Source organism: Oryx dammah, unplaced genomic scaffold (genome assembly GCF_014754425.2).
Source record: "Oryx dammah isolate SB20612 unplaced genomic scaffold, SCBI_Odam_1.1 HiC_scaffold_22, whole genome shotgun sequence".
Lineage (NCBI taxonomy): Eukaryota > Metazoa > Chordata > Mammalia > Artiodactyla > Bovidae > Oryx > Oryx dammah.
In genome coordinates, this window is record NW_024070206.1 from 27,540,748 (window position 1) to 27,612,028 (window position 71,281).

Here is a 71,281-nt window from a genome sequence, read left to right on the forward strand (position 1 = left end):
TAGTTCATAATATTTTGGGTTCAGGGTCTTCCTGGTGGTCCAGTGGATAAGACTCTGTGCTCCCACTACAGGGGCCTGGGTTCAAGCCCTGGTGGGGGAACTAGATCCCACATGCCTAAACTAAGCCCACACGTTGCTACTACTACTGATTTTGCGTGCTCTAGGGCTCAAGCACCACAAATAGAGAAGCCTGAACCACAGGAAGACCTACCACAGCCAAAATAAATAATAAGTAAATAAATGAAATTTGTAAAAAGCCATGTTTAAACTATTTTTGTTGTTTAGTCACTAAGTGTTTAAGCCACTAAGTCAACTCCATTGCAGGCTCTTGGACTGTAGCCCGCCAGGCTCTGCTGTCCACGGGATTTCCCAGGCAAGAATACTGGAGTGCATTGCCATTTCTTTTTCCAGTTTAAATTATAAGTTCTCTTTTTAAAAAAATCTAAAAAGCAAACAAACAAAAAAACCCAAAACTTTGAGCTCAATAGTTAAGTTATAGATTGAAAAACAAGTGATCAAGTGAGCTCATAGAATGACTTGAAATGAAAGATCCATGCTTGGAGTCATGGGTGATGACCTACCTGAATTAAATATTACTAGGAGAGCTTCCTCCAAAATCTTTCCCTCAAGGATGCCAATGAGCATGAAATTCCACCAGTCTCACGTTATAGAAATCATACTATACAAAGTCTCCATGGAAACAAGAGTATGTCTCCTCTGATGGGCTGGTTATTATTAGCCCATGAACTCCCAGTAGCTTAACTTAGATCAGCCTGGTGTCTACTTGTTTTGGGTGGGCTGTTGGGAAAGGGAAGAAAGGAAGGATTGAGTGTGGGGTAACTGATGAGAGTTCTTGTTGATTTCACAGCACTGGGTTTGGGAACGAGAGTGGAGATAATACGACCTATTTCATAGCATTGCTTTGGGCTTTCCCTACATATCTTGATTTAAAGACATCATCTCATTTTCCTTCTTGAAGTTCAGAGGATATGGACTGGAATAACTCTTCCCTGTCCATCAGTCTTGTTCTCTGCCTTGTTGTCGCTTACTACATAGGGCCAGGACCTCCCCAAGGGGTGTTAGTTGCTCAGTCTTGTCTGACTTTGTCACCCCACACACTACAGCCCGCCAGGCTCCACTGTTCATGAGATTCTCCAGATGAGATTATCTAAGTAGGTAGTCATTCCTTCTCCAGGGCATCTTCCCAAACCAGGGACTGAAGTGCAGGTTCTCCCGTATTGCCGGCAGGTTCTTTACTGTCTGAGCCACCTTGCCTACAAAGGGGTACACCAGGACCCCTGTATGTGGCCTTAGCTGTTGCTCTGTAGGTAGAAGAATAATTGTATGGTGCAGCTTCTCTCTCTTGAATGAGTTCCTTAGGATCATGCCCAGAGTTAACATCACTTCAGTGAGCCCCTGGTTTGGTATATGGAAGGAGGGAGTGAGAGAGAATTCTTCCTTTGCCTTTTCGTCATGACCAGCCCATAGTTCCTGCATCAGTGTGAGAGATGAAGCAAATAAGAGAAAATGTGGTGGCTTCTTTTTTTGGGGAGCACAGGCTCTAGAGTGCTCGGGCTTCAGCGGTTGTGGCACGCAGGCACTGATGTTTGCTCTCGATGGTGTGTTACAGGAGAAGTGTAGTTGATCTGATATGGGTCTGCAACCGTGCTGTGAATCTATCTGGGGTGTTTCTAACTGGGTGGGACATTTTATGCTGACAATTCTTTCAGGAAAGGATTCTGTAGGGAGGAACTTTATCGACGGTGTTCTAGTAAGGAGCTCCATCTTTTGTGGTGTTGTGTGAGGATGTTGGGACTTCATTTTCTTAGTTTGTCTTTCCCTGTTTCCCATGTATCTGGGGGCTTCCAGGGAGGGAGGACATGGTGTGGATGGTGGCTGGTTTTCTCCAGGTAGGTCACCAGCTCTCACACTAGGCATATCTGGACCATTAAAGAGACATCTACACTGCCCTGAACCCCAGGACAGAAAACGTAGGTGAAAAAGTTTGACATTGAATTCCAATGAACCCTCAGAAGGGACCCTTGTTTCTCTAGTACTGTTTAACCTTTTTTTTTTTTTTTTGATGTGAACTTATCCTATTTTATTTTTGGCAGATGACAGTTATAAATCTGTTCCTTCATTATAACTACTGGTGAAAGTGAAAGTGAAGTCGCTCAGTCGTGTCCGACTCTTTGCAACCCGGTGGACTGTAGCCTATCAGGCTCCTCCGTCCATGGGATTTTCCAGGCAAGAGTGCTGGAGTGGATTGCCAGCTACTGGTAAAAGGCAGTTATTCTCAAGACTGACGTTTGTTTGTTAACATTAGAATGATGAAAACAAAGGAGGAGCATGTGACTGGTACTCAGAATGGATTTTACACCTCACTTCGTGTTCATGGTGTTGGGGATGCTGGTGTTGCTTAATACATTCTTGCTGACTGTTCACCATTGATTCTCCTTTTAAAGTTCTCTTTCTAATTGGCTTAATAAATTATTGGCCAAAAAAGAATTCTGAACACAGACAATATAATATTCTTAAGTGGTTGAATTAAGAGGAAAAAATGTGGACAGTATTTAGAAGTTGGAAGTAGTAGAATGTAGTGAAATATAAAGTCCATAAAATCTGAGATGGAGTCTGGAAAATAAAGGACTATGTCTGCTGCAGTATCAGCCTCATGATGGCTCCTATAAGGACCAATGATACGATGCTTGGGATTAGAGAATTTGCACAGGCCATAGTTGGGATTTGTCTGTATTAAGATTATTGGATCAGAAAGTGGCTTATAAAGACATCATTTGATAATCAGCATTATTCAATATAGAATCCTCCCCAAAAGTTGATGTTCATACTTCTGGTTGAGAATTTTATTTAGGAGGATATAAGAGAGAGAGAGAAAGAAAAGAATTTTCAAGGAAGTTTATCTCTTCAAATAAAGAGATCATTAGCGTAGAAAGATCTGACATCAATAATGTTGGAATTCACTATTGGGGCTTACAGCGTGGTAGCTTAAAACTTTAAGGACTTCCCTGGGGGTCCAGTGGTTAAGAATGTGCCTGCCAAAACCAGGGGCACAAGTTTGATCCCTGGTCCAGGAAGATTCTAAATGCCGTGGGGCACCTACACCGGTGTGCCATGAGTACTGAGCCTGTGCTCTGCAACGAGATAAGCCACCGCAATGAGATGCCCCAACACCACAATTAGAGAGTAGCCCCTGCTCGCCACAATTAGAGAAAGCCCGTGCGCAGCAATGAAGACTCAGTGCAGCCAAAAACAAAACAAACACCAATGACAACAAAAAACTTTCAAAGTCATCACACTTAACAGTCTAGCTAGACGCTGTGTGTGTCCATGAGGATATAAAGATGAAAGAGACATGATCTGAGCCCCCGAGGTCTCATGGGCCAGAGCAGCACAGGGATGCAGTAAACATTAGCCACATATGGCCCACCTTGTGTCCCATTGACCATAGCACTGCCTGAGTGTCAGGAAGGCAGCCATAACAAATGTGGTGGGGTGGGTGGAGAAAGAAGAGGGCCACTGTGTGATGGATGACAGCCTTCACTGGTTTTAGGATGGATCTCACGACCATCAGAGTCACACCAGTCATGACTGTGGACACGGCAGAAGCTCACCAGGACAAAGTGGAGGATGTAACCCCAACGCCAAGTTCTAGCCATCATGCAGAGTGAGAAAAGTTACTGACTCGCCAGGAAGAACTTTTTACACTTGCTCATTGTTAAAATATTTGCACCTTGAGAATTTTACTGCCTCTGCAACCTTCACTTTTGTCTCTGATATAAACACAATATGCTGGGTGAGAACCTATGACTCCGTTCACTGCTCAAGACATTGGCACATTCATCATTGTAAAGACAGCACGTTGGAAGGTTTTATACACAGAAAGAGTGAGTTTATGACCTTAAACGATCCCCAGTAGGAAATGTCTGACATACTTATAGGCTTTTCCCCATACCTTTTCTTTCTGCCTTTGATCACCTTCCTACCTAACTTCTTTGAGACCTTGAGATGTCCTCCCTTCTCCCGTCATCTCTCTTCTCCTAGAGAGGTGGCCTGAAATGGAAATGTGTGTTTTTCCTTATTTATCAAATGGCTCAAATAGTCTGCCTGTTGAGCCAGACATTCTTCTAAGCATTTGATAAATATTAACTCATTAAGTCTTCATAAGAATTATTTGAGGAGGAGGCTACTGTTCTTTTTAAAAATTTAATTGATTAATTTATTTTTTGGCTGGGCTGGGTCTTCGTCACTGCATGTGGGCTTTTTCTCTAGTTGTGGCGAGTGGGGTCTACTCTCTAGTTGTGGTTCACGGACTTCTCAATCTGGTGCCTTCTCGTGTTGTGGAACACAAGCTGTAGGGTGTTCAGGCTTCTGTAGTTGTGGCTCCCAAACTCTAGGGCACCCGTACAGTAATTGTGGTGCAAGGGTTAGTTGCTCCTAGGCATGTGGGAATCTTCCCAGACCAGGGATTGAACCCGTGTCTCCTGCTTTGACTGGTGGATTCTTTACCACTGAACCACCAGGGAAGCCCAAGTCTACTGTTGTTACCACTCTGTTACAGATGAGGAGAGTCACAAAAAGAGATATTGGGGAGCTTGTATAAGGACACACAAAGACAGTGAGCTGCTGAGCTGGGATTTAAACTCAGACCTCCAGCTCTCAACCTCCATGTGAAAGTTTCATCTAGCCATAGTGCTCAGGTGTGGATGAATTCTGCTGCCGGCCCACCAGCTCCACCACTGGGTAGGCTCATTTCTATTCATGAAGACTTTTTCACTTCTGCCCAGAGCAAGCTGAGCTCTCTACAGAAAGGTGCCTTTGAAATGCACAGGTTGACAGCTTTATTTGTGGAGCCACACTGTGGTCTTTGGCTAGAGCTGGCTGGGCATGGGCTATGTGGTTGTCAGTCTTTTAAAAAATGGTGTAATATTCCCAGTGTTTTTGTTGGATAATTGCATGTCTTTAATTTGTGGGATTATAAACAGAGCAGTAACCTAGTTTAGGAGTAGCCAGAAAAAGTTATTTGATATCCACTAAGTCAAGCTTCTATTTTTAGATACCTCTGTAGAAGCGAATATTCTTACCATCAGGAAAGAAAAGCAACATCATAATATACTCTAATTGGCGTCTCTCGACTGGATAGGTTAAAAAAAAAAAAAGCCTTCGAAAGAACATAGGCAATAATTCAGCTTCTTTCTCTAATAGGTAAATATAATTTTCCTCTTAGATATTATGAGAGTTTAGGTTTTTTCAGAATAGGAGCTTTAAAGGGGGAAAAAATATCATATCTTTTAAAATTCATGGGGTTTGGAACAGTGATTAAAAAAAAAAAAAAACGACCTACCTAAATTTCTGCTTACCTTACTCATAAACTTCTGACTGTTGTTGTTTAGTCGGTAAGCTGTGTCTGACCCTTTGCAACCCCATGGGCTGCAGCACGCCAGGCTTCCCTGTCTTCCATTATCTCCCGGAGTCTGCCCAAATTCATGTCCATTCAGTTGGTGATGTCATCCAACCATCTCATCCTCTGTGTCCCCTTCTCCTCCCACCTTCAATCTTTCCCAGCATCAGGGTCTTTTCCAGTGCTTCGGCTCTTCACATCAGGCAGCCAAAGTATTGGAGCTTCAGCTTTACCATCAGTTTTTCCAGTGAATATTCAAGGTTGATTTCCTTTAGGATTGAGTGGTTTGATCTCCTTGCTTGTCCAAGGGACTCTCAGGAGTCTTCTCTAGCATCACAATTCGAAAGTATCAATTCTTTGGTGCTCAGCCTTCTTTATGGTCCAACTAGGTCGAGATAAATGAAAACATTAAACTACGTAAAATGTTTACTTATGTAGTAAATATGAAGTCCCCATAGAGTCACCATATTGGAAATAAGGACATTCATAGTCAGGGACTGCTTTTTGTCACTGTTTTATAATTTAGTTGACATGACATATTCGTAGGCAAAGAGTAGATTATTTAGATGACATTTTCCATTGGAAAACCTTTAATTGGTTTGAAAACTTGAGCCTGATTTAACTGTTCTGTCTCTGAAGACGAATCATTCCTTTCATTTAGCACATTGGTATAGTATTTAGATTAACTAGTAGGTTTGTATTTAGCCTGGCAGAATCCAAACAGCCAGATCAGATACATGCTAGCGGGCTTCCTGGGGCTCTAACAGAACTAAACACAGGGAAGAGGACTCTAGTCACTGATTTGTGATTAATGTGTGTAGACAGTAATATTTCTACCATTTTATGGATGGAGCAACTGAGGCACTGTGAGGTTAAGTGGCTTGCCCTCGATCATAAGGCTCTTTCATAAATCCAGGAAAACCATGGAGAGACTTCCCTGGTGGTCCAGTGGATAAGACTTTGTGCTCCCAATGCAGGGGGTCTAAGTTTGATCCCTGGTCTGGGAACTAGATCCAGAGAGCCACAACTAAAACCGGCACAGCAAAAATAAATAAACAATAATAAATAATAATTAAATATATATCAACAATATTATTTATTATTTAAGTCAATAAATTATAATTTATTCATAATCAACAAATCTAATATTAATTTGTTAATATTTAATAAATAAATGGTTTTAAGAAAATTATGTAAGCTGACCAGGATTTTACATCTAATTCTCACCAACTGTAAAATTTGCAAGTTACTATTTCTGTTCCTGCACAGGCAGCTTACAAACTGAAAGTTAGAAATAAAATGAGAGAAGGTTGACATCACTTTTCAGGGGAAGGAAGCTACCAAGGTTCGCCTTGACTAACAGAGCTGACATGGGTGCTGCTGTTCCCCTCTGTTGATCCCACATGGCTTCTGTCCATGAGGATTCAATCAGCCAGGGGACCGCTGGCCGGGCTGGGGGGCAGCCGACTGTAAATCTGGGAAGGCTGCAACTCTTCAGGGTCTTGAACTTTATCAGGTTTGAATGTGTGATTGTGAAAGTAAAGAGCAGAGAAATGACAGCATTCAGTAAATCAAAAGGAGAGAAGATCAAGACTGTCAGAGACAAGAGAAAAACAGACTCTGGGCACAAACCTGGCTGGAGACCCGCGTAGAGTCCCTCCAGACCTTGCCTCCTGAAAAACAAACCCATTTTTATCTAGGAAACAGTATTCTTTGTTGTGTCCCACGGATTTTTTTTTTTTTTAAGTTTTCATTATTGAGGTTTAGGTCTTGTTTTAGAAGATGGGATGCTATAAGAAAAAGAAAAACATAAAGAAAGGAAATCAGTTGGAAGAAAGTCTGGAATGATCTAGATTTTCCGCTATCAATATTGAGGCCCTTAGCTTCTGTCTCATAGATCTTTATTTACTTATTTTTTATTCCTTAACAAAATGTGATTAATGTAGCGTAAGTCTGCATAAACAGGAATACAAAACTGAAAGGTAAAAAACATGAGCGTAGTGAATGACCAGGTCAATTTAATTAGTTCTCCCCCCACGCCTTATATGTAATGCCCATCCTCAAGTCTGCCTTCCTTCACGGCCCCAGCTGTTGATTTGCTCCTATCTCCTGCCAGAAAGAAGCTTTTAGGGAGGCAGTGTTGCTGAGGATTGAGGTTCTTGGAGCAGATTACCATCTTTGTCCAATAGTCTGCTGCTGGCATTTGCAAGGGCGACAAAGAATTGCTCCTCTTCAAAGGAAACAAAAACAAGATCTACGCTTGTGTCACCCACCCTTCGTTTCCTATCATAATGTGATAAATAAGTCCCCACTGCTGTACAGAGAAAAACCCTTGCGAATGGCAGGTCTCAAAGTTGAATGAGTGCTCGAAGTTCTTTTCTGGGAACTAATTTAGCTTCAGGGGGATAGGTGGGTCACCCCCTAAATTGAAATCTGATGTAGTAGGTGTGAGTTTGTTACAATACAGATACTGGTAATAGTTCATGATTACACAGCACTTCCGATGTGCTGGGTCCCCTCAGCCCCTCACACTTAAGACCATTTTTAACCCTCTCAACCATCCTGTAAGGGAGGTGCTTCTCTCAACCCCATTTTAAAGATGAGGAAACTGAGGCAGAAAGGTCAGGCAAGTTGTCTTGGTCACTTAGCTAGGAAGGGGTGGAGTCACGACTCAAACAGGAAGGCTGGCCCAGACTCTGAGCTCCCTGGGCTCACACAGGATTCCCTCAGTGTGTGAGCTAGAGCAAACACCACCCTCCCTCCTTTTCATATGTTCATCATGAAGACTAGAGGAAAATCTGAGCATGGGCACTTTTCTAGAGAAAGAAAAAAGGCTCAGACATCTCCCTCTGTCTTGAAAGCTGTCTGTGGTACTTTGCCTAACCGGCTCTACAGGAGTGCCAACCTTCTAGACTGTAAACACTTCAGAGCCAGTAGGTGCCTCTCCGAGTTCTTCTTTGTGAGGTGCACACTCAGTACTGTTGGGCAAGGGCAGGAAACTGGAGGACTGCATATGGGCAGACAGCCTTTTGGTCCTAATTCTCTGCATATTTGCAACTTAGCTGGAGAGGTCGTATTTCTGGGTAGCAAATGCAATACTTAAAAAAAGAATTTATTGGGCACTCCCCCCCCCCTTGATTGAATCATGGAGGAGCATAAATTACTTAGCAAATTTCCAAGTGTCTATCATCTCCTTTTTCTGCTTCTCCAATGGCCCCTGCCCCAGCAGAAAACCAGTCACAAAGGTCTCTAGGCTGAGACAGCTCTGGGTCAGTGGTATGGGATGCTGACCCTAGAAAGGGCATCGCCTAAACACCTGTGGTATCACCTAGTGATACCTGCAAAGCCCAGAGAAAGCCCAGAGAAAGCCCAGGTTTCACCTGTCTAGTGGGATGGAAATTTCTGCATCTCTCTCACCTTTTTGAGACATAAATGATCCCTTTCTGTCTGATGGTCTGATTTTTCCCACTGTTGGAGGCTGAGTGAAGGGGTCAGGATTAGATGAGGTGAATGATCCTCACCTCAGAATTAAATGAGGTGGAGTTCACCTTATTTGAGTGAAGAGATGAGAAAAAAGAAAGAAAGTGAAGTTGCTCAGTCGTGTCCGACTCTTTGAGACCCCATGGACTGTAGCCTATCAGGCTCCTCCGTCCATGGGATTTTCCAGACAAGAGTGCTGGAGCGGATTGCCATTTCCTTTTCCAGAGGATCTTCCCGACCCAGGAATCGAACCTGGGTCTCCCACATTGCAGGCAGATGCTTTACCATGTAAGCCACCAGGGAAGCCCCTAGAGAAAAAAAGGCATCTTTAATTCCTGGAGCCCAGGATGAGATGATAAACAGAAGCTGGAGATGCTCAATGGCCGTTCGAAATTGAGTCTTGTCTCTAACGCTGCCAGAGAAGAGAAGATTGAAAAGGCGGAAGATGCGGGAAGAGGCCCCATAGCAGGGAAGCCAAGAGGATTCTCAGCCTCTATCCCCAGTTTCTTGCCTTGCCGTATTTCAAAGTGGTGCACGTGTGGTCGGTGGCTGTCAGGTCTGACTCTTTTGCGAACCGATGGACTGCAGTCCACCAGGCTCCTCTGTCCATGGGATTTCCCAGGCAAGAATACTGGAGTGGATTACCATTTTATCCTCCAGGGAATCTCCCTCACCCAGGGATCAAACCTCCTGCATTGGCAGACAGGTTCTTTACAGCCGAGACAGCTGGGAAGCCCATTTCAAAGAGGTTAGAAAAGGCTTAGGTGGACCTGAAGTGTGGATTCTTCATTCACCTAGGGGATGGAGGAGCGACTCAGTGCAGGAAACTGAAAACACAGCATCTGACTCCGCACAGCCCTGTTTTCAGCCCTTGATCAGGAAACTGGATATTCTTTGCTTCACCTTTGGTGAAGGGGAAGGCATCACTCAGGGCCTGGCCTCAGCATGGCTGGCAGTCCAAGGCTTTAGGCAGTGATTACAGCAGTAACTAATAATAATATATACCACACTTCATAACCCAACTCAACTTGGGGATGCCTGAATACTTGGATTGTTGCCTCCCACGTGCACACTGTCCTTCTGACGTCCACACCCTCCCCCATTAGCCTCCCTGTGATGCAGAGGCCGGGTCCCTTCCACCCACTACGTTCTGACTGAGGTTCAACAGGTCTGCTTCGGAGGATCATTGGTGCGGTGTAACACTGCCCCTCAGCAAAACCGCAGAAGTGGGCGAGAGGATAGCAGTGGTTTGGCTTTGTAGTGTAAATTCAGCATCAGCAAATAATTCAAATGGGAGCTAATCTGGGGCTTCCCTGGGGGCACAGACGGTAAATAATCTGCCTGCAATGCGGCATCTCCGTGTTCGATCCCTGGGTCCGGAAGATCCCCTGGGAGAGGAATTGACAACCCACTCCAGTATTCTTGCCGGGAGAATCTCATGGACAGAGGAGCCTGGCGGGCCACAGTCCAAAGGGTCACAAAAGAGTCACGATTGAAGCGACTTAGCTTGCATGAGCTCGGTTTAGGTCTTCAGTCTAGTGCGGGGGGTTGGGGAGTCCAGCTCAGGCCTGGAGTCCCCGGCTCTCCCGGGTCCCCAGGGCCTGGCACTCTTTGGCCGGGCAGCGGCCGCAGGTCCCGCCCGGCCCATCCGAGGTCTGAGCCGCCAAGTGGGGACTGTCAGGGTGTCGGGACGCAAGCAGGCCGCGGGGAGGGAGGCCGGCGCCGGTGTGGAATGTCTTTATCGAGATGGAGCCGCAAGCTTCTCCTTCGCTTCTTTAAGCGATCACGGAGAGACACCTTTCGATCTTTTGTCAGACATCTTGGCCCTTAATAGCTAAATTTATTTGGTTTAAAGCAGCCTGGGGAGAAGCAGCGAGGGAGAAAATCTTTCGTCGGTCATTGGGTGGCCTAGATAACAAGCTTTAAAAGAGAGAGGGAAGAAGAAAGTAAAAAGGTTAATGGATGAGGGGAGGGCTGGAAGGCGCCCAGCGTGGGGCTTTTACAACGACCCTCCCCCGGCCGCCCCCTTATCGCGGCCCTAACTTACCCGCGGCGGACGGAGTACATTAAGTCACGTAAACAGCGCGCGGAGAGGAATGCCACCGCGGTGACCTTTCGCGCGCCCACCTCCGCGCCGTGCTGGCGGCCGCCGGCGGCGCGCGGGGTCGGCGCGGGGCTGCGGGGCCGCGATCGCCAGCGCCTGGGGCCCGGAGCCCGGGACGCGGCGGTGGGCAGGGGGCTGGGGGGCGCAGGGCACACGGTGGGGCCACCTCCAGGCTGCGCGCGGCCCACGCTTCCGCAGCCGCCGCCACCTGACGTTTCTAAGCAGTATTTCGGGCTTTTAGAGAATTAAAACAAAACAACAAACCCCGTCACCATCACTGTCAGGACTCTCTGGGCGATGACCTGCGTCGGAGTGACAGCGGTGGAGTCGAGTCGGGGGGACGCGCCATCCCGACCCGGCGAGTGGGCCTGGGCGCTGGCGGGGGTGGAGGGGGGCGCCGAGGTGACCCCGTGTCCTTCGCCCAGAGCGTCCCCGGGGCGGGAAGAAATATGGCACAAGCGAGAAGGTCCCATAAATCTGGTTTGAAAAATAAAAACCAAAACCAAAAAGAGAAAAAGAAAAGAAAAGAAAAACTCTCGAATTAAAACCATGCTATTAAGTCAGAAATCGCATGTATTCGTTTTCTTCCTGAAACGTCCGCTGGAGCACCCGAGATCGGTGGAGTGACGGAGGATGCGCTGCCGTTTGCGGGGGTGATTGCGCGTCCTCTCCGGGTCTCGCGGCTCCTCCGGAAGCGGCGCACAACGGCCGCCCCCCCTGCCCCCGTCACCTTTCCCCGTTTGGCCGCCAGGCCCCCGCCCCCCCCGCCCGATTGGCGGCTGGGTTCGGCTGGATTCGAGTGGCGAAGAGCGGTGTGGCGCGCGCGGCCCAAATAAATCAGCCCTGGGGACAGGCCGCACCCGGGAGCCAGCCCCCCTCCAGGGATGAGGAGGGCAGGTCGGGGAGGCAGGCTTGCTCCGGAGGGGCCGCTCCCCGGGTCTAAATGATCCTGAGAGGAACGATTTCGTTCCAGATTAGCCAATCCCCAAGGAAGAGAGAGGCGTTAGGAAAAGAAAAGCGGGGTGGGGGTGAGGGGGGGTGGTGGATAAAGAAAGGAAAAGAAACAACTTCTAAGGACATAACCGTCTACCTGGAGCACTGTGGAGGCCTTGGCCAGCTCTTGCGGTGCCCTTCTTTCTTTGCGCCCTCTAATATCCCCCACTTTCCGGGACCAGCTGGGGCTCTCAGAGGAAGCTCAGAGCGCCGGGCCTGGGGCCCCTGGGAGGGTGGCTTTGAAAATGTGCCGCTCCTCAGGGGTGTTGTCCCCAGGGCCAAAGTCGATGCGTTGGGAAAACTGCAAACTGGAAGGGTCAGGCAATCTGGCTTTCTGTCTGAATCAATTCCATGGGTCAAACAGTTTTATTTTTTAGTTAATTGGCAAGAAAAAGAAAACTAGTCTTTAAAAAAAAATTGTGACCTTGCAAGAGAGCAAACAATTACCGCCCTGCCCCCACCTTTGTTCTGAGGAATACTCAAACGCGATCGGAGTTCTGGGGCGGGGTGGCGGGGGACGGGAGTAAAACGTCAGGTCCTTTCTCGAGCCTTAGAAATCGCACATAGTGAAGTTGGTGGGCGTCCCGCCTCTCACCTCTGTCCCGGCCGTCCGGGGGCCAGGGCACCCTCTCCCGGCTGCTGCGGAGTGGCCGGAAAAGCAGGTCTCTGGGGATCATCTGTTGTCCAAAGAAATTTACACGGTCATCCCCGTAATTGCAAATATAAAGTAATACACACAGCAGGAATCAGTTTCTTGCGGGGGGGTGGAAGGGGGCTCAGTCTTTTTTGGGTTCAAACTTGGAGGCCATTCACAGCCTGTATTCCCAACTTAGCCAAAGGATTTATTTGTTAACTTGGTTTCATTAGAAATCACTTCACTGAGTATGTATTTTAAAAAAGAAAACTTTGCTTTTGAGAACAGACCTCAGAAACATTTAAGAACCCTTGGACTCAAAGAAAATCAAATGCCCACAACCGTTCTGTAACGGCTTATAGACGAGCTTTTGCAAAACTCAGTCTGCGTAAAAATTAGGTCAGAATTCAGGTTAAAAAAAAAAAAGGCATTGGAAGCCCTGGTCGGAGCTAAGTGAACGGCGGACGCCGGGTTATCTGTTCGGGTAGAAGCATTCGATCGAACCCAGGTTAAATTTTAAAGCCCCTGGATCCTGCTCCAGTCGCTAGTCTTTCCAGAGTTTTCTGCCTTCAGTCTTTCGGAATTGCGGCCGCGCTGAAACTGGGAGCCGCCGCAGTGGTCGGGGGAGGTAAAGAGGAATGTAATAAAAGTGACTAAATTGGATGAGAACGGTTTATGGACCTTCTCGGTAGCAATTTGAAATTCAGAAGTGTTTAGCAGCAATTTACAACGAAGAATGTGGGGGAAAAAAAAGAATCGCCGACTTTCTCCATGCCGTTCCCTCCTCCCTCGGGCTGCCAGGCCCTGTCCCCTTGTCCCCTAGGACTCACAGGTTCACAGTTACATCTAGAGGAAACATAAATTTACCCAGGAGGTGTCATGATCTCTAGAAACCCTATTTTACCAAGTCTCTACCTAACCTGGTTCAACTCTGCTAAGGCGCCTCTCCCTTCTCCAGCTGGAAACACACATATACACAAACACACACACACACTTCAGGGAGACTGACCTTTAGAAAATCATTTACTTCGATTTACCTAAAAAAAAAAAAAAAAACTGTAAAAATCCATTCCCACAAAACAACTCCTCTTGCCCTAGTTAAAACTCTCTCTCTCTCGACAGCCTCCCGAGGTCACATCTGTTGGAAAAAATCCTTTTTGCGCGTGAAAGGGAGCGAGACATACATCACGGCTCCTGCAGAGGACGAACCTGCGGCCCCGCGACGCCCTGCTGACAGATCGGCGCTGATAACCCCGCGACGTTCATTTCCAGCCCCTCTGCCAGCCAAGGACCGTATCAGTTTGTACACAGTTGTGATAACCATTTGGAGGGAGAGAAGAAGGGGTGTGTATGTGAAGGCGGGGGCGTGGGGAAGAGGTATTTCTCGCTGGGACCGGGGAAGGTGACCCCCTCCTCTTGCCAACGACTTATCTGAGACTTACCTGAAGTTCTCCAGGGAAAGTTCAGAGCAAACGGGACACCCAAACTGGGAGAGCACCTCCGGGCGCGACTGGCGTGGAAACCCCTTTCCACTCTGCGCACTTCAGGGACTAACCTTTCCGTGCACCGTGACCCCGAATTAAAAGTTTCAGGTTAGCTGGGGAGTGCAGATGGGAAGCTCCCGAAACTTCCCAGGAATTTAGCACATTTAGTAGGACAGAGATAGGGAGTTGGACATTCGAGTTCTTTCTTTCTTAGATCCCAGGAGACGAGACCCCCGACGGCCACCAAGACCTCGAGAAGAGATCGGGAGAGTTTAAGGTCGGTCACACACAACTGTGGAGCAAAAAAAGCTCATTTACTGGGTCGAGAGGAGAGGGGAAGGCCGGCGGAGGAAAGCATGGTCTCCCCCTTATTAGGGGGGAGCGCTGACCCGAGAGCTGGCGGGTCGCTCCGGCTGCGGTGGCTGCGTGGGGTTGTGCATAGTCAACTCCTCCCGCGCCATCGCCCTCCCCTCCCCCCAACCCGCCCCCTTGAGCGCGCGTGTAACGGAGGGCGGAGGAATGGGTGTGGGTCGCCAGCCAGATCAGGCATTCTGCCACCTCCGCCCCTCCCCCGGCGTCCCCGGGATCGGCGCCCCCTGGATGGACTGGCCTCCTGCTCCCAGGACGGCGCTCGCTGCTCAGCCCACACCCGCAGGCTGCGCGGGGCTCATTGTCTGCCGGGGCGGCGCGCTCCCCTCCCCCCGCCGCTCGGCGTCCCCTCCCCACCCTCTTTTCTCTCCTCCCCTCGCTCCCTCCTCCTCCTCTTCACCTCCAGCGCCCAGCTGCTCGCAGAACGCAGTTCCGACCCACAGCCTGGCACCCTTCGGCGAGCGCTGTTTGTTTAGGGCTCGGTGAGTCCAATCAGGAGCGCAGGCTGCAGTTTTCCGGCAGAGCAGTAAGAGGCGCCTCCTCTCTCCTTTTTATTCACCAGCAGCACCGCGCAGACCCCGGACTCGCGCTCGCCTGCCGGCGCCCTCGGCCTCTCCGCGCTCGGGAGCACCCTCCGCCACGGCTGTTCTCCATGCGCAGCGCCCACCCGAGGTTCGGCTGCTTCCTTTCTTGCCCCAACTCCCCTCTTTCCCCCTCTGCACCTCCCCTCCCTAGTCGCAGGCCCCTTGGCCTCGGCTCTCCGGCCCTCTGCGGGCCGAGATCGGCTCCGGGGGTGTCTACCTTCTCCATTCCCGGCAGGCTCCCAGGTTCCCGGGACACCGCGGACCAACTTATGGTGTCTTTTCCTCTCCCCGAAGCGCTTATCTGCCCTCAGCCTTATCTCAGAGTTATCTTGGCGCAAAGGGGCGGGAGCCGGCAGTCAGGCAGGCAGAGAATTCTTTCTTGCTATCTACCCCGGGTCTGTGTGTGGGTATTAATTTTGGTATGGTTATCTCCGATGAGCCGAAGCGATTTGAGGAAGCGGCCCCGAGAAGGCCAGTCCGGCTGCGTTCACCTCCCTCCTCCACCCCCTCCCAGTCTCCCTGTCATTCTTCCTGCTCTCCCTTTTGGGGTGGCCTCGGCTCCGGGGCGGTCTCACGTCCCCCCACCCCACCCCCTTGCATTTCCCCCTCCTTTTTTCTGCACTCCGCTCCACCCCGCGACGTCCGATTCTAGAACGGTCTGGCTTTTCCGTGGCTGGGGATGACCGCGGGGTGGGCCGGGGTGGCCTGGCCGGCGTGGGCCAGCCGGCGTGAGCGCACGCGCTGGCGGCTGTATAGGCGAGCGGTACCTAAGGTGCGTGGCGCCGGGGACGTGGGGTGGGCAGGAGATTCCGGCCTCGCGGACATCCCGCACAGCTGTGTGTCCCGAAGGTCTGAGACTCCGGTCTCCGCCCTGGCGCCCCACCTTCCCAAGGCTGGGTTGTATTTCACTGCAGGGCTCGCGTTCTGTCTCAGCGCAGTCCAGGAAGCTCTGGGAAAGCCCGAGTGGGAGAATGCGGCGGTTTCGTTTTCGGGGGACAGGTTGCCTTCCCTACGCTAATGATTTTCACGCGGGCAGCCCTCACCCCGACCCATTTTGGGCGAGCGACCGCGGTACGGAGGCAGGATAAGGCAGCACAGACACTCATGGCTCCTTAAAAAGTTCCTTTGTGTGCCATTGGCCGGCAGGGAGCCACTTTGGGGCGGAAGGAAAACCTCGGCCAGTCTCCCAGTCACCCCTGGGATCTGGCGCGCGCGGATGAAGGATGCTGCGTCGGGGGTGGGAAGGGAGCTAGAGGGGATCCACGCCTTGCGGGTGAGGAGGAGCGGGTATCCTGGCCCCGGGAGGACCCTGGGGCGGCTGCGCAGGCTCCAAGCTCCTTCCCCACCCCTGGAACCCGGAGCAGAAAATGGGATTTTTGAGGAATCTCATTAGCTGGAGAGAAGAGTGGAGGTGAGACGCGGTGCAGCCCGCGCCTTTGATAAGTCCTTTTAAAAATTTCTCTTCTCGACCCTGTCTCCCTCCCCGTCTAGTCTCAGGAGCTAAAAGTCAGCTTGCAGCGGCGCCGGACCGTGGATGGCCTTGACTGACGGCGGCTGGTGCCTGCCGAAGCGCCTTGGGGCCGCGCCTCCTGCGGACGCCAGCGACTCCGGAGCCTTTCCAGCGCGGGAGCCCTCCACGCCGCCTTCCCCCATCTCCTCCTCTTCCTCCTGCTGCTCTCGGGGTGGGGAGCGCGGCCCCGGCGGCGCCAGCAACTGCAGGACGCCGCAGCTCGACACGGAGGCGGCGGCGGGACCCACGGCCCGCTCGCTGCTGCTCAGTCCCTACGCCTCGCATCCCTTCGGGGCTCCCCACGGACCTTCGGCGCCGGGGATCTCGGGCCCCGCGGGCACCCTGTCGAGCTGGGAGGACCTACTGCTCTTCGCTGACCTCGACCAAGCCGCGACCGCCAGCAAGCTGCTGTGGTCCAGCCGCGGCGCCAAGCTGAGCCCTTTCGCGCCCGAGCAGCCGGAGGAGATGTACCAGACCCTAGCCGCCCTCTCCAGCCAGGGGCCTGCAGCTTACGACGGCTCGCCCGGCGGCTTCGTGCACTCGGCGGCCGCCGCCGCTGCAGCCGCGGCCGCCGCGAGCTCCCCGGTCTACGTCCCCACCACGCGCGTAAGCTCCATGCTGCCCGGCCTGCCGTACCTACAAGGGGCGGGCGGCGGGCCCGCCAATCACGCGGGGGGCGCTGGCGCGCACCCCGGCTGGCCCCAGGCCTCGGCCGATAGCCCCCCGTATGGCAGCGGAGGCGGCGCGGCGGCCGGCGGGGCGGCGGGGCCCGGCAGCGCCGGCTCAGCCGCGGCGCACGTCTCGGCGCGCTTCCCTTACTCGCCCAGTCCGCCCATAGCCAACGGCGCGGCCCGGGACCCCGGGGGCTACGCGGCGGCCGGCGGTGGGGCCGCGGGCGGCGTGAGCGGGGGCGGCAGCGGCCTAGCGGCCATGGGCGGCCGCGAGCACCAGTATGGCTCGCTGTCGGCCGCGCGGCCGCTGAACGGGACGTACCACCACCATCACCACCACCACCCGAGCGCCTACTCGCCCTACGTAGGGGCCCCGCTGACGCCCGCCTGGCCCGCCGGACCCTTCGAGACCCCGGTGCTGCACAGCCTGCAGAGCCGCGCCGGAGCCCCGCTCCCGGTGCCGCGCGGCCCCGGAACAGGTAAGGGCCAGGGTCGCGCCGTGGCGTGCGGGTTGGAGGGCGCGAGGCGGGTTTGGAGCAGCTTTTTGACCCTGGCCCTGTTTCCGGGGCTCTCCTAGTGTGGGTGCCCGGAGTCTGGCCGCGTTGCGATGGTGCTTCTGTTTTGCACGAGAGAGACTAGATGCGCCGGTACGCCTCAGTCCAGGGACTGCAGTGGGCCTTTGGGGAAAGTGAGCCCAGGAGGGACCCGGCAGGGCCTGAGCCTGGTCGCAGACCCCAGTTTTCCCGGGTGGAGGGGTGGGACTCCCATTTGGGAAGGTGACTTTAGGCGAGTGCTGAGCATGGCAATCACCCTCTCCTCAGATACAGTCTTACCCAATTCAGCTCTCCAAAGATCGGGAGTTGAGTGTGTTTTTCTCAAGGAGAGTGTTTTTATTAAAAGAGCCCCACGGTGGAAAAGGACCTGGTTGGCATCTCCCTGCGTCTCGTTGGGAGGGAAGGCAGAGAGGTTAGCCTCGTGACTGTCCCGAGGGAAAGCTGGTGGAAGGGCCCTTTCGCTTGGCATCAACAGGCGGGGTGTCTGCGGCTGCTGCTCCCGTCTGCACCCCACCTCCAGTCTGGGACCAGGGGTACCCCAGCACCCACACCTATTCCTCCGCCAGAGTGCACGCCAATAATTTTTCAGTTTCCAATCCCACTCATGCTTTCCATTCCAGTGTCTGGGGGCAGTTTGGAGTGAGCTGGGAAGAGTTGTCAAAGACCCCCTGCGCGTTCTTGAAGAGCGTTTGTCCTGCTCAAGCTGGGAGGGTGTGAACTGTTGTCTGGGCCGACGAAGGGGTTTTGGCTTCTTTCCTCAGCCGCAGGGTTCTGGATCCTTCTTCGTGCTTTTAGGGGTCTGTCTTTGTATTTCACGCGTTTGCTATAACTTGACAGTTTCCTAAGACCAAAAAAAAAAAAAAAACCCACAAAAAACCCCTTTTGGTCCACTGCTTCTTTAAGGGGTGTTGTGGGTGTCAGAAGGGGGCAAAGACAAGGAGGCCTTTCAGCCTAAATTATCCCACCTGGGATTGGCACTCCCCAGGGCTGGGCTCCTCATTTAGGACTTTTAGGGGTCCTGGTAAATGAGGGTCAAGTGGGGCACAGCCAGTCTTGTGCTCAGGGACAATCTGGGAATGCCAGTGGCCTGAAGGTGAAGGATCTGACTTGAACCTCCCTCTCTCAGTAACATTGGGCCGAAAATCTTTACAGTCTGTGGGTCTGAGTGTAGAGTGGGGGTGGGGAGGGGCCCCGTTGAGGTTTGGAGACTGCAGAGAACAGAGCTAGGTCACTCTTGCTGCTCCACGGGGACCCATGTCTGGCTCCTGGGAGCAGAGAGACTGGGAGACCCATCTTCAAATGATGGGGAGGAGGTGGAGGTTGGGGTGTGAGGCGCTTGTCAAGTTGGGGATCCAGCAGGGAATCTGAAAGCTTGTGTGAATTGTGTTGGGGGCAGTTCTGCTGGCCTGACGGACACACCTTAGCCTGACCTCCATTTCCCTTTGCCCGGTTTCAGCATTTCACGGGACAGAGGAAGAGCAGCAGTCGAAAAGGCAGAATGGAAGTCTTGGGTTGTTTAAACTGATTGGTTCTGTGAAGAAAACCCTTTTAGAGGGGTTGGGTGCAGTTACAGACAAGTTATAAGTTATTTCATTTTAAACGTAGTCTATCCTTTCACTATTTTTTTTGCTTTCTGGGTAGGATGCTGCAAAGTTAGAAAAGTCTTGTATAGATTCAGATTTTTTTTTTTTTTTTTTTTTTTAGGGAGAGGGGTTTGGGAACACCCAACTTTTGTGTAAAGAGTCTTTTAAGAAGGCAGGAAGCAGCTGAGAATAAGCCAGTCTGAGAGCTGGGGAGATGAATGACCCTAATTTTGCTTGTCCCCACAGGTATTCCCCTGCTAGAGAGACCTTGACCCCCAGCCCCTCTCCTCCCAGGTTCCTTATTCTCTGCTTCTCCACTCTGATTTTAAAAAAAAAAAATGGAGGCATTCTTTTAACTGATTTGAGTGGATGGCAGGGCTCAGTGTGAAGGCAGGGGTGTGGTTGCGTGCTCTGGAAACCTGGTGTGTCCACCTCTCCCTGGTGCTGGTTGGTGTGTGGTGGGGAGGCTGGGGGTGAGCTTTCCTGCTGAATTGGGTTCCATTCTCAGTCTGAGGATGACTTCACCCTTCTCCCCAGAGTCTGTCACTCCCTGGGGCACCCAAAGCAGACAAGTTAGGATGAATAGGGGGCTTACTGGGGGCCTGTTGGTGAGAGAGCTTCCAGCATAGTCAAATTTTGTGCTTTATAAAAAGTCGCATTTTTGCTTACAAAATCAAAGCTACCAAACAAGGAGTGGGAAAAGTATGGAGGGAATGGGAGCTGTAGATTTTACTTAATTAAAAATAGGCAAATTTCCTAAATTTTATTTATCCAAGCAGGGCTTTACATTTTGTCTCTAGGTTTTCAGCCGACCAAAGAGATTTACCTGGGGCGCTCACAGTCTTCTATTGGGAGTTTCTTTATTGTTCCCATCCTTCGAGAAGGAGGCCAGGCATGGGGCTGGGTTCTCCAGGGAATGCCCCACTTCTCCATGGAGAGGGGCTCTGATAGGTAACATTTTAAAGTCAACAACAAAGACAAATACCTTGTTTAACTTCAGTGTCCTTGAAGTCCTGAGCATTTTACTGATTACCGTAGTCAATAGTGGCTTTTAGGGCGGAGAAGAATAAATCTCTGTGATGTGTTCTAAGTTGCAGTATCCCCATGACAACTTTAAACTGGGGTTATGGGGGGTGCTAGTTTCTTTAAATTTATTTCTTGAGGAGGAAGGAAACTTGTTTTGCAGGGAAAATAATATTAATTGAATTAAAGATTTTTGTGTATCCAAATCAGACTGAAATATCTCTACAAAAGCTGATGGTAGACACAAGCTATAAACCAACCACTGACAAATAGAAAGAGAAAGAATAGAAAGTTTTGCTAACACAGTCTTCAAATAAACTCTAAAGTGTAATGTTTATTTACTTTAAAATTTGATTCAAAATGCCCCTTGAAAAAAGCCAAACTGTAACATTTAAATTTTGTGTAATATAAATAACTCTAAACAGTTATTTTAAAGCAAATATTTTCAAAAGTACTTGATAAGTACCCATCTCACTTTAGTTAATTGTTGATATTTAGCTGATTTAAGGGAAAGTAGTAAATGTTAAAATCATTTACTCTAAAGGCTTTTTTTTTTTTAAGTTAGCAGGTTTAGGTTAATTAATGAACTTTGGAAAACTAACCAAACAGTAAAATGACAAATACTAATTTAAATAGATGACATAAGTTGAAATTTTAGTGTAGGAAAGTAGGAAAAACTTTGATTTAGCACTGAAACAGTGCTGGTAATTTTCTGAATCCATTCAGTATCGACCGTTTGTAGAAATTTTGTAGATTGTAGCAATTAGACCCATTTTAAAATCATAATATTTTAGTGTTTGGTTTTTGTGACATGAAAATTAAACTAACATTCATCTCTGTTCTTACTAATTTCTTACTGCGTTTCCCCCCCAGGAGTCAGTATTAATTAATTGGTAAAAGTGCTCAAGAACAGTATCTCTAATTTCAGTTGTCTGTTCTTTATGGAGGAAAAGGAAGAGTGGTAGCCATAGCAAATACTTTCAGAAAATTACTTGAGATAAAACAGCCTCGTTATGTCCCGGGGTATTTACGGGGATATTTGCGGGTGGAGGCTGGGGTGAGCCATCACTGTTAATATTGCAAAGCTTACTCGGGTTTTGGCAAGTGGTATATCATAATTATGATGGATTTCAGTTTTGAAAAGCTTGGGAACAGCGGGAAAGGAGAGGTCAGGGGGCCCACACCGACCACCCCACGGCTCATCTCAACTCCGAGGTCCTTGGGGAGACGGAAGGCGGATGATCCGGGCCGGGTTTCTAGCTCTGTCACCGGACTTTGCAGGGCTTTGCACGGGGCGCGCCCAGGGGTGCAGAAGTATCGGACAAAATAATCGGTCAACAGATCGGTCGCGGTGACATCAACAGCCGGCTCCGGGCTGGGCCGCCGAGCAGAAAGGCCGGGTGGGGAAGGGCGCGGGAGCGGGCCCGGGGGACTCTGGGTGCGGGTTGTGGGGTTCGCGGGGTCGGTCGGGCGGGCGGGCGAGCGCGCGGCGGGACCTCACCGGCCTCTCGTCCCGCAGACCTGCTGGAGGACCTGCCCGAGAGCCGCGAGTGCGTGAACTGCGGCTCCATCCAGACGCCGCTCTGGCGGCGCGACGGCACCGGCCACTACCTGTGCAACGCCTGCGGTCTCTACAGCAAGATGAACGGCCTCAGCCGGCCCCTCATCAAGCCGCAGAAGCGCGTGGTGAGTGCGGGCGCCGCCCTCCCCAGCGGCCCGGCCCGGATCCGCGCGCTGCCCGCGGGGCCCGGGTCTCCCCGCCCGACCCGGCCGGCACCTGTGCCCGCGGCCTAGAGCGGACCCGAATTGGGGGTCCCGGGTAGTTTCAGCGCCCACCGGGGCAGATCGTCCCCGAAACTAGCCGCAGGGGAATGAAGGCAGCCCTCTGCCCAAATTCACACAGAGTGACATCCATCCTTAAATGAAAAAAAAAAAAAAAAAAAAGGAAGGTGTGGTGTGCTACTGTCTTTTTAAAAAAGTACCAACCCCCTATCTTTACACATCTCTAGATGTACTTGCAAATGCACTGAAATAATTTTGGAAGGAGATCCAAGGAATGAGTAATGTTAGTAACCTCCAGGGAGAGAAACAGACTACAGCCCCAGATCAAGTGAAGGTTTCTTTTCATTGTGGACTCTGGTCTGGTTTGGAGTCGATTTCTTGAAGAGATCTAGCTCCTCTGTAACATCCGGTAAAATGGATGTTAAAATGGAACCCACAGCACTCTTGTCCCCCAGGCTCGTCTCGAATCCCTTTGACTCTGTCCTTTCCACCTCCAGACCCCTTGCACCTCTTCAGATTAGTTTTAGCTCCAAATTCCATCCGTCCTTTGGATTGTCCTTGAGTCTAGTGAAAAATTTATTTACTCTAACTTTTGTTATTTTGAAATCTGGCTGTTCAGAGAACTACTGTTCATAGAGCTTGAGGGGGAAAATGCAGTCTGCACATTTTTCTCAAGTAGAAGATTTTCACCATCCCAACACATTCCACTATGATTTAAAGTGTGGGAATTTTGATTTTTCTTCAGGGATTAATCTCTTATTGTCCCCTGTGTTTTAAAGAAGGAAAGGGTATTTACTGCTGTCCTGATTAGAGAAAATAAATGAAAGCTTTCACACGCCCCACTGTAAGGCTAACATTTGTTTAGCCAAGTACTCATACTCTAATACCTTTTAAAGTAAAATATTTTACAGTTAGATGCCAGACATCTTAAGTATCCAAGCAATTTATTTAATTGTTATACTCTAATTAGCAGGAACAAATGCTACACATGTTGTTTGTGTTAAATAGATTAGAGTGAAATTGCATCACAATGTGAGTCTGCCACCTTAAAGAGAAGCAATTAGTTTTATGGTTGTTTTGTTTTTAATGCATTTAAAATAAAGTGGCCGAGGTTAATTTAATGAGTGTATGTGCCTTAAACTTGTTAGTCACCCGCAGCTTAGACTTTGCTTCAAAGGGCATCCTTAACTTCTGTGCCTGACTCCCTGTGTTTTTTCATTTTTCTTACATGCATCGTATTTAAAAAGTACTGCTGGTCAGTATTCCAAGGAAGTTCCTCGTCTTCATGCATTAGCCAATGTATGAACAATGAAGGTGATGATTATTTTGGGGAGAAGGCACATTGAACAGAGTCCTGGCTGAGCCCGGAAGGGCAACATTTTCTCAAGATTTAGCAAAACACTGGCAGAATAGTAGTCATTTCGTTTCTAGTGGCATTTTAAATTTGATCTGTTAACATCCATATTTAGAGAGTGGCCTTAGTTTTGTGCACTTACCAGTAAAAATAACTGTTAACAGGAAACACAAAACCCAGTTTTTAACATCTCTGAATCTATTAGTTTTCCTTCTGTATGGCAGGTGTCTTGGCAGTGACCAAGGTCCGACAATGTGCTTTGTAAATGGGTTATAAATGATACCAATTGAAGGGTGTGTCTATCAATTAGTTCTCCTGTGGGCTTCTTATTTATGGTTTTGCTGGATCTAGTTAGTTCTCAGACATAGAATGTTGAACCCAAGTTTGTTTAGCCAGCAGTACAGCTACCAATCACAGTGAATTTGAACTTGTAATACATTGCAAAATAAGAGATTTATGGTGTAACTTGAATTCCTTGTTAGCGATGAATATAACTGAGATCGCTTGTTACAAGAAACTTTTATAACCCACTCACCTTCATTTCACATGTTTATGGGGACTGGCTTCACTTATGATCTGCAGTTGACAGTCATAAAGTTCTTTGTTATAATGGCAAATTCTGATAACAAGTTTGCCTCACATTGGCTCCAAATTCCACTGCAAACTATCATAAATGACCTGTTTATAAAATGAACTTTCCTGTCCCTAATTTACTTATTTCATATTTATGAAGAGAAAGGAGTGCTCTTCTGGGAAGTTATTCTCTTTTAAGGATAAAGGAAAAAAAAAAAGACCCGAGGTGTAAGAGTTCATGTTCCCAAATAGTTCTGTCAGCCAAACATACTCGGTTCCACCAAAAGTCAAAGTGATTCTTTCTTAGCACTGACTTCTTAAAAATGTGCCAGTGCTAAGAGGCTTCCCAGTGTCTCTTTGGTTTTACAACTTGTCTGTAAAGAGTATGCTGTAGCAATAACAACAGGACGTGAGTTGTAAAAACAAAATTCAATTTTTAGCTTTTGACTTTGCCAACAAAGATTTTGAAAATCTCTCTTTTAATCTGAATAGTCAGTGCATGCTCAATCTATGTTTTGTCGTCTATTCTTTATAACTTCTTTTCTTAAATTAATCATCCGGCCAACTTCCCTAATTCTATATCTTTCAACTTGTTTTGGTCTTTTTCCCCATAGGTTTTTTTTTTTTTTTTTTAAACTGAAGTCATAGCACATTTTTAAAGTTGCCTATCTAGGTAATCGAAAAGCAAATTTAGATTTTTGTCATTCTAGGTAGGAACTTAGACTAGCTTAAAAAGCCCTTCTTTATAATTCACACATAATAGTTTAGAGAAGATAAACTCCACATAAGGATGTTATGGCTATAAAGGAAACATAGAAATCAGAGTGACAGTTGACCTTTTCTGATAAATTTAACCCTTTGTACTGAGAAGGAAAAGGCAACCCACTCCAGTATTTTTGCCTAGAGAATCCCAAGGACAGAGGAGTCTGGCAGGCTACCGTCCTTGGGGTTGCAAGAGGTTGACACGATTTTATCGACTAAAGTACCACCACCACGTGAGGAAAAGTACTATACTGACAGGGTAAATCAAATATAGCAGCATCACCAAGACAAGGCCAGCAGTAACACAGTGTTGTAGAATTTGCTTGTCCTTTGGAGAATGGATAATACAGAAAATTCAGGCAATAGGTGATCATGATGATAGTTAATGAGATGTATTAAAATATGTTTCTTTACAAAAATTTTTTGTGCATCTTCCAAAATTCATTTCTATTAATATATATAGGCTTTTCTACAGTTTCTAGTTTATTCCTCTGCACATATCTGAGAAATAGACCTGGTTATCTCAGTTTTCAGATGAGGCAGAGTCCCCAAAGCCACTTAACACATTGGCAGGCAGTTTGTTGATTGCATTTCTTTACTCAGACCTCTGACAACAACAGTGAGAGCAGGCATTGGCCAGTATTGTGACTGCTTAATCTATGCTAATGAGCTGGGGCAGGTCAGTTGATCTATATTACATGGGCACACTTTGGTCCAGGAAGGTCAACCTAATTACACTTCAAGGGTTTTTTTTTTTTTTCTTCCCTCAAGGGGGGACTGCTTATTTATAATAACCAGGACTGCTTGTTGCTGGCAGGGACACGACACATTGACGTGTGTAGCTTATATGTGAAAAGCACTTATGTCTGTCCACTCTCTTGTGCTGCTTTCTAGCCTTCCTCCCGGCGGCTTGGATTGTCCTGTGCCAACTGTCACACTACGACCACCACTTTGTGGCGCAGAAACGCCGAGGGCGAGCCTGTGTGCAATGCTTGTGGACTCTACATGAAACTCCATGGGGTGCGCCACCTCCTCTGCTTCTGTGTATCACTGTCCTGTTTGTACTTAGTTTCAGCTTCAAAAAAATCAGCAAAGGGGAGGGCATGGAGGTGAAGGGTCTGATTTTTGTATACGCACGTTTGTGAAGCTAGGGGCCTGTTAATTATTCTGGAAACTATTATCATACCAGTAAGAAACAAAAAGTGCTGCCGGTTAAACTCACACACATCTATAGTCAGACATCCAGATTGTAGAAATACAAAAATGTGGGAAATGTGCATTTTAGAACTGGTAAGATGGTAATAATCTTTTTTTTTTAAGCTGTAAAATTGAAGTCTAGTTGATTTATAATGTTGTGTTTCAGATGTACAGCACAGTGATTCAGCGATCCATATGTGTGTGTATATTCTTTTTCAGATTCTTTTCCATCCTAAGTTATTACAGAAGGTTAAGTATAGTTCCTTGTGCTGTACAGCAGGTCTTTGTTGGTTATCTATTTTGTATATAGTAGTGTGTGTATTTTAAAAAGCTGTACACTTAAAAAGAAAAAGACCATGGAAACTACTAGAAATGGACACTAACTAGTTTATAGCTTAAAAATGTGAGTGCAATCAAATACATCTGTACAGAAGAGTCATCACATTGGATAGCTCTAGTTAAAAAGATTCTACATTTTAAGTATAGCACAAGATATTATAAAATATGCCAATTTTAAAAAGAAAAATAACTGGTATATGTAGAAAGAAGAATTCACAATTTCTTTTGAAATAAAAATAAGTAATTCGGTGGTTTCACTCCGTAATTAAAAGTTGTTTAAGTTGAGGGAAGAGATTCTACCTGGCAAATCACCCCATTTCCCACCCCCCCGCCTCCCCCCCCCCAAGAATCTTTGCATTTGATGGGGAAAGTGTAGTCTTTGTGCAGTTGGAATCTATGAAGTGTGTATAAAAATTGGATTGAAATTTATGCCAAGTTCTTTTAAATGAGGGCCTTTAGTACTGACGTTCGGTCTTTAGTTAGTTTGGTTTTTCTGCAGTATAATATTTATTAAACTTATGGCCTATGTGAAAAATTTTTTAGGTGCCTCGACCGCTTGCTATGAAAAAAGAGGGAATTCAAACCAGGAAACGAAAACCTAAGAACATAAATAAGTCAAAAGCTTGCTCTGGTAAATATAAGAAAATGCTGTTCGACTGTAAAATATTTGCCAACTTTAGTAGAGTATATGTATATTTATGAGGTTAATTTTGACCGTTGCAGGTAATAGCAATAATTCTGTTCCCATGACTCCAACTTCCACCTCTTCTAACGCAGATGACTGCAGCAAAAATGCTTCCCCCACCACACAACCGGCAGCCTCAGGGGTAAGTGTTAAAACAGCATAGACTCTTTCTGAGCTAGTGAGTTGCTCTCCTGTATATTATCTCCAATTTTATCTTATCTGGTAGTACAATAATCTAAACCAACAGTTCAGTTTAGTTAGCTGATACCTAAGAATAGTTTTTAGAGGAAATTACATTTAAATGTCAACAAAATGACAAACTTAAGTACTTTACAAACCTCTTAATTAAGATCTATATCATTTTTTTATGGTTGAATTAACCTAAGTAAAAGCAAGAAGTTTGGGTTTGAAGTGCTTTAAATTGTTTTATTTCCAGGTTTTTATCTGAGTTTATATATGTGTGTATGTGTATACGTACCTATGTATGTATATCTATATATTTCTAGTGTAGATCAGGAAAAGTACCACAACTCAATGGTTTTATATATCCCAATGCCCATGATATTTAAATTGCTTTTGCTTATCTTATCAACGTCTTCCCTGGTGGCTCAGTGGTAAAGAATCTGCCTGCCAATAGATGAAGCAGCTGCAGGTTTGATCCCTGGGTTGGGAAGATCCCCTGGAGAAGGCAATGGCAACCAACTTCAATATTCCTGACTGGAAAATCCCAGGGGTGGAGAAATCTGGTGGGCTATAATCCGTGGGGTTGCAAAAGAGTCAACTGAGCAACTAAACAACAACAAATCTTATTGACTCCAGCCTTTTCTGTTCTCCTCTTCTCTTCCTTCTTTCCCCACTTTTTTTTTTTTTAAATCATCTACCCAAAGCAATACGTCATCACCATGAGCCACGTGCTGCTGTATTCACTGATCTTCACCTAACTGCTGGTCCTCTGCCGGGCTGGGCAGCCTTGCCTTCTTCTAATGTTCCTTGATTGTACCCAGGCTTATTTCAGCCTGAGGATGCCTGAGTTTTGGTGCAGATCACAGACTTAGTTTCAGTAAAGCCATGATTCAAACTCAGTTTTTCTCAAGTGAAGAGCACTTTCCCACCCTAGGGTTTCCCAGATTTACCTGGAATGCCCTTTAAAAATGACCTGGCCGCACCCTGGCCCTCAGAGATGCAGGCTGGCCCTGGGGCGGCAGGTTTTTGCAAAGTGCCCTGGGTGAGGATTACACTGAGACTAGTTTAGGATGAAACATTAGCATTAAAATCCCTACTTAGTAATTCTTTTTTCCATTGAATTTTGCTTTATTTGGGATACTTTGAAATACTACAGATTCCTGGGCTCCACCCTGGGTTTTCTGAGTCAGCGTCTCTAGGGGTGGGGCTTGGAAATTTGTGTTTTTGAACAATCACCGCAGGTGAAATTGAAACTACTGCCCTCGAGGTGTCTTTGAACTGGGAACCTTGGAGCTGGTATTTTTGCTGCCTTAAACTAACAAAAATTAGACATTAAAATAATCTGTTTTTAAACTGCTTTAAACGATATTTGATATTTTCTTTATCCTCCAATTCAAGCTCTTTTGGGGGGGGGTTCTTTAATAAACAGGTTCAGAGTTTCAAAACAGAAAAAGCTTTTTTGCTGTTATTTGTTGCAGACACATGTTCTTAAAGAACATTCTTGCCTTTATTACCTTCATAAAGGTGAATGCTGGTGAAGGACTTTTTTTTTTTTTTTTAACAAGAGGCTAACATGTAACTTAAAGAGTCTAAAGTGGTGAATAGAAGTTACTTGTAAGGAAATGAAAAGATCAATATTGTTTTAAAATTTCCTTTATTAAGCCCTAAGTCCTCAGAAGCAATTATGTAGAATGAAAGTGTGTTAGTCACTCAGTCATGTCCTACTCTGTGACCCCATAGACTGTAGTCTGCCACACTCCTCTGCCCATGATATTTCCCAGGCAAGAATACTGGAGTGGGTATCTATTCCCTTCTCCAGGGGATCTTAGGGCCGTTGGGGGAAGCAGGCTTACTTGGCGGAAGCCAACCTGCTCGCCGCCTTATGGAAACTGTCCCCTCCAAGGATAATTGAAGCCGACTCAGTGGTGTCCCCATGAGCGCCAGGGTGTATCTTTGTCGGTCCCTTGACCCTCCTGGGCTGACCGGTTCTGCGTGCGCGTGACCACTGTGGCAGCGGAGGTGCCATGAAGAGTCTGCTGGAGGCGTTAGCTGTGAGCAGCTGGCAGAAGCGTTTGTGAAAGGCGGCTGTGTTGACAAAGATGTGACATGTTCCCACTTAGGTCTCAGTTTATGATGTTGGAGGACAGCTGTTATTGTGACCGACTGCTTATAGGATTTTGTGAGCCCTAAAGGGGATGTTGCTATATCTCCGTAGCAAAGGTGTATTTGGTCTGTAGCCCAGGGTTCCTTCTTTGGCTTGACCCTTAAACCTCCTGTGGTGATAAGTCCGCACTGTGGATCTCCAGCGGCCCCTGTGACAGGCGGGGTGGAAATTAGTCCTGCAGGGAAGTCTTGGTTTAATAGGGACGACTGAACTCCAGAACAAAGGGTGATCATAGGCACGCTCCCAGTGGGACAAGGAAACGGGCCACGTGCTCGACTTAGAGACGTCAGTGGCTACATATCTGCTTCTCCCACCTTCCTTAAGGATCGTGAGTTAAAGCAGAGAAGTCGGGTCTTTGAGAAGAGACCTATCAGACTGGTTGTGTTAATTCCCGTCTGAAGAATCAGCTGCTGGAGATCACCAGCAGGCAGTCCTAGAGGACTTCTTTCTTTTACGTTCCGAGGCCCCCGCCGGTGGGCACGTTCAGCGATGGTCTTCTGAGGACCTGGTACCTGAGCAGATCTGGCTGGACTGGAGTATTCTAGCGGGAGAGATAGGAAAATCATTTTTGCACTGCTCTGAAGCTTCATGCTGTTGACTTTTTGGCATGTCTTAGCTTTCTGTTGCTCCTTTGTGTTTTACACTTGATTTTAGCCAAAAGGCTAAGAAGCGATGCCCCTTTGTGTTTTAACTGGACTTCTGTCTAATTCCTTCTCACGGTCATCAGCTCGCTGACCTGGCTCCCTTAGAACTCAGCTTCTCTGTTGCAGGCTGTGCCCGTGTGGTGTGGTTTGGGAGGTGGAGGGAGGGCAGTTTGTCTCCTTTATGAAAACAGGAAAACCTGTTGCTGCTGCCGCGCAGCCTGATAGTAAAATAACCCCTGTCTTGTTCCTTTTAGAATTTTTAAAAAATGATTGCAATAAATGATTTATTTGCTTTCATTTATATGACACTTATTATTCACTAGACCGTATTATCTTTCATTTTTCTTTTCCTTATTTTTTTCTGTGTTGATCAGAATTTTAGAATCAATTTCTTGTATGGAATTCTTTGGGTTGAGAAATGTGTTGAACTTAATTTTTGATACGTTGATTAATTTTGTGACTTTGGAACTTAAATTTCCCCAGAGTAGTTTTTTTATTCAGTGTAAAATTTTCTTATAGCTGTAAATTTACTGAAAAATGAGTCTTTAGTGGACCTGAATAGACATCAGATTTTCTTTGCCATTTGTGTTCTCTGTGGATTATAGGAATATTTAAATCTTTCACTCAATTCCATTCCTTGAGTTGTATTTTTATGGTATTTGTTGTTATTGTTATTAGACAAATATAATAACATTTTGTTTCAGCAATTCCCAAATAAGGTTTAACAAGTAGCCTCTGTAGACTCCTATCCCTCTTAGGACTTGTAGCTAAAAATTTATAAAATTGGAGGATACTTTGGATATGTACTCACATACATAGAGTGTGTGTGTATATATATTCTACATATACTTGTGCCATATGTTTATAACTCATCCCCCAATTTTTAGATAAAGGGTATTTCTCTTAATTTTCTTTGGGACAGGGAGGATTAATTTGGTGAGAAAATGAACAATAAGACAATGTCTGAGAATAAGAAATCACTGAACATATTTTGCCCGCCTGAAAGAAGTTCTGTTGAGGATTATTTTAAAAAGTTAAAGCCTACTTAAATTTATATTAACAGTGCAAATATAATGTTGAAGTCATCACTGAACACATAATGTTGAAATAAACACAAATTTCTGAGTAGCCTTTGCCTTGCAGTCATTGTTCTATTTAAGGAGCATTGTGCTGGGGTGACACTGTTTTTCATGTAGTAAAACAAGGTTCCAGACATTGGATTGCTCATAATGTGGTGATAGTGGTGGGAGCATGTATGTACAGACAGATGAGATTTGAAAAAGCTATAAATGAACAACAAAGTAGAAGTCAAAAAGTAGGGAGCCGTGAATTCCGAGTACAGGGTTGGAAACGGCTTCACAGAGGAAAGGAAATCTGAATTAGTTGTGGAGGATTTTTGTAGGGGAAGAATTGGGACCCAAGGCCTCCAGGAAGAAGACCATGGGTAGCTATGATTCTTCAAGGGCACAGTTTTAGGAATTCAGTATGGCTGAGCTTATGGTGTAAAAAGACAACAGCAGGAGATGAGATGGATCCATTAGGTGGAAGGCAGATATTTCAAACTGCTTTCAAGTCCATATTAAGCCTTAGGTAGGGTCCACACTAAGTTCATTTCTAAATGGTGTACTTTCTCTAATACCTACTGTGGTTTCTCGTCAACCATGTAGTTATAGTCTGACAATTAAGCCATCCTGAACTGGACGTGTTTTGATAATTGATGTAAACTAATGCTCACATGATCCTTTTTTGTGCATTTTACAAGCAAGGAAAACTCCCTCTTGAAACTTGTGGTGTGTCCTGACCTTAGAACTTAGAATGTTTGGTTTCTTGGTCCCTAGGGGCTCCTTGGGGGCAAGATGGTTTCGGGGTGGCTGCCAGGTGACCCTTCAGAATGGAGACTATTAGGGAGGGCGTGTTAGTGATAGGGATTCATTTCCTCACTTTGTGGTTGGTGCTTGGTGATAGACGGCTTCCTGGGAGAGAGGCAGGCGTCCTTAGACTGAGACACAGGGATCGCACCTCTGATTCCTCTCTGGGTGGGTGGGTCTCTGCTTTTGGGTGGGCCTTGCTCATTGGTCCGTTTCTCTGTGCTGAATAGGTATCTCAGTTCCTGCCTCCTTTAACCTCAGGGAGGCTGTCTGCCTAGGGAGACTCTTTTCCCTGCAGCCTCCCCTTGGTAACAGCTTTATGCAATGACCTTGTCAGAAGCAATACCTCTGGGCTGCATGGTGCTAAATCTCATGCTAGAAGTGGTTTGAAAGAGTTAAGTGCTTAAGTGCTCGTAGATGAGGGGTAGTGATTTAGGGACTGACATTTCTTGGGCTGTCTGGATGTCTTTATAAGGCCTCTGAAGAAAGGTTAGGTACTTGGCAAGTTAATCTTTTATATTCTTTTTATGGATTTTATTTTATATGTTAATATTTGCATCCTATGATTAAAACGGGAAAACATCCCTTGAGTCACGTAGCTTCTTTCTTTATTAGTAAGTTTTATATTCCACTGTCTTTTCCCCTGAGTAGTTGAACTACTTTGGATTTACTCGACATAATGATTGGCCACACAATTAAAGCTTCTATTATTATTAATTATCCTTAGAGTGGTTAGATAGCTGAAAGGAACATTCATGAAGGACCTACATACAGTTGGAGTTGCTTTCACTCAGAGGGCCTCACGTGTCAGAAAGAGAAGATTTAAGAGGCTGCTGAAGTGGGGACCAAAGTTCCTGCTTAGCTCTTACATTGAATGTTCCACACACACCTTTAGGGCACTCAAGAATCGGGTGTTAGTGGATTAATCATCATGGTGGTTGCAGAGTTTTCTCTGTTTCTTGTACTTTCTCATTTGTAAGATTGTGGGATGTAGGAAGGCAGGAGACTAACTTACCAAGTACCTTTTATGTTCCAGTTGTTTTATGTTATGTATCTTTTTTATTCCCAATTATCACTGTACAAATGAGGTATCTTTTTCTATTTTCTATTTTGGGGAGTGACACTCAGTGATAGGCCCAAGGTTATGTATCGGATTAAGAGACAGGCTTGAAATTGGATCCAGGCCTGGCAGATTCAGAGTCAGTGTTTTTAACCGTTACAGTGCACTGAATTCATATGTGATAGTACACGCGCTGTTGAAGTCTTTAGAGGGAAGAAACGGCATTTTCTTAAAGAAATCTGATTAATTTTGGTTAGTTTTGGCTGATGGTACAGCTAGGAGAATAGCACCGTAGAAGTGATTTGCTCATGACCAAATATATAAGCTATAGTGTATACATTTTCTTGTTACATATACTTATTAATAAAACCCATTGCATTTCTAGGGCTTTGTTAGCTGGGTAATAGGGAAAAAAAAATAGATAGGCAAGTTTACTGTGTTGACATGCCTATATGATGGTAAAAAGTCTCCCTTAAAATATGAAACACAAGATCGAGGTACCAAAATCCTTTTGAAGTGGGATTTAAACCTGTGCTTAGTGAGTGCCAAGTGAGTTGGAACTTGCAGAATATGCAAATTGCCTTCAATTTAATTTTTATAAAATCATTAAAAAGCATTTCTTACAGAGGCTAGCGTCCATTTCCCCCACGTAAGAGTTTATAGTCCAAGATATTTTTTTTTCTCTAAATGAATAAAAAGAGTTAAAAAGGCATTAATCTTGCACGAGGGTATGGGAGAGAGTTGCACTTAGGTATTATGAGGGGCTCATTTGTAAACCAGGATCCGGAGTGACTCCATAAGGTCACAAGACAAGCCCGCCTTGCAGCCGGGGCTGGAGCCGACGTCTCCCACCGCTCCCAGGGAGTCGGCCCATCATCGCAGTTATTAATATACCACTCGCCACTTGCTGCAAGCCATGAACATAAATATTTTGTTGGCATTTTATCTTCACGCTCCTTACGTGCCAGGCTCCCTTTCTTTTCTTCTTTCACAGCCCCTTCTAATAACTCACTCACGTTCCTGTCTGACCACATTGGCCTTCACTGAGAAAGTCACACGTCACCCTGGCAAGGAGTGTGGAAGCATGTGGAGTTTGCATAGTTTCATTTTGATTTGAGGGCCTTTTTGAGACTTCCCGGTTTTTTCTTTTTGTTTTTAATCCTTGTGTGCTTGTGTCCTGAGGAGGATGGTGGTTAGAAATACACTTAATACACTGATACCCAATGAGTCTGTATGTCTGTTAGGAAACAGTAAAGCTGTTTCCCTCTTTAGTTTGTAACCTATGTGTCCACCCAATTTATCACAGGACTGTGGTTTGTTTAATAAGTGACTCATTGTCACAATCTGAAAGCTAGAATGCTAGGTAAAGAATAGTGTGGGTTGGGTGTCGCCTTAGTTATGGCCTCAAGTTAGACGGATTCATCTCAGAACACAACTTTTCTTTGCAGATTACAGATACTCTGATTTTTTTTTTCTTCTGCCTCTATAAGAATATACAAAATTGTCACAAAACATGAAATAATGTTACGAGAAAACACAGCCAAATTTAAGAAATCTGGCTTAGGGTGCCCTGAAATGTTATTGCTAAATGAATCTTCGAAGAAAATGAATTCCTTTACTGGAACAAAAAGTAATTTATTATGCATTTCATGGGTGTCTGCCAAAAGAGTTACTAGCAATATGAAGATCTAATGGATATGAATTAAATACAATCTGTTAGCTTTGTGTTTAGACCAATTTGTTAATTTTCTCTGAAATTTGAATAATTTTAAAAAGCATCTCCAAAGACAGGTCTTGACACAGGCGATCATTCATGATTCGGCTACCACATCAGGGCAAGTGCTCACGCGTTTGTGAGCTGAAGTGAAAAGAGATGATTTTATTCACCCTAGATTTTAAGAACAATTTGAACAAATAACAGGTATTTGGAGTCTTTTGAGTAAACAATTCCAAGTCATTACTTGACAATGTTTAAATGATAATTTACTTGGCGTATGGCCCCTTTTGGTAGCTGTTAGCATGGCATGGTTTTACCAGAGCTGGTGAACACGCTTCAGAATCATATTTTTATTCTATTAAACACAGCACGTGAACAAGTGCCCAGCCACTTCAGTCGTGTCTGCCTCTTTGCGACCCCATGGTCTGTAGCCCGTCAGGCTCCTCTATCCGTGGGATTCTCCAGGCAAGAATACTGGAGTGCATTGCTACGCCCTCCTCCAGGGAATCTTCCCGACCCAGGGATCAAACCGTGGTCTCCTTCATCTTCTGCATTGCTTGCGGATCCTTAACTACTGAACCACCAGGGAAACAATACTTGTAATTGAAAGCTCTCATTATGTTTAGTCATCTGATTCATGGTGGAGCCTGAGTATGGTCTGAAGTTTATTCTCTGGGTTCACGGATTAACAGCTGGAAGGACACAGTCAGGCAGCCAGGCGCTAGCTCCAGCTCTGTGTGTGACTATAGTGAGCTGCCAAGGTTTTGTAAAGCCCCTGTTTTCCTCCCTCTACTAAAGGGGAAAAATAATTCCCACCATCTGGTCCTTAGGAATAGAGTGTAGCATAAGTGGGAGATGCCTACAGACAGCTTTGAAGCTCAAGAAGACTAGCACTGTTTAAATATGACCTTGGAAGTTGATAGTGATGTGCTTTATTTGCATGGCATTTTTTTTTTCCATCCCAAGACATTAGACATAAATCTTTACTTTCTTCATGGAGGGAATTTAGAGACATAAAGCTATTATGTTAACAAAGTAACTGTGTTTAAATACTTTTATTTCCCTGATAGCAACGATTTTTCATTTGTTGTGATTCTTAGCAGTTTCATAATGCTTGCTTACTTTTTTTTCCCATAATGCTTTCTTGTCAGTGTTGCTGGGTTCGTGGACTGCTGTCCATTTTCTCTAGCGGAGGTGGCCAGAGCAGGGGGCTCATCCAAGCTCCTATAGCTAATTTTTAAAAGTTAAGATCCTGATCCACCAGGTTTTTTATCTTGCCACTGGGTCTTTTACCACTGAATTTTACTAAAGTCATCCATTTTGGTTCATTTCAGAAGATAAACCTTTTCTTCAGGAGGCCAGTGATTTCAAGTTGTGGGACAAACCCTTTTCCCCCTGCAATTTAGACTTGTATCAGTTTGGCCAAAAAGGTAGTTCGGATTTTTCCATAACATCTTATGGAAGCTGTGGGGGAAAAGAACGAAGGAACTTTTTCAGTATATCAGGCTCTTACTGATAAACCCAGGGTCCTTGTAAACTTGGGGCCAGCCTTCATCACAGCATGCTTGCTGTTTGTGTGTACAAACGTGTAAAACAGTTTGCTTCTTTGCCCAGAGTAGAGTGTGTCTATAGAAGAAGAATTTTCCTCCTTAAAAATAGCAGCGTCTAGCCTATGGATCAGAGAAGGCAATGGCACCCCACTCCAGTACTCTTGCCTGGAAAATCCCATGGACAGAGGAGCCTGGATGGCTGGAGTCCATGGGTCTCGAAGAGTCGGACATGACTGAGCGACTTCACTTTCACTTCTTACTTTTGTGCATTGGAGAAGGAAATGGCAACCCACTCCAGTGTTTTTGCCTGGAGAATCCCGGGGACAGGGTAGCCTGATGGGCTGGCGTCTATGGAGTCACAGAGTCGGACACGACTGAAGCGACTTAGCAGCAGCAGCAGCAGCAGCCTATGGATGTAACCTGGCCAATTAATTCAGGCCCGGAAGGGGGAAGAGGGCTCAAGGGGGTGGCTGATGAACTCTTCTCAGTAAAGAATTTGTTTGCTAAATTACAAAGAAATAAACTCTTCTGTGAAACACTGAGTTAGGTCATCAGCTGAGGTGACCGTGACTCTTCTTCTTGAGCTTTGTTGAGCAGTTGTGGGAGAATTCGCGGTTTTGTCGCCATGGATGGCTTTCACACATCCTGGCGGAGACAGAACCTGTGTGTGTTTGTGTAGCTTCCTTGTGTTACCTCCGCAACTGTCAACTGGGTCACTTTTGTGTCTGGCCCCTCTTCCCTCCATCCAAACTGAAATGATCATGGAAGTTTATCTGAAAGTGTTTCTACTTTTGCTGAAACATACTCTTAGTTTTTCTTTCTTCTTCTTTTTTTTTTTTCTTTTTTTCTTTTGAGGAAGGCTGCTGTGAAGCACCACAGGGTCTAACCTAGAGGTTATGAAAGCAGTCTGGGCTAAGTGGCTCTATTTGTGTCTGACTCTTTGCAACTCTGTGGGCTGTAGCCCATCAGGCTCCTCTGTCCATGAGATTCTTCAGGCAAGAAGGCTGGAGCGGTTGCTCTGCCCTCCTCCAGGGGATCTTCCCAACCCAGGGATCGAACCCACATCTCTTCCATCTACCTGCATTATTGTTGAGTCGCTGAGTTGTGCCCCACTCTGCGACCCCATGGACTGTAACCCACCAGGCTCCTCTACCCATGGGGATTTACTAGGCAAGAATGCTGGAGTGGGTTGCCATTTCCTCCTTAAGGGGGCCTTCCCAATCCAGGGATCCAGAGTCTGCTGCTTGGCAGGTGGGTTCTTTACCACTGACCCACCTGGGAAGCCCTAGAAGAGACGACAGCTTTAGCAGTGAGGGGTGGCTGGCTTCCCCTCGCCCAGGAAATAGCTATAACCACAGCTTACTTAGAGGTGTAGGAAGGAGAGACACCGTGGAAGCTGATAGCCTGAATCCACACTGAGGAGGCAGGGTGGTCATCTGCAAAGTCCTGCGCTCTGGGAATGGCCGCACTTCCCCCAACCCGTCGGGGGTGCTGGGTTTGCTTCTCCAGATCAGCCCGTTCCTTTTTGGTTTTCTTCCTCAAAAACGAAATTTATAATTCGCAAGCCAGAGAACCTCTGTAATTCTCCTGGAAAGGCTGTGTCTTTTAAGGGTTCCCTTTGCTCTGACGTGTCACCTTTCCAGGACTGCTCCTTCAGTACTGTAGGAGGCTTTCTCTGGGCCTGCCTATTATGGGATGTGACGAGTAAAGGAAAAGGGAGAACTGACACAGCTGTTGTGTCTGACTCTTGCGACCCCACAGACTTCAGGCAGGAGCCCACCAGGCTCCTCTTCCCGTGGGGATTCTCCAGGCAAGAACACTGCAGTGGGTTGCCATTTCCTTCTCCAGGGGATCTTCCCAACCCAGGGGTTGAACCCTGGTCTCTTGCATTCCTGGTGGTCTCTCTATCCTGGTGAGCCCCAGTGTGAGTCAGATGCTGCTGGGCATCCACTGGAGGAGCTCACCGAGTCAGAAATCCTAGGCTTTGCAGATCTGTGTCTGAAAATGAGCAAAGGCTTATTCTCACGGGAAAACAGTCTGGGTGAGCCAGAAATCACTGCGTCGCCTCATAGGCCAGGGGAGATTTTCCGTGTTCGCGTCGGCAGCTGCTACTTGTCCCTAAATTAATTTATTCCTGTAGGAGGTGGGGTGTCCGGCTGGTTGCTCTGGGTCCCCCATCTGACCTGGCCTGCTTTTCAGTGCTAAGCCCGGCCTGGGTCGGGGCTGATAACACATTCTTTCAACAGGAAGTGCCTCCATTTTCAGTCTGTGGGAGGGTGGAGGCCGATAAGCTGGGAGTGGAAACACAGAACAGATTTTTGCTCCACCCTGGGGTTGCACTTTGATCAGAGAAAGAGCCAGGACCTGGGCTGGCCAGGCAGCCTCCCAGAGGAAGAAGGATGGCTCGGCTGTGGGCGTCCGGAGTGCTCTCTCCTGCTTTTGTTCAGGAACTTTTGGGGGATTAGGCTGGTTTAGGTTAGTGACGTGCCTGCTTTGAGATGTCTGTGTACTGATCCTTCCAGGGATTTATGTAGATGTGAGAAAACCTTAACTGGTTGACAGTTATACTTGTCTTTGTGTGTGTGTGTGTGTGTGTGTGTGTATGTGCTGGGTCCAGGGTTATAATAAGTTATCTCTGATTTTCTCCCCAAATCGAACTGATTCTTTTTTTTTCCTTTTAACTTTTATTTTAAAACTTATTATTTTGGTTTGGCATATAGCCGATTATAGGGTCTTCCCTGGTAGCTCAGCTGGTAAAGAATCCACCTGCAGCGCAGGAGACCTCAGTTCGATTCCTGAGTTGGGAGGATCCCCTGGAGAAGGGAAAGCCTACCCACTCGTATTCTGGCCTGGAGAATTCCGTGGACTGTATAGTCAATGGGGTCACAAAGAGTCGGACACAATTGAATGACTTTCCCTTTCATAGCTAATTAACAATGTTGTGGTAGTCTCAGGTGAACAGTGAAGGGACTCAGCCATACATGTACCCATTCTCCTCCAAACTTCCCTCCCATACAGGCTGCCACATAACACCGAGCAGAGCTCCCTGTGCTATAAAGGAGGTCCTTGTTGGTTATCCATTTTAAACACAGCAGTGTGTACATGTCCATCCCAAACTCCCTAACTATCCCTTCCCCCATCCCTCCAGCCGGCAAACATAATAAACTGCTTTTTGAGAGGCAGCTTGCATATGCCCAGTGAGGGGAAGATACTTAACATGACAACTTGACAAGGCAGGTTTCTTAGGAAGGAGTGTTATGCCAGTTCTAGACTTCTTCTGCAGTTAGATGCCTGTTTCAAGAGCTCAGGTTATACTGATGGGCCCAACTGTGTACTCTGATGTTTTCAGGTACCTGAAACTGTTTCACACGTGCATGGCTGGCCAGGTTCCAATCTATGCCAGGTGGTGTGGAGGTGACTTCAGGGTGTGTGTGGGCCCTTCTGATCTCCCTCCATCTGATTCCCCCCTGTTTTTCATGCTATTTTATGACTCTGTCCAGCCTAGCTCATTTCTCAAGCGCTGGTGTTTCCAGACCTGATGTCTTCCACTCTCCCCCAGAGTTAGACTGCGCTGTGCCACTCCATTAAAATATTCAAAAGGAAGCTATGGATGGCTAATAATAGGTTGGGCCCTCTCAGGTGGTCCCTCACCTCCTCACCTAGGTTCTCTTGAAATAACCTATGTATGCCCCTGGATAAGTTGTAATTATTTAGAATTTCTTTCCTGTGGTTTTTCAATTAACTTTGCATTACAGGATTTTTCCCATTTTGCTGCATGATCTTATTAGGTTCAATAATTGCATAATTGTTCACTGAGTGGATATCCCTTGCTTTCCCAGACCATCCCCATATTATGAGACATTAGATTATTTCCATGGTTTCCACTATAACAATAATGGATGTCTTCCTGTGGGGCGTCTTTCCCTCCCTTTGAATTCTTTCCTTATAATCCATTTCCAGAAGTGAAATTACAGCACTTAGAAAGGTATAAAGTTCTTGATGGGTTCTGCTAACTGCCTTCTAAGGTTAGTGCCAGAGTGTAGCCCCACCAATCAGGGATGGAAGGGTCTGGCATTATCTGTCCCATCTGATCTCATCATGTATCATGACATAAAATTTCAATTTTTTAAAATTGAGGTATGATTGACATGGAAAAAAATGCTGTTTGCCACATTCCTTGCTTAAATAGTATGTGATAAGTGAAAGTGATAGTCACTCAGTTGTGTCTGACTCTTTGAGACTCCATGGACTGTAGCCATCCAGGCTCCTCTGTCCATGGGATTTTCCAGGCAAGAATACTGGAGTGGGTAGCCTTTCCCTTCTCAAGGGGACTCTTCCTGACCCAGGGATGAAACCCAGGTCTCCTGCATTGCAGGCAGATTATTTACCATCTGAGTTACCAGGGAAGCCCTTAAATAGTATATCCTCATTTAAAAATTAAGTTTCTCAAACCTTGGGCACAAGTACTTTTTTTTTTTTTTTTTCTCACATGTAACAGATATTGCTTTCGATTTCACATGAGTTGATATTTTTTTCAGGAGCACATCACCCATGTAATTTGGGATTTGCTTGCCATATAACATTTTTGTCTGAACAAAGAAGACAATAAGCATTTCAATAGTAGGTTTTAGGACTGTTGTTCAGGTGTAAGAATAATATTCAGGGTATTAATATTTCTTTAATGCGGCTTATTTAATAAAGAGCCAGTGAACCTTTTGAAAGGGTGCAGGAGGGCCTGGCTTTCTTTCTGAGGAGAGCCGTCATCGATGGTTAGAATAACGTCCTGGTTGAAGTGAACTTAGCTCTGGCTGCTCCCACCCATGCATGGCTGCAAATTGCCTGGTGAAGAATGACATTGGGGAGATTCCATTAGGTCCATGCTCCTTCACCGCAAAAACAAAATTCTCAGAGTAGCAAAGGGCTTCCCTGGTGGCTCAGATGGTAAAGAATCTACCTGCAATGCAGGAGACCTGGGTTTGATCCCTGGGCCGGGAAGATTCCCCTGGAGCAAGAAATGGGCTACCCACTCCAGTATTCTTGCCTAGAGAAGTCCATGGACTGTAGCCCACCAGGTTCCTCTACAGGGAGGCCACAGTCCATGAGGTTGAAAAGAGTTGGACACGACTAAGCGACTAACACTTTTTCATAGTAGCATGCACACACTCGGGCTTGCTTTATATATTCTAATTTAACCCTTGCAACAATCTCCTGATGTAGCTGCCTGTTTATTTCTATTTTCCAGGTGAGGAAACTGAGAAAGTTCTAGGTCAGACTTTCCAGTTTCCCTCTCCCATAGCCTCTTCTGACTCGTTGCTTTATGTCCTTCCCTTTCAGCCGTCTTGTCTTGTGAGCAGGCCTCCCCACATCCTGCATTCTTCCAGTTTTGAACACCCTTTCCTCACCCACAACAATAGCTTCCCTTGAAGGAATGTTTAACATGGCAAGGGATTCTGCGTCTGCAAACATTAGCTCACTTAATTGTCGTGAACATACTTGAGGTAGGGCTGGTTTCCTGGGGAGGAGGCTCAGGAGGTGGGTGGCTGCAACCAGGGTAGAATTGGAACGCCAAAGCTGGTCCCACCGTGCAGGCTGTCTGCGGCCGTCTGCAAGGTATCTTTTCTTTGCAGTTCCTTTTCTGACCTCTCGTTCCACCTTCCTGTCTCAGACAGTCATAAACTCATGACAGCTGTTGAGCAGTCTTACTTTTGAGTGTATCTGTCCTGGTATCCCCACACCACCCGGCAGCGACTGTCTCTGGGGCTGTCAGCCCCACTGTCTGGCTCTGCTGTGCCCTGCTGGTGGTGCTGGCTGTGACTTGTGGTGACAGCGCAGCACGTTTGGCCCTTTGAGGTGAGCTGCTTCCTGGGCGAGTCTAGGCATCCCTCCATTCCAGAAAACAGCACTCCCTGCGGTGAAGTCAGATTTGTTAGGTAGATGCGAAGAAAATGCTTTTGGGGAGAATAGGTAGGTAATATAAAGCTGGATATGACAATCGTGTACAAGGCACCTCACTCTACTGGTTGTATGACAGCTCTTTTCTAAATGGAAGACTCCCTTTATAATTGAATAGCATCCTTTTATGTATTTCTTTGGGGGTTAAGTCTGGATCCATGGTTAGTTTGCTGATAGCTGAGGTTTTCTAAAAGGAATCACCGTATTTGTGCATGCGTGCTCAGTCAGTCGCTTCAGTCGTGTCTGACTCTTTGCAGCCTCATGGACTGTAGCCCACCCGGCTCCACTGTCCATGGAATTCTCCAGGCCAGAATACTGGAGTGGGTTGCTATGCCCTTCTCCTGGAAATCTTCCTGATCCAGGGATCAAACCAGGAACTCCTGCATTGTAGTTGGATTGTTTACCCCTGAGCCACCTAGGAAGGCCACCATATTTGTATGTGTATGTAAATCCATAGCTTTAGTTTGTTTACCAGGGTTATTTCACCTATTTCACAAGAAACCTACTTTAAATATTAGACATCTCAATGAGTTTGTGAAACTTCCTTTTTTTTGGCACCCAGAGCCCTTTGTTTACATCTTTAAGCTCGTGTTATTTAAAAAGAAGTTTTGGTGGGGTGTGCTGTTTCTGGATTTTCACAAACCTTCATTTTTTGCCAGGGAGCGGAAGGGTTGGTTAGCCGTGGAAGGGACCATTTCGGTCTATCCAGCTGGGGGGACGTTCCGTGGTCGGACTTCCTGCAGCCCTGCCTCTCAGTTATTCTGAAGATTCGAGACAAAACCAGATCTTCTCCTGAGAGGAGAGGGTAGGGCTGCATCCACTTCCAGGCCCCTGAGTGGAGCCAGGAACCCTCTGGGAAACTTCCATTCATTTGTTCTGTGTCTGGTGCCCTGTGTTTCTCTGAAGTGGATGTAACATCAACTTGGCAAGACAGATGGATGTTTTAGGATTTAATGGGCTTGTGAATGTAAAAAAGAAATGCTTTGAAAAGTGCAAGATGTTCTACCTGTGTTAAAAAGACAAATATACTGTAGTTTATGGAAACCCTGGAAGTTCAGAAGAAATATCAGGCTTCCCTGGTGGCTCAGTGGGAAAGAATTCGCCTGACAATGAAGGAGACGTGGGTTTGATGCCTGGATTGGGAAGATCCCCCAGAGAAAGAAATGCAACCCCACTCTAGTATTCTTGCCTTAAAAATTCCATGGACAGAAGAGCCTTGTGAGCTACAGTCCATGGGATCCCAAAAGAGTTGGACATGACTTAATGACTAAACAACTACAGTGCTTTAGAAGGAGGACAAAGTGATTTAAAAGTATTTGAATTTGGTTAGATTAAAAAAAAAGCCAAATGCAACTGTTTTCTCAAACCATGGTCTAAACATGATTTTAGTTATTTTGATTTGATTTTACTAAATTATATCATGTTTGCTATTTGACTTTTTTAATTTGGATGGAAGGAATGAAACGAGAAAAATGACCTTTTGCTTCAAGAAATAATTGTCATGATCACGACAGATATAAGATGCTAGGCTAGCATTTTCTTTATCATGTGGCCTGCTTCAAATATGACCTGTTCTTCTTGGGAAGAATTACAGCCTGTGTATGGACGAGGGAGCCTGGTAGGCTGGGGTCGCACAGAGTCGGACACGACTGAGTGACTTCACTTTCACTTTTCACTTTCATGCATTGGAGAAGGAAATGGCAACCCACTCGTGTTCTTGCCTGGAGAATCCCAGGGACGGGGGAGCCTGGTGGGCTGCTGTCTCTGGGGTTGCACAGAGTCGAACACGACTGAAGCGAATTAGCAGCAGCAGCAGCAGCAGCAGCAGCATGCATGGGTTAATTTTCCATGAAGTCAGTGCCCAAAAATTTCATTTATCAGGCCTTGCTGAACTATGTATCTTTTCCTTCTTAGACTTTAATAGAACTGCTAAGCCTCATGGTTCTGCTGTGTGTGTGTGTGTGTCCATGCAGTGCTCTGCACTTTCTCTTTTGCAGAGATTAGAATGTGTGGGCATCCTTAGGGCCTGTGGACCTATGTGTTGTGGTTTGTTTCACTGTCAGAGATCTGAGCATTTGGCACTTTTTACAAATAGGCTGCCTCCAGTTCCCCTTCCTACCTGTGTCCATGCAGATCTTGCTGGCTGGTTCCTGCCATGAGTTAATAACATGAACAGGAGGCTGATTCTAAGAGCTGAAATCACCAGGGTTGGGTCAAGGGCATCTCACTGCCCAGTGAGCAGCTCTGCCAGCTAGTCTACCATCTCGATTGTCTCTCCCTGACATATTTTTTAAAAATAATCATTTAATATATTTTTTATTATGTTTTTCATTGCTGCACGAGCTTTTCTATAGTTGTGGCGAGCGACGGCTCCTCTCTAGTCTCCGATGCTTGGGCTTCTCATTGCGGTGGCTTTTCTTGTTGTGGAAAACAGGCTCTGGGGCACGTGGGGCTCAGTAGCTGTGGCTCCTGGGCTCTAGAGCACAGGCTCAGTAGTTGAGGCACACAGTCTTAGTTGCCCCGCTGCAAGTGGGATCTTCCTGAATCGGGAATTGAACCCGCAAATCCTGCACTGGCGGCGGATTCTTTACCACTGAGCCCCCACCAGGGAAGCCCTGCCTGACACGTTTGTCGGTAACTGTCTGTCCCCTTCTCTCCGTCCCCCTCTTCACCAGGCAGGCGGCTCGGTGATGTCCGGTGCCGGGGACAGCACCAACCCCGAGAACAGCGAGCTGAAGTACTCAGGTCAAGACGGGCTGTACATCGGCGTCAGCCTGGCCTCGCCGGCCGAAGTCACGTCGTCGGTGAGGCAGGATTCCTGGTGCGCCCTGGCCCTGGCCTGAGTGGCTGTGGGGACCAGAGGAGGACGCTGCCGGCCCACGGGACCGCCTTCACGGATCCTCTTGGCAAGCAGTCCGGACTGGGCCGAAGATGCTGACCAGACATCTTCCTCTGATACATGATTTCTGTGCCTTTATTTGAAAGAGATGAATCTCCCGAGAGGCTTGCTCTGCCTTGCCCCTGGGGCCCTGTCTTGAAGACCCAGGGAGAAGAGGGACCGTCTCTCCAGGGAAGGACCAGGGCAGCCCGCAGCCTCCCTGGCCACGGTGGCCGCTTCCAGGCAGCTGGTCTCTGGGTCGGCCAGGGGAGTGGATGTCCATTGTGCCACGTGCAGAAACCGGAACTACGACCGGGGCCTTGCCTGCCATGGAATAGCGAAAGAGTTTTAAACCAAAGTTTTCTGTGTATTGCCCCAAATCATGTGCTTCTTCTGATCGGTTTTGGTTATTCCAGAATTTCTCCACCCCTTTTCCACAGCCCCCTTCCCTGATTTCCCGCGCGTTCATGGAGAAGATCCTTCGTTTGGTACACACCTCCGGAGGCTGAGTCAGTTCTTGAGGTCTCTTCAAAAATATCACTCGGTTTGCAGGACTGCATCGTAACTGTAACATACACTGTGACTGACGTTTCTCAAAGTTCACATTGTGCGACTGACCCGAAGTCAGTCCGAATTTGTAAACAGGGTAGCAAACAAAAGATATTTTTCTTCCATGTAAACAATAATTTTTTTAAAAAGTGCAATTTGCGTTGCAGCAATCAGTGTTAAATCATTTGCATAAAAGATTTAACAACATTTTTTATAATGAATGTAAACATTTTAACTTAATGGTACTTAAATAATTTAAAAGAAGAAAATGTAAACTTAGACATTCTTATGCTTCTTTTACAACTACATCCCATTTCTATATTTCCAGTTGTGAAAAAAATATTTCAAGAACAAATCTTCTCTCAGGTAAATTGCCTTTATCCACTTGTTAAGAATTTTTGTATAAGAACACCAGTATCGCCCCTTTATTTTACTGTGGAATATGTGCTGGAAAAATGGCAACAAAACTTTACTACCTAACAGATAACATTTGTAAATACTTTAGGCATCTGTACACACCATGATGAAGTCTCTATAGTGTGACTAACCCACAGGCAGGTTGGTTTACATTAATTTTTTAAAAAATGGGATGTCATATGGAAACCTATTTCACCAGAGTTTTAAAAATAAAAAGGGTATTGTTTTGTCTTCTGTACAGTGAATTCCTTCCCTTATAGTTTCATTCTGATACTGTGTATGGCTATAGACATTCATATAAAGCAAATATATGTGATATTTGCAAATGGTCTTACAGACTTTCAATGAATTGTCCTCTTGGAGCTGTTTTATACCTTGTTGTGTCTGAAGTTGACATATGGTGTCAAGTTTCCACTCTTGTTGCATTGAGGACAATTTTATGTGATAAAGACCCAGTATTATATGACACTATCTGTGATTATAAGCATTCTGTTTAGGATCAAGCCTTAAAAACATCGAAAAAGTCCAGAGTTTCTTTTTCCACTGAATGAAATATACTCTGTGGCCTAGAGACAGAAGGAATTCCTTCCTAGTTCCTCCCTTTTACAGAGTGTGGTGACGTCTCCTAGCTCACGTGAAGTTAAAGTCTTTATACTCAGCAGAAGAAAGAAAATGGTTTGAGCAGCCTCTTTTTTTTACATTGCAGCATGGGTTTCAGTTGGGAGGCTGTTTCACAACACAAAATGATAGCCTTTCATTTTGGCTCCCTAAACATGACACCTTTGTAAATCATGTACTGATTACAGCCAGTCTGTGGGGTCCAGTCTGAGCCCGGAGAAGGGAAGTCTTCTTTTGGGGTGGGGTGTTGCTGGAAGCCAGATGCAGGCCTGGGATGTGTGTGTGGCGGGGGAGAAGTCAGTGAAGTGAAGCTTGTGCCCTGATACGCTATGATGGGCAGGGACAGTGTTTAAGAGAGTGAGGTCTGGAGTGAGACCACGAGGTTTCAAGTCCCTGCTTTGCAAGGAGAGCTTGGTGACCTTGGACAAGCTACCCAGCTTTCATTTTCTTTATAACATAAGGCATGTGGTGGCACTAAAGAAGCTGCCTGCCAGCGCAGGAGAAATAAGAGATGTGGGGTGGATCCCTGGGTCGGGAAGATCCCCTGGGGGAGGGAATGGCAACCCACTCCAGTAATCTGGCCTGGGAAGTCCCAGGGACAGAGAAGCCTGGTGGGCCACAGTCCATAGGGTCGCAGAGTCGGATGTGACTGAGTCGACTTAACATACGCACACAGGTAGCTCACAGGACTGAGAGGACCCGTGTGAAGTACCTGGTGCATAGCCGGCACTGTGTGAGCTTGGCATTGGAGGAAGGGCGTGAGCTCTCAGCAGTGCCTGCGTGCTTTGGATGTCTCACTCCACGTGGTGCTGCTCCGAGTGGAATGCTGCCCACTCCACTGTTCTTGGGCTTCCCTTGTGGCTCAGCTGGTAAAGAATCCACCTGCAATGCACAAGACCTGGGTTCGATCCCCGGGTCGGGAAGATCCCCTGGAGAAGGGAAAGGCTACCCATTCCTGTATTCTGTGGCCTGAAGAATTCCATGGACTGTACAGTCCATGGGGTCACAAAGAGTCAGACATGACTGACTTTCACTTTTCACTTTCACTCCATATGGGGTACCTGAAGTTTAGGGTCAGTGAGAGTCGTGTCCCTTGGCTTACCTGCACTTTTGAACTAAGTAGGGCAGAGTGGAATGAGGAATTCCCCCTGTCTCCCCTCAGCCCATGTGGCTGGTGGCAGAGATGTTTGCTTCAGAAATGTTAGTCTGGCTTCGGCTGATTGTTTTGTAGAACTGGTATGGTCTGACAGCAGAAGAAAATTACCCCCACTGGCTCATTCTTTTTCCCCTTCCTCCTCTTACGGTTCTCATTACCTTGAATGATTTCTGGTGTGTTGGGAGATGTTCAAGTTAATATGCTTTGATTGGAAAATGAATTTTTCTTAGAGTCTTCCAGAGGATCTTTTTTTTTTTTTTTTTTCTGGGGATGGTCTCAAATATTGCTCCTTCTAATCCTAAGATACCAGTTAGGTTCTAAAGTGCCGCTTCTTTAAAAAAAAACAAACAAACCAAAAACCAAAGGGGAAGGAATTCATGAAATATAAGGGGCAGAAAGAGGGGGAAAGGGCTTCTTGTAGCCTGTCCTAACACAATGGACTCCCCTAATCTGGCCTTTTCAGTGGTACTTGCTTACATGTAATTGTCTAAAGCAGACGTTTGGTAGTTTCTTCTAAGTACATAAATTCAGCACTTTCCCCTAAAGGATAACCTAGAAAACCCAAGTCATTTCTTACTAGGGGATACATTTAAATACAAGGTGTGCTTCAGTTTAAAGAATCCTCAGACCCCCTTACTGAGTGTCGCAAAATTTCTGTCCTCTGTCACCCTTGGCCGAGTCCAGGCCATCTTATGTAACTGAGGGCTCTGTCTGGGGGTCTGTCTTCAGGGTCACTTCATGTTGTTTCCTGGTGCCGATGGAGGGAGCCATTCATTTCCCCCTGCAAATAAATTAACTTCTTGCTCATGGGAAATGTTTTCTCCAGTTCTTGGAAATCTGATGTAGTTTCAGATCAGAAATAAATTTGACTGTTGGGAGGGCAATACAGTCAGCCTTTGGCTCAGCCATATTGCAGGCTGCTCTCCATTTGCAGCAGCGTGGTGGCTCTAGCGTCTACCTGCATTGTCCACTGGGCTCTTTGGATCCCTGTGACTCTGAGAAGGTGTGTGGACAGAGGGTGGGAGGGCAGAGCAGAGATCAAACGTTTTTTTCAGAACAAGGCAGCTCAGAATAATTAAAATGCATTGTTTCTGGGTTGAAATAGCAAGTCAGTTTGGCGACTCTGGTTACCTTCTGTTGTTTGGTTGCTCTGATGGACCATCAGATGTGACTTGGATTATTTAAAAGGAGAAACAAATATTAATCAACTTGCTAGGCCAGATCTTTCAAAACACAGTCCATGGGTAAAAATTTGGTATCTGCAGCTTTGGCCAGTTGAAACTCCAGGATGGATTCTGCGTGGCTGAACCTTTAGCAGGAGCTGGGTTCTGAGAAGATCCCTCTGCTGTGATCTCTGGGGAAGGGAGGAGTGGGTCAGGGCCAAGGTGATAACTGTCTGGACCTGCAGAGGAAAGGAATCATGTGGTGTTTTCAACTGGTTCAACTATAGGATATTAGGCGGAGAGCCTAAGTAAGTTTGTAGGAACTTTGGATAAGTACATTATGCTTGGTAGTCCCAAATAGCTTTGAAAGGGAAGCTAGGATGATGGAGAGGTGGCGCTGAGATTCAGGTCAGAGTGGTGACCCCTCCAGGCACTGTGCAGCATCTTTGCAGTCTGCCCTGGAGAACTAGTAAGACAGTGGATACATCACCATGCCCCCTGCTCAGCAGTCGTTACAGGGAAGGGATAGTTTGATGGCTGATGTCATTATTTTAATGAGATACTTATGTGTAATAATAAGAATACTTTTTTTTAAGAATGGCTAAAATATGGCAATTAAAGATGAAATAATGTTTAATTAGTAGAAGGGCTTCTATTTTCAGTTAACAGTGGTCCCTGTGGTGAGGTAATCATCTAGGTATTACTGAGCTTCGGGTTGGGTCATTTCCTCTCTCTGAACCTCAGTCTCCACAGCAACCATAAAACGGAGAAAGCAGGCCGTGTGGTCTTGGGGGAGCCCTTCCATCTGCTTTTTCTGCCCACAATCCCATGTGCCGATTATTTGCAATGAGGCCATGGTGGGCCCGCAATCCGGTCTGGGCTCCCAGGGTCCATGACCAGGGAAGCTGGTGAATTTGGGATTCCTTTTGAACTCTTCTAGTCCCCTCGTCATCTCGGGTTTTTCTGTGGAGATCAAGTCCTCCTGTTGCCTTTGGGGACACTGAGGGTGGCAATCCTGGTCATGTTCATGAGCACAGGGGCTCGGTAAGAGGTCCTACCACCCCCTAATGCCAGACCTGCTGGGTTGGAGGCTTCTGATATAAAACTTATCCAGTGATACAGACCCAGACCGGAAAATGGAAAGGTCTGGCCGCCGAGCATCAGCCGAACAAGGAAAAAACAGCTTTGCTTTGCTTGGCCCGTTGCTTCAGTATCTTGTAGTTGGGTTTTTATTTCTTGGAAATAACCAACTTTTCATTGTTGTTTGCCTTTTGTGTCTTTTTAGCTATTACAGGCTTCTCCTCCCTGTCTCTCCACCCCTTCCCTGGCTTTACCATTTGACAGTCTATGACTTATCTCAAATAGTAATTACAGGTATTTATCCAGCACTTACCAGTTTCTATACAAAGTGCTGCACCTATATCAATGTAGCTAATTCCCATGCCAAGTGAATGAGGTGGTGCTATCCCCATTCTACAGTTGTGTCTGCCGAGGCACAGGGAAGTTATGTAATTTGCTCAAAGTTACACAGTGGCAGAACTGGGATTTGAACCCAGGCCATTTGGCTCCAGAGCACATGCTCCTAATCACCTCCACCATCTGTTTTTTTCACCTTGGTTTAAAGGGGAAGAAATTGAACACAGAGGAGGAGCCAAAATGGTGTGAACCTTGAGGCTATGCCCTTGCCCTCCCCACTAGCATCTCAGAAATACACAATTGTGACTTGCAACACAGACATGCCTAGGCTTAAGAAATCTATTAAACGTATATGCTTCTTCCTTTCTCCCAGTCATCAGCTTCTTTAGAACACGGAAAGTGCATAGTTGTTAGCTGAAAAGTGGTGAATTTGGAGGAGGGCTGTCTTTGAATATTTCACTTCTCTCCTTTTCATATAATTTCAAGTAAGGCTTGTTATGCTCTTACCTAGCTCAAAAGATGATAGTAAAGCATTTTGCTAAACTATTAAAAGCTGGTGAAAGGATTAACAGTGGTTAAAACCGACCACCAGCGAGAACAGGGAATACTTCGTCATGGAGTAAACTCTTTCTATGCTTGGTTGTGCCAAAGAATTTTTTTTTCTTTTTTTCAGGAAAGCTTGTGCAAGATTTTGGCAGTGGTGTCTTAGACTTTATCTTTCCAAAGAAGTGTTCATTACTGCTTACATCACTGTTGCTATTATTATTTTGATAACTTGCGTTTCCAGTGATTTTATCCGTTGGGGCTTCTCAAACTTTTCTGCACAAGAATCACACACAGTGCTTGTTAGAATTGCAGCCCCTGATTCCTGCCCCAGAGAATCTGATTCTTCAGGTCCTGTCTAAAGCTGAAGAATCTCCAGTTTGGGGGCCTTTGTGTTCATTGAAGTTTCTTGAATAGTACAAAAATAAAACGTTATAAGTGGGAATATAGTGGAAAACAATTGCCCTTCTTATATCTGTTCTCCAGATACTCAGTTCTTGTACTAGATACAACTTATTTCTTGCATTGATTATACGCATTAACTATCCATGCATACACACGCATTATAATAGCATTTTTTTTACACGTGGTAGGGTACTATACACATTGCTTTACATTTTGCTTTTTTTACTTAGTATGTCTGAGTAGTTCATTATTTAATCAGTACCCTCTTGAAGGACATTTGTTTCCAGTCATTTGCTTTTCAAGCAATGTTGCAATTACTATCCCATATCTGTGTCATTTTACTCCTATGCAAATATACCTACAAGATCAGCTTCTAGAAGTGGCATTATTGAGTCAAGGGATATCTCTACCTATAAAATTTTTATAGATATTGCCAAATTACTCTTAGGGGTTTTTCCTATTTGCAATCTCATGGGCAGTTTTGAGTGCCCTTTTTTTACCTTAGTCAAATGAGCCTGTTATCAAACATTCTGGTTTTTGTTGTCCGTTTACTATCCCTGAGCTTTGTTTTGCATTTATCTTACTGTGACTGAGGCTGAACATCTTTTCTTATGATAAGAGCTAGGTGTATTTCCTTTTTTGTGAACTCAATTCTTCATATTCTTTACTTCTTTTTACTTCTTTTTTAAAATAGACTATTTATCTCATTGATTTGAGAAGTTCTCTGCAAGAAGGAAATTAGCTTTTTGTCTAAAACATACTTTAAAGATATTTATTCCTGATTTTTCATTTGACTTTATGTTTTTTTTTTTTTAAATCAGGACTTTTTAAAAAGGTAATTCAGTTTATCAATTTTTTTCTGAGTTTGGAATTTTGTATAATATTTGGGAAATCTGTTTCCACTGTTGAGATTGTTTTTTAAAATCTCATGTTTTCTTCTTGGACTTTTGTGGCTTTGCTTTTGGGGTTTTCATTTGGAATTTTTGTTCTTGGTTGTTTGTGACATGTAGAGTATACATGTTAAATATATTTAACCGATATTTTTCCAAATGGCAACTTAATTGTCTCAGCATCATTTCCTGAATAATTCCATGTACCTCCCACTGATTCAAAATGGGAATTGAAAAAAATATAGATTCTCATATGTATATGTATTCTTGTGTATGTATATGTATACATATGTATAAATATATAAATTCTTATGTGGATATATATTTAACATAAAATTTTTTTATATATTTGGGTTTATATCTGGAGTTTTCTATTCTGTATCATTAATCTATTCATGCTTTGGTATCAAATGCTTTGACTATTATACCTTTCAGTATAGTTAGAAGGCTAGCCCATTCTTATTAATCTCTTAAACAATAAGAATTTGATCACTATTTTTGCTTATTTATTTTTCATAGAAACTTTAGAACCACCTTGTTCCATTAAAAATCCCATTGGTGTTTTACTAGGATAATATTAAAATTTGAAATTAATTTTGAGAGAATCAATATCTTATTTTGTTAAGTCTTCTGGTCCAAGATGAAGTGTGTGTTTTCATTTGTTTAAGTATTTTTCTATGTCCTTCATCAGCATTTTAAACTTTTTTTCATGTAGATTTTGTGTGTGTTTCAAGGGAAGTTTATTTCTAGATGTTTCACACTTTTTAATGTTAGTATAACTCTTCTCACTGGTTGTTAGGTATGCTAAAAGTATATTAAGCTTGTTTCCCAGAATTGTTCTGAATTCTGAAATTCATTCTGAATTTTCATTTGCTTCTCTTGCATTTTCTGGGAGAAGATACAGTTTTTACTTGCATGGCTGGTGTATTGGGTGTTGATGGGAGACCCCTGTTCTTGGTGTTGTCTGATCGAGGAAATACATAAGTGCACTTGTTCATTTAAATCATGGGTTCATTTAACTTTAGAAATGGAAGGGCCCTTGGTGAGGTCCTGCTGAGGAAACTGACTCCTCAAGAGGTTAAATCCTGCAAATTGATATGGAACCTGGATTTCCAGATTCCTTGTTCAACAGCCTTGGCTCTGGGCTAGGCTGAGAGATCGTGGAATGAAACTCGAGAACCAAACGCTGTGAGCAAAAGCTTGGCCTTTGGCAGAGTCTGGCAACTTCTTCCTACTCTGAGCATTGCTTCATTCATCAGTTTAGGAATTAACAAGCTATTGAGACTTGGGCCAATCTGCATACACCCCAAACACCAGCTCTGAGTTACCTCCAAGGAGCAGCACAAATGACAGTTGGTCTCCAGTGAATCATCAGGCTGCATTTGCTGGAATAAATGAAAGCATTGTGAGAGCAGGAAATCAGGACAAACACCTACACTTGCGAACCCAAACAGTTTTCCTCTCTGAGCCCCTGGAGATCACTTATCACCAAATGGAGAGATAGACGCTGCAGAGTTTTTGCAGGCCTCACAGCTTGTAAATAAGAGACTGCATTCTTCATGCTCTCCTCTTGTTGTATCTGGAAGAGTGGAGATCTCTGGCTCCAATCAGCTGGGCAATGGCCAGTGACTGGGCTGGCTGGGTGAGAGTGATGACTTTTGTTGAGTGAACCTTGTAAACTCTCTCTGCTTAGTTCATTGTTGTTGCTGTTTAGTCAGTCAGTTGTGTCCAACTCTTCTGTGACCTCATGGACTGTAGCCCGCCAGGGTCCTCTGTCCACAGGCTTTTCCAGGCCAGAATACTGGAGTGGGCTTCCATGTCCTCCTCCAGGGGATCTTCCCGACCCAGGGTCTCCTGCATTGGCAGTGGGTTCTTTACCACTGAGCTAACGAGGGAAGCCCTGTTTAGTTCATAACACCCTATATTTTGAGAACACAGGCATCTTATTCATGGAAAATCACACTGGGAGCACCTGCTGGGTATTTCCTATCACTCATTCGTCCCTGTGGAACACACTGCATGATTATACAATATTTGACATTTCTATAACTCTTATCCTATTTTCTCTCTCTTACATACTTATTATTCTTTCTACTTTTATAGGACTTTTTAAAAAAATTCTACTCTTCCACTTACATTTTGACTTGAGTCTACAATAGACATTTCTGACTTTTTAACTCCACTAGCTTCAGTGGTGGAATTTCCAGTTGGGTCCTTCTAGGAGAAATTCCCAAAGGTGTCTCTTCTCCTCCACAAACAGTTGAGAGAGTCTTTTATTTTGGAACGGATGGTGAGAAGCTGTTGGTTGGTGGTTGTATCTAAGATCAGGGCGGTGGAGGGAGCTGTTTCCGGTTCAGCCTGCCTCCCTTGACCTCTTTGAAGCATTTGACACTACGACCCACTCCATTTTTCCTGAAGCTTCTCCTTTTGACTTTCATGATGTTATAGATAAATCAGGGGTGCAATGAAGTGGAAAGACTGTGGACTTTTGAGTCATGCAAACGTGGGTTAAAACCCTGCCTCTGCACACCAGCTCTGTGGCTTGACCAGGTTACTTACTTAACCTCTCAGACTGCAGTGTCCTTTTTTCAAGGAGAAGAGCAGATTTCCCCTGTGGTCCAGTGGTTAGAACTCTGCGCGCTTCTGCTGCAGGGGACACAGGTTCAATCCCTGGTCAGGGAACTAACATCCTGCATGCCATGGCTCCACCAAAAGAGAAAAGGAAAAAGCAATATTACCGCCTTACGGCCTTGAAGTCTCACTTACTTTCAGCTTTATGAAGGGAGGAGCAGAGTTTGCAGCTCTGACCACAGGGCTAGCTAGCACAGTGCCTTCATGAGACAGTTACTACTCTGGTTGCTCTCTAATTTCTGTGTGCAGCTAAGAACATCCATCATTCATTCATTCTCCATCGTTTAGTCAGGATTCTCCAGAGAAAACCATATGTACCTGTTTATATACATACATACATAAACGTTTCTGTGTGTGGATATCCATCTATCCATCTACTTACCTATAGATATTTATTTTAAGGAATTAACTCACTGGATTATTGAGGGGGCTGGCGAGTCTGAAATCCACATGGCAGGCCAGCGAGCTGGTTACTCAGGTTACGAGTTGATGTTGCAGTCTTGAGTCTGAATTCTGCAGGGCAGCAGGTTAAAAACTTAGGCAAGATTTCTACGTTGCATTCTTTTTTTTTCTTTTTTTCCTGTTGAAGTATAGTCGATTTACAATGCTGCATTATTTTCAGGTGTACAGCAAGGTGATTCAGTTATATATATATATATATATATATATATAATATATATTCTCTTTAGATTCTTTTCCATTATAGGTTATTTCAAGAAATTGAATACAGTTCCCTGTGCTATACAGTAGGTCTTGTTGTTTATCTATTTTATATATAGTAGTGTGTATCTGTTAATCCCAAACTCCTTATCCTGACCTCCTCCTTTTCCCTTTGGTAACCAAATATTTGTTCTGTATGTTTCTGAGTCTGTTCCTGTTTTGTAAATAAGTTCATTTTTATCTTTTTTTTCAGATTCCTTATATCAGTAATATCATGTGTTACTTGTTTTGACTTAGTATGATAATCTCTAGGCCCATCGATGCTGCTGCAAATGGCATTATTTCATTCATTTTTATGGCTGAGTAATATTTCACTGTATATGTGTACCACACCTTCTTTATCCATTCCTCTGTTGATGGGCACTGAGGTTGCTTTCACATCTTGGCTATTAAATTAGTGCTGCTGTGAGCATGAGGGTATGTATATCTTTTGGAGTTAGAGCTTTTGTCTTTTCTAGATATATACCTAGGAGTAGGGTTGCTGTATCATAAGGGTAACTCTGTTTTTAGTTTGTTTTTTTTTAAGGTTAATGAATAAAAGATGTAATTTTTTCTTTATCTACATTGAAAGTGAAGTCACTCAGTCGTGTCCGACTCTTTGCGACCCCATGGACTGTAGCCCACCAGGCTCCTCTGTCCATGGGATTCTCCAGGCAAGAATACTGGAGTGGGTTGCCATTTCCTTCTCCATGTTCTAGTTTTTTAAGGCACTCCCATACTGTTCTCCATAGTGGCTGCACCAATTTACATTCCCACCAACGGTGTAGGAGGGTTCCCTTTTCTCCACACCCCCTCCATCATTTGTTATTTGCCGACATTTTGATCATGGCCATTCTGACTGGCGTGAGGCAGTCCCTCATTGCCTTTTTTTTTTCTCATTGCAGTTTTGATTTGCATTTTTCTAATAAGTAGCAATGTTGAGCATCCCTTCACGTGCCTGTTGGCCATCTGTATGTCTTTGGAGAAATGTCTGTTTAGGTCTTCTGCGTCTATGTTGCATCCTTGGGGGGATTTTTTTCCCCTTGCAAAACAGTCTTTGTGCTTAAAGACGTCCACTGATTGGATGAGACTCAGCTACATTATAGAGGGTAATCTGCTTTATTTATCAGTCCAGAGACTGATATTTGACCAAACAATTGGGTGCCATAGCCTAGCCAATTTGACACCTAATGTTTACCATCATATTCCACAGGCGTGGCCATTGAACCTTAGCAACTGGGCTTTAGTCTAATGTTGGTGGGGTTAATTGAAGTGGATGTTGTGATGATACAGCTTGGAGGGGCCCTTAGGATCTTTAGAACTCGGGCAGGATCAGTTTTCTGTGCTGGGTATTTCCCTGGGGACTCTCTCAGGATTCTTACCCAGGGGAAGTTTTGTGGAAGGGGCTGTTGTCTGAAAGCGCAGGATGCCCTGTGCCCACCTCCTCACTTCTGGGCTTGGCTCCCACGGTCAGTCTGTATGACCCTGGGCAAGTCACTGGGCTCCCGTGGGCCTCCACTTGCTTACAGAGAGTGACATGTAGACTCGATGCTGGAAGTTCCTTCCTCACTTTTCAGCACCGAATTTCTCTGCTCCTCTTTTGGTACAAGATTTGTAGAGACTTGTTAGGAATTTGCAGGTTGTGATTGCTTTCTTTGAAAATGGCTCCTGATTTGCAAATAGCATTAAGAATTGACATCATATGTGTTTACTGATCAGAACACTGAAGCCTTTTTATCATTGTAATGTGATGATGTCATACATTCAGTAAGTATCATAGGTATTTTTCAGATTAAAAAATATTTTTAAAAGTATGTCTCATTTAAAAGACATGCTCATTGTAGAATCTCCAGGGTAATGATAGGTAGACACACACTCTGCCTTCATTTTCTTGGAGTTTAGTGATCTGTAAAATATGTTGGAAAGAAGAAATACTTTGGAATAAGACGGATCTGGACTTAAACTTAGGCTTTTCCACCTTCCAGCTGTGTGAACTTGGTCATAGTATTTAACCTCTGTGAGCCTCAGTGTACTCATCTGTAAAATGGGGGTAATGAGATGTCATGACAGGGTTGTCATGAAATTAAATAAAATGGCCTGCGTGAACTGCCAAGCATAAAGCTTGACACAGAGTAAATGTGAAATAATGAGTTCCTTTGGGTGTTTTCTGACGTTCTAGGACCCTGAAGTGCCACTAGGATATCTGAGGCCAGATGCTCACTTTGTGACATGCCAAAGTCTACCTTAAAAAAAAACCAACCCACATCAGGATGTGGTCACCTTCTGAGCTTGTCAAATGTGAAAAAGGAGGGTTAAGCTGTGTTGCTTTACTTTTATAACAGATAGTCTGTCTTCTAGGAATTGGCTGTTCTTCCATTCTAGGAAGAAGTGATGAATCATTACAAGAAACACTGTTTTCTTTCTCAAGTACCTTATCAATGTGAGTAATTAAAAATAGAACCTTCAGTTGGGAGCAATTTGGGGAGGCATCAGAGTGGAGATTGCCATCCCAGGGTCGGAGTCAACATCTTTGAGTTAGTTCATCCTGGCTTTTAATTCCTGTCACTCTCTCCCCAAGGCCTCAGAAGGCTTGTAGACTGGAAAAAAAAAATTACTTAAAAGATAACTTTTATCAAAAGACTACAATCGGTGAAATAAATAATGGTAAATAATATTCTAACTAACTAAGTGACTAACTAAAAACAGGACTCGTGGATACTGGAGAGAAGCTTTGACTTGCCTGGAAATACTATGGTGCTAGGGCGCTGAGCCAGCTTGCCCTCTCCTCAGGCAGGCTGAGCACAATCCTGACCACTCTAACAGCATCGTTTGTGCTCCTCTGTCCAGCTGGTTTCTTTCGAGCCCTAAATTACTGTCAGTTACCGTTAACCTGTTTCTTTCAACTGTTCTGCTCTTCAAAGAAGATAGATTCTCAGTTATCCTTTCCTTTGATTATGGCTGCAAGGTCACATCACTACATTCTAAATGTGATTGTAATGGGGATTTCCCTGGCAGTCTAGTGGTTAAGACTCTGAGCTTCCGGTTCAAATCCTGGTCGGGGAAGTAAGATCCTCCAAGCCATTAGGCCAAACAAAAACAAAAACAAAAACAAACCCAGAAGTCATATGATTGGTGTTTGGTGTTACTTGTACCCTTAGCTCTACATTTTCTTTGGGTTGGTTACTAACCAGCCACCGGTCTCAAGTCCACTTGTGTGTGAAGATGTTTCTTACAAGGGTGGTTGTAACCGAGGGCCAAGTTTTCAGGGGTCTTGCTCTTCTTTTCCAAGGAAGATCTTGCCTTCCTCCTTCACTAGTCTCTGAATCTTTCCCTGCAGTGAGGTGGCTGACATTTATATGGTAAGAGGAAGAGAGTGAGAAAAGAGAGAAAAAGAGGGTTAAACAGACCTTGGTTGGGTGTTTTTGTAGAGCCCACGCCCCATGGCTGGGCTACAAGAGGCGGTAGTTTGTCTCTCGCCTGGGGCTGAGACCAAGGTAGGCGGGCCCCGCGAGGGAGTCCTCCGTTCTGCTCATCTGCTCTGTCTCTCCCTTCGGGCGTGGAGGGCAGGGGTTCCAGTGGTCCAGCCTCAGTCCCTTTGCACACAAAAGCTGGGACTGGCCCGAGTCCCTTTCACAAATTCTTGGAGATTCGCTGCTCACATTCCAACAGGGTCAGGAAACAGGAAGCCAAACAAAGAAAAGAAGTACAGAGGGAGAGACCTAAAGACACAGAAAAGATATGCTTTCACATCTGGTCTAGAAATTGGCACTCTGTTAACTTCACATGGCGTGGGCAATGGAAATAGAGCAGACACATTTTATGTTTTTTTTTTTTTAATTGATGGATAATTGTTTTATAATATTGTGTTAGTTTCTGCCATCCATCAACATGAATCAGCCATAGGCATATATATGTCCCCTTTCTCTTGACCCTCCCTCCCTCCCACCTGCCACCCCATTCCATGAGAAGAATTTTAGATGAAATGTTTTATTTTCATGAAATATACAATCAAAGGAGCATGTGTTTGTGTAAAATCAGTTTTAATAATAATAATAAGCCCAGCTTAAGAAATAGAACATTATCAGTATTTTATGGGGCATAGGGGCAGTTTTCAGTTACCTGTGGATATTTAATCCAGAGCCAGATGTTGGGGCTCCATCAGACATTTACATTTAAATATGTCAAATTATCACCTCTTTTAACATTGTCCAGATAAGAGTTGGTTTTAGTGGTTTGAAATCTTGAAATCCCTACTCTCCAAAATCTATTCATTATCTGACCCCTACCACTATTAAAGATTCCCCCCAACTTTTGTCTGCAAAAATATGGGTTGATAATCCATATCAAGAGCCCTATTTCTAGGAATAACATCCACTTAACTACCCAATTCTTCCTAAATTCTGTGATGTTAGAGCCAGGAATCCTTACAGACTTGAGGAAGCAGCAGTACCTCCCTTGGCAACACACATAAGGGACATATTTTGGGGTCTTTCAAGGAAGGGGGATGGAAGGGTAGGTTGCAAATATGACTTTCCTCTCCTTAATATACAGACATTGGGTCTTGCCACCAAGAATTCTCTTCTTTCTTGTCTGGCCTTTTCCAGAGGGACATCATAAATGGTTTAAAATGTTCTGTATGAGTGACTTAGTGTGCATGTGTGCTTGGTTGCTTCAGTAGTGTCCGACTCTTTGTAACTCTATGAACCATAGCCCACCAGGCTCCTCTGTCCATGGGATTCTCCAGGCAAGAATACTGGAGTGGGTTGCCATGCCCTCCTCTAGGGGATCTTCCTGACCTAAGGATGGAATCCGTGTCTCTAATGTCTCTTGCATTGGCAGGTGGGTTCTTTACCACTAGAGCCACCTGGAAAGTCCCTTGGGTGATCTGGGGAACTATTAATACAAGTTGGGTGCTTGGATGGAGCAGGTAGGCTTGGTCATCTTCAGACAGGTGGCGCCTGTGCTGAGTCTTCGTTGCTGAGTGGGGTTTTCCTATGCAGCAAGCGGGGGCTACTCTCCAGCGGTGGTGCGTGGGCTTAGTAGTTGTGGCGTGTGGGTGTAGTTGCTCCATGTCATGTAGAATCTTCCGAGACCAGGGGTCGGTCCCATGTCTTCTGCATTGCCAGGCAAATTCTTTACCACTGAGCCCCTGGAGAGGTCATTCTGAGCAGCACTGACGTCTCCCTGCTGCTCAAGGTCAAGAAGCAGCTTCCATTGCTCATCACTCAAAAGCAGTGATGATGTTTCCACCCATACACATCCTTGTATGAGTGTTCCTGCCAATCTCTCATTTCCTGGGTGCCACCAGACATGGTTTCTAACATTTTTAGGTGCTTCCCACCCCATTCCTATACCCTCGGCTGCTGGGCTGAATCTGGACTGACTTCTAGCTCTCCTACCTTCTGCTGCTTTCTCCACAGGGCTTTGAGCGTGATCTGGATCTGAGACCTAGATGGACCTAAATTTGTGTTTCTTGATCTTATTTCAGAGTCACCTCTCCTTCTCCCCATCTACTTCCTAGATCCCAAAGACCTTACACCACCAGGTGGAGCTTTCTGGACCTGGACTAAGATGAACTTCTAGCCTTGGGGCTTTTCTGCAAGGGGGTGAGGGTGGGGATTGTTTTGGATATGGCATATCATAGATGGGCAGGGTCCAGGCAAAAGGAGAAGAAGCCCCATCTTTGTTATTCCTCTCATAAAAATGCATGCCTTGTGCAGAAGGCTAGTCCTGAGAGTCTCAGGGTCTGAGTGTGGGGTCTTGTCTTGAGTCTACTGCAGCTTACAGAGGACCCCAGAGCCATTTGTGATGACAAGAGGATAAAGTCATAAGTGAGTCACTCACTCACATGTTAATAAACATCAAGTGTTCCCTGACTCAATGGCTGAAGACGGAAAATATCCCAGAAAGGATGAGAGAGGGACTTTCTGGTTGTGGAGAGTGGCGTCCTTGCTTGCTGACTGGTTTGTGAATTTTCTGTCCGCTCTTATTGGTTTCCTTCCTTGAAAAGGGAATCTCTCACGGAATGCAGACTGCCAAGAGTGAAGCTCCTGTCAGCTTCGGGCGGTGGTAATGAGGAGCTTCAGGGGTTGTTACTGAGGTGCCACCCGGGTGTGGACCCGGGTGTGGACAGTCCTCGGGGACTGTGCATGTGTAGGGCCCCTCTGGACTTTCCACTCAATTTTGCAGTGAACCCAGAACTGCTCTGAAGATGTGTATTAACAACAGCAGCAATTGAATGTGTGAGCTGTGGGCTTTGCCAAAGATGGGGCTGCCAGGAAGATAAAGCCTGTTAAATTCTTTTTTTATCCATTTGGATAAAAGGTGCTTTTGAAAGAGAGGGTTTTGTCAAGTGCCATGATCTCATTATCTGGCAGCACCCGCGGGAAAGAATCCAAGGGAAACCCGGGGCGTCGACATGTGGGTGACTCAGGGCCCGCTCCGCTGACGGTGAGCAGCCGGGGCTGCGAGTCCGTGGGAGGGGGCCGTGTGGAGGGTAATGAGGCCTGGAGGCTCCAGCCAGGGGCTCCTGCCTGCTCAGGAGTGCCGGCCGCTGGCCTTGGCTTCTCTCTCCTAAATTTCCTCTGTGCTCTTCAGTGGATGGTTGTAATCTGTGGAGGTTCTTCAAGGGCTCGGCTAACATGGAGTAGCCCGGACCTTAGTTTGCTGACAGTCCAGCCCAGTTCCCATGCTGGGCCTTCACTGTCAATTCCTGGAGGCGACTAACATGCCTGAAACATGTCCTTTGATGAGTTTTGCTCATCTTTTCAGTTTACTTAATAATATTGCTAACATATGGAAAAAGGTTTTTAAAACTTTTTATTCCCATATCTCATTTGATTCTCACTGCAGTGTCTGATGAACAGGGAAAGTGACTGATAGCGGAGTGGCCGGTCCTTGTCTTGCAGATGATGAAGAGACAGACGTTCTGCCCTAGAAATGACTTGCCTCAGCTGCATGCCAGTGGGCAACATGGATGATGTAGGCAATGTGGACCACAGTTCCCAGGACTCTTCCTGGGCATCCCAAGGTTTCTGGTCTTCTAAGCCCTGGGGTCCCACCACTGCTGCTGCTGCTGCTAAGTTGCTTCAGTCGTGTCCGACTCTGTGCGGCCCCAGGGACGGCAGCCCACCAGGCTCCTCCGTCCATGGGATTCTCCAGGCAAGAGTACTGGAGTGGGGTGCCATTGCCTTCTCCCTGATGCAGCTTAAATGCTGTGTATTTGTCGCCACGTGTTAGTCGCTCAGTCATGTCTGACTCTTTGCAATTTCATGGACTGTAGCCCTCCAGGCTCCTCTGTCCTTGGGATTCTCCAGGCAAGAATACTGGAGTGGGTAGCCATTCACTTCTCCAGGGAATCTTCTTAACCCAGGGATCAAACCCAGGTCTCCTGTATTGCAGATTCTTTACCATCTGAGCCACCAGGGAAGCCCAAATACTAACTAGGTCAGCAAAATAGGTGATGCTTTACTTATTAGCCACTGAAGAAGACAATTTACCCTGTATGTGTTTGCATTTGCAGGAATTTTCCAAAGATAGACTTTCACAAGAGATTTAGGATCAGGATGAAAAACAATATAACAATGAAAAATTCTTTAAAAAGACTTTTTTTTCCCCCCAGTTTGGCTGTGCTATTGGTGCTGAGTCCTTGAATAAGCCCTTTTTATTTTTATCCATGGAGCTAAGTTTTAAGAAACAGATTACCAGGGAAAACAAGGCTGAGTGAAATGTTTAGGTAGGGCTCAGGTCTCATCTCAACCAGGAAGACACTGGGTGGAACCACGAGGCCCTCAGGGAGGCCGTGTTATCAGGATTTGAGGCAAATGGTCCAGGTGGCTGTTTAGCATCTTCGAGTTTACAGCTTCCATTCCAAGCCAGTAACTCAGTTGCGCTCCCCAGTGACCTGTGTTCCACACCTGGAGCAGTTTCCCTGGAGGTGGCTTATTCATTAGCAAATGTGAGAAATTACTAATTAGCACCCCTCTACCAAGTTAAAGCAGTGGAGGTTGTAGGTGGGTGTTTAAAAAGGAGACCAGCTCCTCCTCCCATTCTCTTCCCTTCTGAGCAACTTGGATTAACACTGAAAGGAAGTCTCCATTCATGAAACCACTATAACATTCAAGACTTTTAAAAACGAAAGTTCAGTTCAGTCGCTCAGTCGTGTCTGCGACCCCATGAATCGCAGCACGCCAAGCCTCCCTGTCCATCACCAGCTTCCCGGAGTTCACTCAGATGGGTGTAAAAATAAGGCTAAAAACATTTGGAAAAAAAAAAAGAAAAAAACTCACAACACTACCATCCTAATATGGCCGTAGTATTTATTTTTGTCCACACATGTTGGAAGAGGGTGTTTGCTATGACCAGTGCGTTCTCTTGGCAGAACGGTTAGCCTTTGCTCTGCTTCATTTTGTACTCTAAGACCAAATTTGCCTGTTACTCCAGGTATCTCTTGACTTCCTACTTTTGCATTCCAGTCTCCTATGATGAAAAGGACATCTATTTTTTGGTGTTAGTTCTAGAAGATCTTATAGGTCTTCATAGAACTGTTCAACTTCATCTTCTTTGACATTAGTGGTTGGGACATAGACTTGGATTACTGTGATATTGAATGGTTTGTCTTGGAAATGAACAGAGATCATTCTGTTGTTTTTGAGATTGCACCCAAGTACTGTATTTCAGACTCTTTCATTGACTATGATGATTGCTCCATTTTTTTCTAAGGGATTCTTGCCCACAGTTGTAGATATAATGGTCATCTGAATTAAATTCGCCCATTCCAGTCCATTTTAGTTCACTGATTCCTAGAATGTACATGTTCACTCTTGCCATCTCCTGTCTGACCACTGCCAATTTACCTTGATTCCTGGACCTGACATTCCAGGTTCGCCTGGCCTGCTGCAGTCCATGGGGTCTTGAAGAGTCGGACATGACTGAGCGACTGAACTGAACTGAACCACACATATCCTTTGGCAGTGTGGCAAGTTCATTAGAACATAACCATTTAGTATTGTGGTTTCTTCCCCTAATATCATATCATACGTATACATTGTCTTCACCATGATAATTTTCAGTGTCTACACCATCTTCGTCGGGTTGATACTTTCAATCTACTGACCAATTCCTTTGATGAATATTTTGATTATTTCTAGATTTTTTGTTATTGAGGTGGCCAGCTACATTTTGGTGTGTTAGATACTTTGTCTTCTTTGAAATGGTTTTCTTAAGGAAATACCAGCAGGCACACCTGGAAACAACATAGCTGGGAGGATGATATCACTCTTCTGCTTCTGTCCCCACTGGAGGGAGACGCTGAGGGGTTTCAAACCATCTCACAAGGCTACTCTTTGAAGTGCTTTTTCGATTGCCTTAAAATAATCTGTTCTTGGGGCTTCCCTGGTGGTCCAGTGGTTAAGATTTCACCTTCCAATGCAGGGGGTATGGGTTCGACCCTTGGTCAGAGAGCTGAGATCCCACATTCCTCAGGCCCTCCCCCCCCCAAAAAAAAACCCAAAATGTAAAACAGAAGCAATACTATAACAAATTGAATCAAGACCTTAAAAATTGTCCAAGTCAAAAAATCTTTAAAAATAAAAAAAAGGAAGAAAAAAACAAAATACCATCCTCAGTTCTTTCTTATGCTTCTGCCTTCATTCCTGTCTCCTGCCCATCTCCACCCCCCACTTACCTCTCTCACTGTCAGTCCTCAGCCCAGATCAGCCCCTTGGACCCCTCATAAATATCCGTCTCCCCATCCCTGGAAGGGTCTTGTCTGACCCATCGTTTCACTCTTGGCTCTTTGCTGAAGATCTGCTCTCAGAGGAATGGAAAAGGCAGGGGAACAACACACAAATGAATCATATCAGTCTCTGCATCTGATGTCTTATCTCAGCATTATTTTTTGTCCCACTTACATCAGAGGCCCTCAAGGCAAGAGCCCTGCCCCTACATGTGCCATGGAGAACAGAGAGCCCTGTCGGCACTGGGTGAATGTGGAACGTTGTCATTGTAAGATGTTGATGGGAAGATGTGAATAGATGTTCAGGGAGGCAGAACCTGTGCTAGAAATGAGTGAGTGGGGCTTCCTGGGAGGACGATGAAGGGAAGAGTCTTCACAAGAAGAGGGTGCCTTCTGTGTTTTCAGAAAAGTGTCTAGGACTTCTGCTACTGGGGGATACTGGCATTGGAGAAGGTGCTAGGTTGGAGGGCTGGCCACTGGAATATGCTCCATGGAGCACTTGAGTCCTGTCAAGCTGAGTTCAGGGCTATAGACAAGGGAATGACACACAAACCTTTGGGATAATCATTCAGTGATACTGAGCAGTGGGACTGGAGCCCCTTTGACAGGTTCTATATTTTAATACTTTAAGTTTCCAAAGGGAAGTTGAACTTGAGAGAGGATTTGTCAAGGATAAAAATCCCTTGTCGAGTCAAGCCAGTGGGACCATCCATTCTCTGCTGACATCCATTCTCCATAAGCCCTTTTGACATTATCCTAAAATACTGGTGATATATACTTAACCTTCCTAGATAATTTTAGCCAAGGCCCTTCATGAGTTAAACAGAAATTACAACAAGTTGGAGAGAAATCAAAATCCTATCTAGTCAGGGCCTTTCACTTCAGGATTCAAAATAGCTTAGAGGAGTAGGATGCCTCTACAAATGGGTTCTTTCTAATGCAAAATCTGTTCTTGTGCTTGAGATGTGTTGACTGTTACGAGTCTGTTGTTATTTTTATACAAGTTGCATGGGTAAGACACCTATAATTCTATGTACACATCATTCTATAGTCAACAATTGTTTTAATATACATTTTCTCTTTATTCTTAGAACAACTTGTGAAGTAGAAGTAAGTCTGCTCCCATTTACAGAAGTGGACAGTGAGGCAAGAGAGGGATTCAGGTGGTCCACTCCCCACTTAAAATAATGCATTCTGTACAACAGTGTGAATGTATCAACACTTAATGTCATGGATCCATACACTCAAAAGTGGTTAAGATGGTAAGTTTTAATGTTATGTATATTTTACCACAATTTTTTAAATGAAAAAAATTGTACTTATCAGCAGTGGAAGAGCAAACTTGGCATTGATAGTACATGTAAAGGCAAGTTAGCCTGTATAATAGTAGTAATAGTTAACATTTATTGAGCCCTAACTAGGGGATTCCCAGGTGGTGGAATAGAAGAGAACCCACCTGCCAATGAAGGAGATGCAAGAGATGTGGGTTCAATTCCTGGGTGGAGAAGATCCTCTCAAGGAGGAAATGGCAATCCACTCCAGTATTCTCGCCTGGAAAATCCCATGGACAGAGGAGCCTGGCAGGCTGAATTCCATGGGGTCAGAAGAGTCGGATACAACTGAGCACGCATGCACGTAACTAAGGGATTCATTTCAACATAATCTAATGACCACATGTGGTACACACTAATATTATTGCCACTTCATAAATGAGGAAACAGAGGCACAGAGAGGTGAAGTCACTTGCCCAAAGTCACACAGTAGTGATACTAAATGTAGTAAGAGACCCTAAAGACAAGAAAGGAATTTATGTGCCTACATTTGTGGGCACAGCACATCGCAGATGTCAGCAGGGTCTTGCACAGAGATTAGGGTGACCATTGTCTGGTGGTTCTCTGAGCAACTGTCTTTCTTCATTTCACTGGCTTCTTTTGCTCAATCTTTTTGAACTTTATGAACCTGAGAAGTGAAGGCTTGGGTTCAGATTCATTTTGTGGATATTATTTGTTGGAATTTAGCAACTCAATAGCAGAGAGAACTGTTTGGAAGACCTATGCTCCTTCATCAGAGGTTCATGATTCTTGTCTTCCAGGGAATGTGGATAAAGACTGGTGCAGGACTTGGTGATTTTACTGCATTCCTTGAGATAGACAAGGTCAGAAATTTAGAGGGTGGCTTCCTTGGTGTCTCAGGCAGTGAAGAATCTGCTTTCCAATTCTGGGGATGCAGGTTCGATACCTGGTCAGAGAACTAAGATCCCACATGCCTTGAGGCCACTACGTTGCAACTAGAGAAAGCCCTTGTGTGGGAGCAAAGACCCATCATAGCAAAAAAAAAAAAAAAGGAGGTCAAGTTCTGAAAATCATAAGGTTGTGAGGGCAAATGGACCTTAATAAAAATGGGAAGTCTATGTCCCCTAGCTTTCAGATTTTTTATTCAAGTTGCTAGTGGCACCATAACCCCATAGCTAGTGAGCATGAGAACAGCTGGAAAAGGGACTGATCTAAAGCTTGGCACATGTGTCTGCAAATCCAGCGTCAGAAAGGTGGTTTGAAATTCATTTACTCTTCCACCTATTCCTTCAACTAATGTGTACTGAGCATGTGCTAGAAATTGTAGTGGTCCCTGGAATTCTGCTTGAAAGGATCTCATCTCCCCCAGAGAGGGTTTATTGCAAGAAGTTTCTAAAATGTAGCTTTGGGGGACACATGCCTTTTATCCCTAGTGTTCAATTAGGTATTTAACTCTTCTGGGCCTGTTTAGTGTGCAGGTGTCAAACAGATACAAGCTTTTCAATACCTGTGAGAGATCCTCAGTTGGCAGACTATTAAACATCAAAGGCCATCAGCTGTCTCCAGGGTGGATGCTCCAGCAGTTTCTAGGAGCTCAGAGAGTGAACTATTGGCAGACTCAAGGGTCCAGGTGCACACACCTAGAGGCAGCCACCTTGGGGCTAGAGGTTTTCACTTTTTTCCAGCTTTATGGAGATATCACTGGAGTACAACGTCATGCAAGTTTAAGGTGTTCCATGTACTGATGTTATGTGTGTCTGCCACTCGATGATTGCCACAGTAAGGTCTGTTAATGCACCCATCACCTCACGTAGTTACAATATTTTTGCTCTGTTGAGAACTTTTAAAATTGACTCTTGGCAACTTTCAAGTGTAGAACACAGTACTGCTAACTCTAGTCATGGTGCTGTACATTATATACCCAGGATCTATTCATCTTTTTTTTTTTTTGTAGTTGTTAAATATTTGTTTATTTATTCAGCTGTGTGGGGTCTGAGTTGTGGCACGCGGGATCTTTCACTGTGGTGCAGCGACTTTCTAGTTGTGGTGCACGGGCTTAGTTACTCTGCAGCGGGTGGGGTCTTAGTTCTCCAACCAGAGATTAAACCAGTGTCCCCTGCATCGGAAGGTGAATTCTTAACCACTGAGCCATCATGGAAGTTTCACTTATTCATCTCATCACTAGAAGTATGTAACGTTTGACCAGCTTAACCCATTTCCTTCACTCCCCATCCCCTGCCCCGGCAGTCAACGACATTATACATGTAGTTTTTTAAATTTATTTTTATTAATTTTTTTCAGTTATATTGATGAAGAATTGACAAATAACATTATAAGATATCTAAAATCTTCATCAACATGATTTTTATAGGACATTGGATTCTCAGACCTCATTCATTTTTTTTTGAGCTTCTTTATCAACCTCTTCCTATTTCCCTTGGAGTATACTTTTTTTGGATTCCAGATGTAAATGAGATGCTACAGTGTTTGTCTTTCTCTGTCCTACTTGTGTTAGCACAGTGTCCTCAAGGTTCATCTATGTAAATGGAAGGATTTTTCCTTTTTCTTGAATAACATTCCACCATATATATATATATATATATATATATATATATAGAGAGAGAGAGAGAGAGAGAGAGAGAGAGAGAGGCTTCCCAGGTGGTGCTAGTGGCAAAGAACCCACCTGCCAATGCAGGAGACATAAGAGATATGGGTTTAATTCCTGGGTCAGGAAGCTCTTCTGGAGAAGGGCCTGGCAACCCACTCCACTATTCTTTCCTGGAGAATCTCTTGGACAGAGGAGCCTGGTGGGCTACAGTCCATACAGTCACTACTGTTGCAAAGAGTCAGACACAACTGAAGCGACTTCGTATGCATGCATACGTGTGTGTGTGTGTGTCTATTATATTTTCTTTATTGTAAATAATGCTGCAATGACCATGGGAGTGCAGACACCTTTTTGAGATGGTGATTTCACTCCCTTTGGATAAATACTCAGAAGTGGAGTTATTGCTGGGTCATATGGTTCTGTTTCACATTTCTTGAGGGACGTCCATACTGTTTTCCATAGTGGCTGCACCAATTTTAATTCCTACCAAAAGAAAAAAAAAGAAGGCTCCCTTTTCTCCAGATCCTTACCAACACTTGTCTCTTTTCTTTTTTATATAAAGATTTTTATTTAGTTATCTTTCCCTCCATTCATCCATCCATCCACCCAAAAAGCACTGCAGATGCTCACAGGCACTGGGAATTTTCATGAGCAGGGAATCACATGAAGCATTTCCCCTCTAGTCTGATTGTGGAACCCTAGATATTCTGTGGAGCAGAGTTTTGGAGACATTAAAAACTATGAAATACTCTTGCATTCCTTCATTACCTCTCTTATAAACCCTAACCTGACTAGCCTTTGTATCTACTGGGGTGTTTTATGAAGGGTAAGATTTTGGAGGAGAAGAGGGTGACAGAGGATGAGATGGTTGGATGGCATCACTGATTCAATGGACACGAACTTGGACAAACTCCAGGAGGCAGTGAGTGACAGGGAGTCCTGGTGTGCTGCAGTCCCTGGGGTTGAAAAGAGTTGAATGCAACTTAGAGATTGAACAACAACGAGATTTTGGAAAGCAGCAGCTAGAATTTGTTGTGTCCCTGAGATGTTGTGAAATCTCTTCTTCTTCCAGTGATCTGCAGCACCGAAGTCTTAGTTTGGATGAAGAGTATAGAGACGTGGGTATCTGAGCATGCCAGGCCTCCCCTCCTGCCTTTTCTAGATAAACAAAACTGCCACCTTCCTTTCATGCAGAGCCACCTGGCCTCTGGCCTCGCACCTGGGATGTTTCATCTCGAAGTATCTGATTGACCTGCCTTTCCACTCTCTGCCTCCTACTCCTAATTGGAATCCGGGGAGTTGTGAACGTGTGTGTTTGGGGAGAAGGTAGGAATTGTACCACCACCTGGAGGTTTGGTAGGCACACCCCTGCAGTGTTTACGTTTGTGTGAAGGTGCAGAGGTCCTGGCTGGAAACTCAAGTCTTGGGTTGGGTCTGCCATACTGGCGATGCCTAGGGAAATCCATGCCCAATTTTCCAGGGTCCCCAGCCTCCACCCTCTCCCTGAAGTCACCTCCCTCATCCCACCCTAGATGGGGTGATGGGGTAGAGGGGGAGGAGATGAAGAAGGATGTCTCCCTTTATGTATTTAAGGGTCAAAGAGTCATAAACATTTTTTTGGCTGAAGAACCCTGCTTCCTGACATGTTGCTTGACTTGCTGTCAGGCTTCTTAGCAGGAAGATACAGCTTTCTCCTCCCCTCCCGCAAACATTCCACGGTATGGAGATGGTCACACTACAGAGATGTGGAATAGGAAAGAAGACAGCTTCGAGTCCCTTCCTGCCCATCTGGAGGAAAAATAAGAGTGAACCTACAAACAAAAATAGTTGTTTCCCTAAGTTTGTAAAAACTGCCTTAAAAATACAAATGGCTTCATTGTCTTGTATGATTGATGTGCTGAGTGGCATGTTTAAGGAGCCACCAAGATTTTAGTTTCAGGCACGTATGAGTGTCAGTATCATAGTTATCAAAATAAGACCATATATGTGAAAGTGCTCTGTAAACAGTAAAAGCAGTATGAATGGAGGTGATTCTTGTTCTT

General features: G+C 45.3%; 1 protein-coding gene and 1 long non-coding RNA gene across 2 annotated transcripts; one reads left to right on the plus strand and one right to left on the minus strand.

Annotated features, from left to right (window-relative positions):
- Nucleotides 1–10,719: 10,719 nt before the first annotated feature.
- On the minus strand, nt 10,720–11,032 carry LOC120881135. The gene is made up of 2 exons (XR_005725225.1): nt 10,947–11,032; nt 10,720–10,819 (listed from the first exon to the last, which is right to left on the minus strand). It is a non-coding gene; the product is annotated as an uncharacterized LOC120881135 (long non-coding RNA).
- A 3,814-nt stretch (nt 11,033–14,846) lies between these two features.
- GATA6 (GATA binding protein 6) lies at nt 14,847–46,327 on the plus strand. Its single transcript, XM_040264719.1, has 7 exons — nt 14,847–15,155; nt 16,559–17,727; nt 21,928–22,094; nt 25,774–25,899; nt 26,959–27,046; nt 27,139–27,242; nt 44,914–46,327. The coding sequence occupies exons 2-7, from the start codon at nt 16,602–16,604 to the stop codon at nt 45,079–45,081; spliced, it is 1,779 nt and encodes a 592-aa protein (XP_040120653.1). The 5' UTR covers nt 14,847–15,155; nt 16,559–16,601; the 3' UTR covers nt 45,082–46,327.
- Nucleotides 46,328–71,281: the final 24,954 nt, after the last annotated feature.

Coding starts and splice junctions, on each gene's coding strand:
- GATA6 (XM_040264719.1), top strand. CDS start 16,602: ATGGCCTTGACTGACGGCGGCTGGTGCCTGCCGAAGCGCCTTGGGGCC. Junction 27,047..27,138: donor TAAGTCAAAAGCTTGCTCTG/GTAAATATAAGA, acceptor TGACCGTTGCAG/GTAATAGCAATAATTCTGTT. Junction 27,243..44,913: donor CACAACCGGCAGCCTCAGGG/GTAAGTGTTAAA, acceptor CCTCTTCACCAG/GCAGGCGGCTCGGTGATGTC.